General features: G+C 36.0%; 5 protein-coding genes and 1 non-coding gene across 6 annotated transcripts; 4 read left to right on the top strand and 2 right to left on the bottom strand.

Annotated features, from left to right (window-relative positions):
* Positions 1-4,388: 4,388 nt before the first annotated feature.
* On the top strand, positions 4,389-7,065 carry LOC140778803 (transcription factor BEE 3-like). Its single transcript, XM_073123672.1, has 6 exons — positions 4,389-4,873; positions 5,003-5,122; positions 5,359-5,424; positions 5,505-5,573; positions 5,688-5,768; positions 6,062-7,065. The coding sequence occupies exons 1-6, from the start codon at positions 4,469-4,471 to the stop codon at positions 6,155-6,157; spliced, it is 837 nt and encodes a 278-aa protein (XP_072979773.1). The 5' UTR covers positions 4,389-4,468; the 3' UTR covers positions 6,158-7,065.
* A 12,996-nt stretch (positions 7,066-20,061) lies between these two features.
* Positions 20,062-20,589, bottom strand: LOC140776996 (pyruvate dehydrogenase E1 component subunit alpha-1, mitochondrial-like). The gene has a single exon (XM_073120896.1). The coding sequence runs from the start codon at positions 20,587-20,589 to the stop codon at positions 20,062-20,064; it is 528 nt and encodes a 175-aa protein (XP_072976997.1).
* A 6,814-nt stretch (positions 20,590-27,403) lies between these two features.
* Positions 27,404-28,214, top strand: LOC140776995 (universal stress protein A-like protein). Its single transcript, XM_073120895.1, has 4 exons — positions 27,404-27,578; positions 27,724-27,815; positions 27,908-28,026; positions 28,142-28,214. Exons 1-4 carry the CDS (start codon positions 27,404-27,406, stop codon positions 28,212-28,214), a joined length of 459 nt encoding a protein of 152 aa, XP_072976996.1.
* Positions 28,215-28,416: 202 nt separating this feature from the next.
* On the top strand, positions 28,417-28,488 carry TRNAH-GUG (transfer RNA histidin (anticodon GUG)). Its single transcript has one exon. It is a non-coding gene; the product is annotated as a tRNA-His (tRNA).
* A 1,899-nt stretch (positions 28,489-30,387) lies between these two features.
* Positions 30,388-37,731, top strand: LOC140779025 (endonuclease 2-like). The gene is made up of 8 exons (XM_073123964.1): positions 30,388-30,558; positions 30,636-30,807; positions 32,533-32,634; positions 32,731-32,870; positions 32,986-33,078; positions 37,057-37,124; positions 37,273-37,346; positions 37,435-37,731. The coding sequence occupies exons 1-8, from the start codon at positions 30,448-30,450 to the stop codon at positions 37,590-37,592; spliced, it is 918 nt and encodes a 305-aa protein (XP_072980065.1). The 5' UTR covers positions 30,388-30,447; the 3' UTR covers positions 37,593-37,731.
* Positions 37,732-47,164: 9,433 nt separating this feature from the next.
* On the bottom strand, positions 47,165-48,334 carry LOC140778938 (uncharacterized). Its single transcript, XM_073123845.1, has one exon. It carries the CDS (start codon positions 48,222-48,224, stop codon positions 47,439-47,441), a length of 786 nt encoding a protein of 261 aa, XP_072979946.1. The 5' UTR covers positions 48,225-48,334; the 3' UTR covers positions 47,165-47,438.
* Positions 48,335-60,948: the final 12,614 nt, after the last annotated feature.

Here is a 60,948-nt window from a genome sequence, read left to right as displayed (position 1 = left end):
TATAAACATCTGCATATAATGGATTATCTATTTCACTACGTCATTCATTTATGCCTTCGCTGAAAGTTTATTAAGTTTCGACAGATTATAGAATGACATACCTTCCTGCTTTGTAATATTTCACATTGCTTACTGGATATTTATTCTTTGAGTAATTACAGTATCCATGACTCCAACATTTTTTTAAGCTTAAAGCTTTACGTTCTAGAGATTTTCTATAATACCGAGGTTTTAACTCTGATTTGCAATTGAGTTATATTAGGTGAAGTAATTTTGTAGTTACACCTATATTAGCCAGTTTCATGATTTAGATGCAAGAATTTGATTGTTTCATCTTTATATTAGCCAGTTTCAATATCATATAATACTAATACAAAGATCGCAATAGAGTATGTCAAATAATGAGCATGCATGTTATGAGAGTATTTCGTTTGTGACAAGCAGGTACACAATACTTCAGTATTCTTGTGGTTTGTGATACAATGATATGATAATTATGAACTTTGGAAAGCTTAGGTTGATCAGATGTCTCAAGTTATCAAGTCATAAATATTTTTCAACATCGTCAATGGTGATTAATGGGCTAGAAAGATCAATTAAGATTATAACGATTTTTTTTTTTTTTATAACAGAAGATCCATATATCTCTAATCTGAGCACATTAGTGTTTCCTTGTGGCATTTTGAAAAATGTCGTAGAGGACTTCTCCCAACAGAATAGTTCTTGCAGCCAGAACATTATACCCTCCTTAATTAAATATGATTTGTGTCATCACTGAGGACTTAAACCTGTACTATAAGTTCCTTTATTCTTCCAAAGATGGAATCCTAAAGCTTTATAAATGCCCAGAAACCATAAAACCACAAGTAGACAATGATAACGGTACCGAAAAGCCTCTAATGCATAGATATTAAGTTCTATTCACAAAACCATCCATAATCTACAAAGTAGAGGTACTAAATACCAGTAAATTTCCTAAAGAGATGCTACCTTTTGATGGGAAAGGGATAAGACTAATGGACACTTCTACTTCCTAGCAAAACTCCAAACAAGTATACATGGATCCCCTTCCACTATCTTGCTTTCCAGAAAGGAGTATCAGTAATTATGGACAACCATATTCTTGAAATTCTTGGATTGCCTTTCCATTCCTCATCTTTGCCGACAAACTTGGATATGTGAAGGAAAACAAACATGTAAGATAGTCTTTTCTGCCTAATTTACTATCCATTATGCCTTCTCACCTCTCAAAAAAGAAACTCAGAGCAACGTTGATACATGAAAACAGTATGTATCCATTATATCTAACTACCACATATCAATATGTTCTGAATAAAAAGTCAACTGTGAGAATTAACAACTGGAACTTATAACCTAACTCAGTTTTCTATTCCATCTACTTTTCCCTTTTCAACCAGCAAGAGTCAATGAGATACCTTTTCAATTGAAATAGTTTTAAAAGCAGGCCTTAATTCCAGATGAAATCCATCCCTTCCAGCCTCTTCTGAGTGGCTACCATTTGGTTCTTTGAGGCTTCTCTTCCAGAAGTACACAACAAAAGTAACACCAACATTTCTAAGAAGTTTTTTCGCAATGTTTGATTCTATTCGTTCTATCAAATGACATTAATTGGTGCTGAGAGCAGCATATATATATTTTCAAAGTTTGGCTTGCGAAATTAAGACGCATACAAGAGTTGAAGATCTAGCTAGCATGACACTTGAAATCATTTCACAATAGTATTCGCAAAGTTTATAAATGAGCTACAGTGAAGTCAACCTGTTAGATATCCTGACACACTGGCATTGAAGTCATGATTTTAGCCGAATAATAGTTTATAACAAAGTTTCAGAATAGCATTTAAGAGTTTCGTAGAAGAGCCATTTATTTCTTCAAACTGTTCTTCTACTCATATTGGTTGGAAATATTCTTTTGTTACTGTGTGAATATTATATCTCTGGCTTAATATTTGCATATCTTTACTCACTGTCCTTAAAGTAAAGCACAAAGTCATCATCTTTTTCTCCGTTTCCGAGAAAAGGCTGAAACATAGATGAAAAGAAAATAAAAGCATGATAAGTGAGAGATGTTAACATTACTTGATGTTTATTCCAAAGGAAGGCAAATGTCATTAAAGGGATTGCTTCAGAAGGCTTCCTATAACTATCAAAGTCAAGTTCATCAATGTCAAAATGTCAAAGTGAAAGCACAGGTTTAAATGTTAGTGGGCAAACTTCACTTCATCCTTTTATTACCACCCAACCAAGTTGCCTCTTAGTAGACCTTTTGGATTACTGGCCATTGATTAAATGCCTCAAGTGGAAATTATTGATAAAAAGACAAAGTGGAACTAAATTGTCTTTTAAACTTGTTGCTTCTTTAAGTGGTTATAAAAGAAAAGAGTGTCTTTTTACACCTCGCCAATATGGAGTCTTTGAGGGCCGAGATGCTTAGAAATTTATCTTTATCAGTGGAGCGTGAGTATCTCTACCACTTGAACCAAATATCCAATTCGATGCGAGAAATAAGCATTCCTTTTGCACTAAATGATACTCTCCAGTGGCTCTAATGGCGACGAAAAGCCTTCAAAAAGTTAAAATAAAAGTTTGATAGTTGTCATTAAGGATATTTTAAAACAGGAGTTTAAATATTATCTTATTAAATGCTATAAAGTATTTATTATCTGAAACAGTTTTCCTTATAAATATGGAAGAGAGACTCCACCGAAATCTGCAAATCAGCAAAGTTCCTTGAGATTTTCCTGCTTTCGAAATGTATAAACTATTCTACTCTTTAGCCTTTCGAATTTATAAACTAATAGATTTGCTTGACTGTTTACAGGGATCCCAATTTGGATACCTTTTTATCTGACCCATATACTTACTATTTAATTAATATCAACATCTGAAAGAAATCTATAGATAGTACAATAACGATGCATAATCAAGTTAATATATATATATATATAAAGAATGGAATATTCATTTCTCTGATTCAGCCCAAGATTTAAGAGAATCTTGATTGCAGAAGATTGATGAAATAGTTAAGATGAAGGTTCTAACTATCGATTTTAGGATCCCGATCGGGGGCTTAAAAAATTAAATATGTCAGATTATATCAACTGCATTTCGGCAATAAGGATGGGTATTGGCCAATAATTGAATCCATGTACTCACATATACACACATGATAATCTCATAAAAATACATAAAAGACAGAGAAGTCCATTAAAAAAAAAGAGAGAGTAAAGTTTCTTTGAGAGGACAATACGCATTAATGAAAGGAAGTATATTGAAGGAATCTATTATCCTTTGATTCCTTCAAGTTTCTGATAATTTCAGAATTCTAGGCTTGCCATCCATCAGCATAGTTACCAAACTACTCATCTTGTACCTCATTCATGATTGATTAAATAGTGAAATGCATCTCCTTAGAAGCTTGGCAATATCTTCTTGGCATGTATATTACACTGCTACCAAATTCACTAGGAAGCAGGAATAAATGCTGATGAGCTCCATTTTCAGTGTTCTTGAAGAATTCCATACTTCCTGTGATCTATCCTCTCACCAGTATAAAAATTCTATCAGCAAAATTATAATCTCGAAGCCAAACTAACTTAAGTAGGGCTGGATTAATGGATCGGGATTTGGCACCGGTAGACCCATAGCGGTTGGATGCATATTAATATATATATATTGTAAGTACATATTTGATGACTTCAATTGTATTTGCTTAAACTATACGGCCCCATACTATCTCTTATTTTTGATATAATTGAAATTGCCGAAAAGCGCATAACGGAATTGACGTAATTGGCGGAATTTTTCAATGCGGGTCGACCGGCACCAAATCTAGGCTCTCAATTAAGGCTCTAAAATTCACACCTGATCCATCCCTTGGTTTCCACACTTAGGTTTGGTTTAACTCATGGATCGACCTAACCCTATTGCAGTACGTCCTAGTAAGCAGCATTTATATACTATTTTCAGCATAGGATATCCTGTGACTTGTGATCACATAACACTGGAACTTCTTGTGAAATAGAGGCATCCAGAATTAGGTCTATGATTTAAGAGGTATCAAGAAAGAGTCTTGATTTGAATTCCTCCTTCCGTGTTCTTCCGGTTACCAGACAAAGGATAGTGTCATCATGAGCACTTTCCACTATGGCAATCCATACCAATCAGTGAACCCATAACTGTTTAAAATCTTTCTATTCCTAGATTTTCCCATGCCAGCATTAAATCCAAGACTTGCGGATATGTTTTACGAGGAGGACCCACAAGGTGAACAGAGCCACAGAAGCTGGATGTGCCACGTGGCCCCATTACCAAGTGTGATCCATCCCTTATTTGAAAGTATAGAGGGTATATACACAGCCCATTCCCCTAACCTTTGTAACTTATGCTACAAACCTTCTCCTTTCTCCTCCTTCCCACTTTCGAGCTACCACTCCGAGTTCAGAACCATGGGGGAGTTTGTGGAGGGCTTAGCTTGCCCTAAAACCTCCCCTCTCCCCTTCATGGAGTTGGACCCAAGCTTGGAGTTGGTAGCCCAGCTGGCAGAGCTCAGTGGTACGGTCATGGACAACACCAACTTGGCAATGATGGGCTTCTCCAATGAGGGATACTTGTCTAACCACCCAGAGTTTTCTATGCCATTCTTCGAGAACTCGTCCGGCTTGTCATCAATGGTGGAGGGCCCGAAAGCAATTATTATGTCGCAGCCGGCGGCAACTTCGGTCAGAGATCACAGCCAGGGAGACAGGGAACGGAAAGCAAAGCAACTTCCCGAGATCTCCAGCTCTTGGAATCCTTCTCTACTTCCTTTACAGAAGGGTTCAAGAGAAGATCATGTAGTTAAGAAGAAGAATGCAAGTCCCCTCTCTTTGCTATCTTACTTGCTTCTTTTACATGCCAATGTTGTAGTAGTCATAGGTGAGAATGGTATCAGGTTAATTTCCTCGCGTTTATATTCTTTGGAACTTTTTCTTTCCTTTCAGGGCTCAGGTAGTGGAAAGAGAGGGAGAGGCAGTTCAAAGGAGGGGGAGAAGCCAAAGGAGGTGGTTCATGTGAGGGCAAAAAGAGGCCAAGCTACTGACAGCCACAGCCTAGCTGAGAGGGTAAGATTGTCATTTCATATGGCTTCAGGGTACAAAGACTTTTCCATCACCCCAATTTATTGAGAATATATTGGGTGGGCCATAGAATTTGTGTCTGATTTCAGTCCATACAATGTATTAAAAGCTTGTGCCATCTTCTTCACTAACAACTAGGTGATCGATCAGCAAAAGACTAAACCAGAAGAACAGTGAATCAAATTATTGACCCATTCTTGGATTCTTTTGATCTCTTCCAGGTGAGAAGAGAGAAGATTAATGAAAGAATGAGATGTTTACAAGACCTAGTTCCTGGCTGTTACAAGGTACCAAATAATTAACAAGTACTTTTATTCATCCTTTCTCTTCTCAATCTTTTACTAAGAGTTGGGCCATGAATATTTAGGCAATGGGTATGGCAGGAATGCTTGATGAGATCATAAACTATGTTCAGTCGCTACAAAACCAAGTTGAGGTAGGTGCTACCTAGCTATCTCATTGTCATGATTCTAATTTAAATATATATATATATAATAATATTCTTCATACCAAAGTCCTCTCATCATCATAAATTTGTCTCTAAACGCAGTTTCTTTCGATGAAGCTCTCCGCTGCGAGCTCGTTTTACGACTTCAGCTTGGAGACGGAACCAACAATGGCAACACCGCAGGTGAGCCTTTGATTAATATTGAGACCTCATGCTGCAGTGCTTCATAGATCCTGCATGGACCATACCTATCTTTTCCCTTTGTGCTGCCAAACAAAGTAGGAACTATTTATAAAAAGACTATTCTTTCTTTAGGAAATGATAGTAAATTCCTCTACAGGATTCTAACAGTCTTGCCAGCTTTCTAACACATAGGATGGATCGAGTACAGACATATTCTATTTTTTTTTTAAAAACAAAAGCAGAAAATGCATACTCGTACAACATGAGCTTTTTAATTGTTTTTATTTTGGCAGATGAGAAATGCTCAGGAGAGCCATGAAATGGAGAAGTTGATGAGGGAGGAATACGGGGCTTGCTCAGACTTATTCAACGCAGCAATGCCATTTTGATTTGAGTGGAGTGGTCGAAATACTAATGTTGGCCATGGCCAGCCAGCAGAGAAATCCCTCCCATCTCTACCTCTATCTCTCAGCTCTCAGCTAAAGAAGCATCATAACACACGTGCACATGAATGATGTGATCTCCGGCGCACATGCGTGGGGCTAAATATAAATAAGTTCTCATTTTATTCTTTTTTCTTTCCTTTTTTTTTTCCTTCACCTAGCCTTCGCTTTGTCATGTATCTATTTTTCATCTACAGTATTTGTTCCATCATTTTCCTGTTCTACAGTGGAGCGGCTATGGACCTAACGGTGCCTTGTGATTCTCCTAGAAAATAGTGGGACTTAATATTATTTTTTAATTGGATTTAGTGACAAGTGGTAAGAAAAATGACATAATGGACGCACATAAAAAAAAGAAAACAAAAGAATAAAATAAATCTTAGTTATCTTTATCGGATCCTCTTTGGTCAGCAGCGCGATGAGCCCCTCTAGGTCATGGAAGTGTTTGATCGGTGCTTTTACCTTAGGTTTAGCCTATATTTTGGCCATGACCAAGGTTCCTTGGTGATGTTCTGGGAATTGGCATTTTGGTTTGGTTCATCCCTAATTTGAGATTTGGCTTCAGCTCTTTGCTCTCCTGTTTTCGCTCTCCTACTAGGTATAGTTATAATATGTGCTTGCTAGTGTCTTAATACCTCCCTCTCTCATCATTTCGACCCACCTCCACCGTTTACTGCCTCCCACTTGCTCCTTGCCCATACTCGAACCTAGGCATCAAGTCTTTTGTGAGAGTTTTATTTTAGTTTTCTTTGCTCGGGTCCAAGTCTCTTATTACAATTTTCTTTTCTTTCTTTCAGTTGTAAGTTGGTGATCTTTGATCTTCCAGCATTTAGTGTTTCACATAGCCATAATAATCATATCTTCGCCGAACGATCGATTTCTTGTCGTAATACGATTAGTTATTAAGCCATACCTCAGATTGTTGCATCACGGACCCCACCACAAGCGAAGGTTTTTGCTCCACTGAATATGTTAGCATATATATATTTTTAAATATTCTAGGCTTTGATGCTTTATTTTATTTACACTGCTATTTCCTTTAGGCTAAATAAGAGACTTATATAAAAAAAAAGAAAATGTTACTCTATCTTCCCTCTCTGTGTACAAGGCTGCATACGTAATTTTTGGACGATGAATGAACTGATTTTTTTTTTTTTTTGTTTTCCTATGGGCTTGATAGAGTTGTATATCTCTTCAGATTTTCATACTAATTACCAATCCCAACAATCTCTGTGTGGCCACAATAGAGGTGCTAGCCAATGCAATACCTTGAATCGTACAGTTAGCTCAAGTACAATTATTTCACAAAGTTGTTGATTTGTCTTCTTTAGCTGACCAAAAACATCCCCCCTTAATCATGAACACCGTACTCTTGCATTTCTCGAAAAAGAGAGAGAGAGAGAGAGAGATGCTATTACCTTTTGATGCTCACTAATCGCTCATAATTTCGATTACAGTTAAGAGTACTCCTATTCCTGATATTGAGAATAATTTACATTAGTCCTTGGTGCATTCTTTTTCTAGAAGTACAAATAGTTATTAGATACGTTCTTATACAAAGTTGTTGGTAAAGACAACCTATTATTGGTCCTGTTAGGTAACAAGCATGTTAGAAAACATTGTTAGCTATAAGTTGATCCCAAAAGCCGCTTCTTTGGTACTACGGTGGTGCTAGACATTATAGATTCATTAACTAATAACGTTTGAGTTAATTTATTATCTGATATAATATTAAAGTAGTGGGCCATATACCTCATCATCTATTATTATATTAGGAGTATATGACATAAATTATTGGTCTGTTATCTAATGAAACTTTTAAGTCAAAACCATTCTAACGATTTTTGAAAAACAGACAGAGTGTTAAATTGGTACGAAGCAAAATTTTAATTTTATTTTTCTATAACTATGACTGTCTCTACTAACACATCTAAGTGAAGAAGACAACAAGAGTTAACATCTCTCTTTCTCTATGGCTCCAAAGCAGTAGTGTACTTACCTAGCAACATTGTGGGCCTCAATTAAAGCCTACTACGTGGAAGTAGTATATGCCACTTAATTAAATAATACTTTTCGCTGTAGTTCGACATAACTCTGGCATTTCAAAACGTAAAGCTCCCCATAAGAAAATTTTCAATCTATCTCTCTCTATTAGCGAAGATTCTAGAGGCAAATAACACTTACGTAGTATAATAATAATAAAAAAAATCTGCACCCATTTATGTTGAAAATATCTGTATTTGATATGAATATTTTATTAACTTTAAGATAAATTTAAGTGTGGTCTATATAATAGATTACTAGTTAAATTAGAAGAGCTTAAAGAGTATTTTATTACCATATATTTACTTATTTAAATTCATAAAGAGAATTGAATGAAAATTTGTTTTAAAATGAGTATCATACCAATGAAAAATAAAGAAAAGTAAGTTTAGTATCATATTGAATATTTGAGAAATGTTAGCATAGTATATAAGTGACAAACTTTTTATTGGCTTTTGGCCCCAAAAAGGGTATCTATTTTATGGGTAGATGATTCTATGCAAATTAACTTATACATGCACGTCGTTTAGTTCAGATTCTTCAAATTAATCAATTAGTTGTTGGTTGAACTTGAAATATTCCATCTAGTTTTGTAATCTGTAATTTTATTTAAATTCATTTCATTTATTAGATTGAATTTGTTATGATGTTTGGAATTAGGCTGTTACTGCCAACAATCTTAAGACCAAAACTGGCTGTTAATCTTATTCCTACTAATATTCTTTCTCTGTGATTAGATTTTTATTTTTCTTGCATTATTTTAGATAGCTAAAATAGTAAAAAATACTATTATCCCCATCACTACTCCTTTAGTGACTACAGTTTATAGAAAAATGCCTAAGAAGTTTTGTGGTGCAAACTGGCAGCAGAAAATGCTATTTTATTTGACTACTCAAACTTTGTTAAATTTCTACAAGAATATGTGCTTGAACTCCAAAAGGAGGAAATAGATAGACAAATAGTTACTGTGATAGATGCATGGAAGCATGTTGACTTCTTTTATCAGAATTATATCTTTAATAGACTGAACAACTTGTTATACAACGTGTATAGTTCATTAAAAATATTTAAGAAATTATGAGAATATTTAGACAAGAAGTGTAAGACAGAAAATGCTGGTGCAAAAAAAAAAAATTTAGTCAACAAATTTCTTGAGTATAAAAAGGTTGATACTAAACTAGTGATTAAATAAGTGCAAGATCTTGAAGTAATAATTCATGAAATCCACACTGAAGGAATGGTGAATAAGAGAACTAAATGATACATCATATCTCAATTACATTATATTAAGAAATTACTCTATAAATTTGATAAAGATAATAACAATTTAGTTAAAACACATGTAGATGTGAATTTTATCTCACAAAGAATACAAGTGAATGTATATTTCATCTAGAATATTATCGAATAATAGGCGGTTTGGTTTACATCATGAATTGCACTTGTCCGAGTATTGCGTACTTTATGAGTAAACTGAATAGATATACAAGTGATCTAGAAGATATCACTAAAAGTCGATAGTTAGGGTACTCAGATATTTGAGATACACTATTAACTATGGATTGTACTACTTAAGATATCTAATAGTATTTGAAGGGTGTCATGATACTTTGGGGTGCATCTATATCATGGAAATCTTCTAAACAAACATGTATAACTAGATTTACTATAGAATCTAAATTCATAGCATTAGATGATACTGGAGAAGAAGTTGAGTGACTTCGAAATTTCTTATAAGATATTCCTCTATGGCTAAAACCTGTATTTGCAATTTGCATATATTACAATAGTCAATTGGTTATAAGAATGGCATAGAGTCAAATGTATAACAGCAAGTTAGACATATACGTCGTATATACAATACTGTGCGATAATTAATTTCAAATAATATAATATCTATTGATTATGTAAAAGCAAATGATAACATCATAAATCTGTTAACAAAGAACTTAACAAGATATCAAGTCTATTGTTTATCTAGGGGTATGGGTTTAAAGCCTACTACCTAGAGTAACGACACAATGACAACCCAATCTAGTTGACTGGAGATCCTAAGATTTAGGTTCAAAGGGACAATGGAGTTGTGGGGCATTCTTTGAAATCACTAAGGAATTATTTTCTATGCCTTTTCTTATGATGACGTAGTGATAAACTTGTACTAAGTGTTAGGGTAAGCAACATTTTTTATAGCCCTTATACCTTGGTAATCCAAGTGGAGTATGACAAAATACTCTTCATAAGAGGTCACTTATGTGAGTATGAAGTGGACAGCTTCTATGAAATGATTAGGTTAAAGCTCTAGAGCACTCAAACAATTACCATATGCATTTAGGGCCAAAATGGACATAACATATAAAACCAATTATGTTGAAAAGTTGTGTTAGTATTATTGTTTTAGTTTATATAAAAGCTGAAGATATCATGTTCACTAGTTAGTGAATAAATTCAATAATACTTTAGTAGAAAAGGTCTAAAGCCAAAAGTTACCTATTCTAATGCGGTAACTTTTCGTTGTACTTTTAATCAAGTCTGCATTTCATATGTATTTACAACCAATTCATTCATATGAGAAATTGTTAAAAATATCATGTATTTGATATAAATATTTTATTAAAGTTGAGCTAAGTTTTAAGTTGAGTCTACACATTATTAATGATAGATTAATGGTGGAATTAAAAGAGCTCAAAGAGTACTTTATTGTCATACTTATTTAAATTTATGAAGAGAAGTGAATAAAAATTGGCTCTAAAGTGGTTATCATGATAATAAAAAATAAAGAGAAGTGAGTTCAGTATCATATTGGATATTTGAGTACTGTCAGTATAGTATTATAAGTGACAAACATCTTATGGGTTTTGAACTTTAAAATGATACTTATTTTATTGGTAAATTATACTATGCAAATTAATTTAAACACGTGCGCGACCTGACTCAAATTTTTTTTTTGTTGTTGCTTAATACAGGTTCGGATCTGGTCTAGTTCAGGTCAAATTTGGTTGGTTGAACCTGAAGTGATGTTTAGTTATTAGTTGAATCCGCAATGGTGCATCTCTTCGTATTAAAAACTATTAACCGATTTTGACATAAAAGATGCATCCATTCGTGATCAGATCTAAACCCTTTATTCGTATTCCTTCATCGTGCCTGTTTACTCCTATAAATAGATTGTCAGTCTGCATTTCTTAATCACAGAATTTTATTCATTCCATTCATACGTTAGACTTTTTTTTGTCTACATTTAAGAGAGAGTACAGCATAGTTCTTATTCAATAGGCATTCAGATAAAAGCTTCATTTTGAGTACAATCGTTGTATTTTGGGAGACCAACGTCTACTATGTTCAATACTAAACTCGATTATACAGAATTTTATATTTTGAAATCTGTAAATTTATTTTATTTATTAGATCAGATTTGTTATGACTTTTAGAATCAGATTATTATCAGCAACAATTTATTCTAAATACACGAGTACATCATCCGATAAGAGCCGACATCGCCCACAAATTCCATGAAGTGTCTAAATAAGATGGCAAATGATTACCCACTAGAAAGTGTTTTAAGGATTAGATCTCATCCTTTCTGTACTAGTGAGCGAGAGCAACCCCCGGTGACAAGGGAAGATGCATGCACTGCATACTATCGTGCTTGGTGATGAAGAAAGAGGGCATCCCCTTATCCATGGGCCCTCAAAGGAGTGGGGATATTGTGGAGGTTACTCCAACCATGCATGCAGGCCCGCAGGGGAATGGTGGGTAGACCCACTTCTCTCTCTCTCTCTCTCTTCTTGACTTATTTGACCAGATTGCATCTGTTGGACTTGGCCGACAGCAAACAATTACTCTGTGTTCATTGGAAGTTGGATTTGGGCAAAGTTCAGAGGTATCAGAGTGAGTGCGAAGACTGTCACTAGCTGATGAGAGGATTTTGGAGAGTATGGTACTTGGCAATGGATACACTTATGAGCAGGACTGCACCAGTGTATGGAGAAGTATGAGATTCTTCTCTCTCTAGAATGGATTGGTCAGTTTACTGTTGCAGGACTGAACGCCTGTATCATATGTGGATATGTGAATAAGGAGGAGGGTTTGGTGTTGCTGAAAAAACTGATTAATAGTATTCTGATGCAATTAATTGATTGAATCAAGAATTCACTCCTCACATGACTAATGACTAATTCAAGAGGAGATGAGACCAGATGCAGTATGGAGTTGTGTGACTGTAATCACAAGAAGCAATACTTGGATATGTGAACTGAACACCCATTAGCTAGCTGATGGCTGGCTATAGATGCATCTAATGCTGAATTTTTGGGTTAATACTCATTCTTTTTTCCTTTTTCCTTTTCTTTTCTTGAGAAAAGATCATAGTCATTTTACATAGTATAGTGATTTGTGTCTTGCCACCTCGCGAAGAATTAAGGAGTCAACTGTCGACTTCACTCATGATGTGTATATGTTTGAGAGAGAGATGATCCTTTTTTCTCCCATGAATTGCTTATAGATCACTAAAAAAGAGCAAAGAAAAAATAACTATGTTTAAACTACAGTAGTTGAATTTTACTAAGTCATGACAGAGTTCATGTATTAAATTATCCACATGGATGTTGAGGCTAATATTTAATAAAATATTTAATAGCACGTTGGATTGACATTATCTAAAAATTTATGATATATTTCTTAGAAGGATTGATATAGTTTTCAAACTTAGATATTAAAGAGGGTTAGCATGTTTCTCTACCTTATGGTTAGCTATAATTGAATCGGATTTGCTCACATATATAATATATATAGATATTGAATCCATATTCATTTAAGTTTGTTAGATTGGAACTGATAATAGGCCATGGTCTAATTCCTCACACATCCTTATACTATGAAATCAAAATACATAACATTGTTCCGAAGCAAGTTACAACTTTTTTCCTTCCTTTTGAAAAAGAAAATAAGTTCTAAAGATTATATCACACCATTATCTCATCCAAAATGATAGAAACTAAAAGTATTAATCAAATATAACAATAGTAAGAGAGGTATTTTTAAGAGACTCTAGACTATTTGTACTCTATAAGATTTAGAGTAATCCAACATTTATATTCACATAATTTAAATACTTAACTATACATCCATCGGAGCTGAGATTTGTTACCATCCAATCAATTTACTTAACTTGAATCTGGTCAGTACATAATCCAATCAATTTATTACATCGGGTTCAATTTTAAATAATATGGATCTGATTATACCCCTATCCTACGATCTTATAATCTATTATGGTTAGTATTAGACTGGGCTATCTGGGCCAACCAGAGCCCAATCCAAGCATGAATACATTTAGTCTTGGGCTAGGCTTTAGCATGGAATTATAAGCATTAGCCTCCACTAAGCCTGACCCATAGCTCGAAATAAACTTGAGATAGAACATAAAATGGCAGCATTTGCAATCCTTGTTAGCCTAAGTTCTAGACTTTGAAATATTTTAAGAGACTCAAAAATAGATTTGATTTAAATAAATAAAGATTTAATATTTTAAATAACAGATGAGTCTAATAGGCTATTCCAACTTAAACCAGAGAAAAATGATTCTGATATAAAATATTCTAATAGTAGCTCTACTAAATTTAATGGGCTAGGCTTTAGATGAGTCTAAGCAGTGCCACTAAATTTATAGAAGTTATCAATAATAAAAGGGGAGAAAGCAATATACTCATGAGACGCATTTCAATTCCTCTTTAATATTCTATTGCCACAAAGCAGGATGCATAATAGAAAAGAAAGTTAAGCTTCTATATTGATGCTAGAACAAGTTATAAGGTAAGTAGATGCGCAAATAGAGAACAGCATAAAAGAAGATGAGATAAATTGAACAAAGAACATATAGGTGGTTATCTACGTATGGAATCATATATTCCTCGATAAACCCTAGAAGTAAGGGCTTGGTTTTGTATTATGATCAAGGAAATGAATTGGAAAGAGGGCTTGGTTTTGTATTAACTATTAAGCAACAAGGCTAACAGGTAGTGCAACAAATTTTTTGATTTTAAGTATAAATTGCCATATTGTATCTATGCCTAAAGTTACTTTACCCCATGTATTTCAAAAAGTCTCAACACAGTTCATATACTTATGATTAAAGTAAGATCATTAATTTTTTTTAAACTATTACAAATTAAATATAGACCAATCTATTTATCGGAAAATTAGGATATTTTTAAGATAGCATCACGAGCTAGGAATCTTTTGAGTTTTGTTTGACGTAATTCTGAGATTGGATTGAAAAGATATAATCGAAAGAGTAGAGAAATGCCAAAACTAAATAGATTGATAATTATCTAACATAATGATGATCGTTGGAGGGTAGCGTACGACTGATGGTCGTGATAGACGCCTATAAGGTAGGGTGGCTCGTGGAGGAAGATAGTGATTAGGGTTTAGAAGTTTGATAGGGTCTTATAGTTAATATCTACTTCTATGAAAATAAAAACGATCTAATGGCTACAATAAAACGGAAAATGCATGATAATAAAATAGCTAAGACTAATATTCATTCCACACATCCTAATTAACTCATGACCTCTCCTATTTATAGGAGTAGAGTAATAGCGTGTCGAATCCAATTCGCTCTATTAGTCTTACGTCCACTTTACTTGAAATTGAAAATAATAAGCATATTCGACTAACTAAACTCAACCGACTCGACTCACATGATTGGATCGTATTAATCCACCACATTTTTGACATCTTGACCTTAAGGTGACTAGTAATAATCTACCCACCTGCCTAGCTTGCATTGTGCTTATTATTTTCTTGACATCAACTAAACTCAACAGTCATTGATAGCTGTGGTGGTCACCATTGGATGGTAGTCAGTTTGGGGAGGTTAATCATGACCATTGGTGGCCATGGAAGTGTTGGACCCACGACCACAAGTCGCGAGTTCACTACTATGTGGAGGGCCTTCGATGGCGATCTCTCAAATGCTGAAACAAATGGCAGCCATGGATTGGGTGCGAGAGGTCCAAGGAAGGTGCCGTAGGTGGTGGCTTAAAGAGAGAGGTCTTGTATTGTCGCTAGTAAAAAACTAGGGTTTTGACCAAAATTCTCCACTATGGCTAGGGAAAATAATGTCGAGGTCGTTGTTGGGGCTTCTCTAGCATCGCAGTTGCAGCATGATGGGTCTATAGGGGTAGAGGGAGCTCCACTATGAATAGAGGTGGTGTTTTAGTTATGGTTTGGGCTGGCTCTTTTCCTCCCTCACAAGTTGAAAAAATGGTCATGGAAGGGTTTGTAGAGGCCCTAGGACTCTATCATTGCTAAAGGAGGGGTTTTGGTCATGGTTTGGGGCTCCACTCTACCTCTCTCAAGGGTTGAGGATAATGGTCGAGATTGCGATGATTCTATGGTGGCCAGTGGTAGTGGTGGCGCAGGGTGGTGGTGGTTGGTCAAGATAGTCGCCATCATGCCTTGGATAGCCTTTTTAATCCTCTCAGTGCTCTCTATAGCTCTCTTTATGGATTTACATATCATTGTCACCCATGCATCGACAGTAGTGGTGGCACCAATGAAGCTTCCATTAAGATGGAGATGAGTTATTGGTCCTTCATGGGTGCTCCTTTTTCATCTTCTCGATCTCATGATAACCATCGACTGAGGATGTGACTCAATATAACAGTTACAAACCAAATTTGGACTGATCTGTTCGTAGAAAAATTAGGATATTTTTATGGATAGTAGCCTCACGAGTTCAGAATAGTAGAAAAAGGTCAAAACTAGACATATTAGTAATTATCCGACATTGCAGTAGTCATTAGAGGGCGGCGGACAACCAAGGCTGGTGGTGGATGGTCGTAAGGTAGGATGGCTTATGGAGGAAGACGATGGCTAGAGTTTGAAAGCTTGGTTGGATTTTATAAAAAATATATACTCCTACGAAGATAAACCCAATCTAACAACTGTAATAAAATGATAAATACACGATAATAAAATAATTAAAACTAATATTCATTCCACACGCCCTAATCAATCGAGACCTCCCCTATTTATAAGAGTAAAGTAATAATGGGTCGGATCCAATTCTCTTTATTGAGCTTATATCTGTTTTATTTGAAATTAAAAATAATTAACAAATTCGACTAACTGAAACTCAACTCGACCCATGTGGTCTAATTGTATCATAAACTTAATTGAACAATGCCAAAATGATCAAAATATCCATCGTGTTTGTCAAATAATATATATATGGAAAATGCCTCTAAATAAAGTAAGTAGGCTTGAAGCTCAATTAAATTTGACAGAAAAATTTGAAAAAACCCCTAGACACACGTATGTATCTAACCTTTAGGCAATGATATCGTTCGTTTGCTTAAGTAAAATTCGAAAGAAATATTAAAAATGAAAGTAGAGATGAACACCAAGATTTTAACGTGGAAAAACTCAAACGGAAAAAAAAAACCACGGATCCAAACTCGGATCAAAACCAATCACTAGAATATTAGCAGTTACAAGACTGACTCATAAAACAACCCGTCGATCCAAACGATTTTGTTCCTCTCAGTCTTGCTCGCTAGATACCACGATTCACTACTTTTCGTGATTGAAGTCCAACCTCAATAGCCCTCGAGATTGATCTTTTGTCTAGATAGCCCTTAAGACGAAAGATTAAATTCTTGTAGATGAGTGGAACCTTGTTAGTTGAAGAACCGATGTAGCTTCAAGAAATCTCCTTCAATAATCTTCTTCAATAATCTTCTTCAACTCCCTTAGAGATAGTGTTTCATAATCCTTATATATGATATTCAAGATAGAGCCAAATCTGAGTCTTATCCGTACTCATGATCTTTTGTCGAGGAGTGTGACTAGAGTTTACCTTTGGTACTATCGAAGATTCACCAGTTTGTAGATTCAACTTCAGTTTAGAAGGATTCATCCAGGATTGCTTTGAAAATGCGATTGATGGCTTCGGGTATTCTTTCTTTTGTATACCTACAGAAACAAAAACAATTTTATTATTATTTGAATTACCAGTATATCCAACACCATACCTGTCTTTTCCAGAGATCTGAGTTTTTAATATCTCGTCAAGTTTGTTCTTTCCTTTAAGAAATGTCACTTCCTTCTGCAATCGCTCTAGTTCAATTTCATCAGTCTTCATCTTATTTTTTGCATTGTCAAGTTGTTCAGAAAGGTCTTTGACACGTTCAAGCTCCAATTTATACTTCTTCTCAAATTGAATTCTTTTTGGTTCAATTACCTTGAGTCGTTGAAGTAGTCTTAGATTGCTTTTCTTGAGTTTAAACGACTCTAGGTATAAGTCATTATATGTCTTTTGAATTTCAGATTCATCTTCCTCAGCTGGTAGCATATCAAAATCATCTGTACTATCAGTATCAACAACAGAGTTAGTATTAAGTAGAGAAAAGGCAAAGGCTACAAAGTTTTCTTCATCCTTTTCAGAATCATTATTAGATTCATCTGAGTCAACCCAAGTAACTTTCATAGCTTTGCCCTTCCTCTTAAGACGATTAGGGCATTCTTGTGCGATGTGTCCAAAACCAGAACATTCAAAACATTGAACTTTATTCTCAGAATTCTTATTTTTCTGTTTGACATTGTTGTTGCTCACACCTGTATTCGAACTCACAGAATTCTTCTTTTTCACAAAAGCTTTGCTTTTTTCAAATTTTTCAACATTCAACTTGTTTGAATTCCGAAAGAATTTATTGAACTTTTTGACAAACATAGCCAACATCTCAACATCTAAATCACCTTCATCATCAGACTCCTCTAAATTTTGTTCAGCAGTGGATAGAGCCATCTCTTTGGACTTCCTTGGTTTTGAAAGACTGGATTCAAATGTTTGTAGATTTTCTACCAATTGTTTAACTTTCATAGAGTTGATGTCCTTACTTTCCTCAATAGCTGTAACTTTTGCCTGAAACCTTTCTGGAAGAGACTTAAGGATCTTACGGACAATTCTGTTTTCAGGAATTTTCTCTCCTAGGTTGAAACTGGAGTTGATTATATCACTCAGCTTTGCATAGAACTCATCAAATGTCTCATTCTCCTCCATACGTAGGGTTTCAAAACTAGTAGTCAACCTCTGAAGTTTCGAAAGTTTTACAACAATAGTTCCTTCATGAGTTGTTTCTAATATCGTCCAGGCTTCTTTTGCTATCTCACAAGTAGAAATTCTTCTAAATTCTTCCGAGGAAACAGAACTAAAAATTGCATTTATTGCTTTACTATTCCAGCCAACTTTTTCATAATTTGTCTTATCCCATGACTCAATCGGTTTCTCAATAAACTCATCATCACCATGTACATTGGTGGACTCCAACCGTTCACAATGGCATCCATACTCGCTCATCTATAGACTTCAAATAAGCTCTTATCCTAGCTTTCCAATATCCATAATTTGATCTATCTAGAATAGGAGGTCTAATAGATAAGGGTCCATCTCTATGAAAATCCATGCCTATCTGATCTCTCTCAAATATTGAGAGAACTTACTCTGATACCAATTGAAAAAACCTCTAGACACACGTATATATCTAACCTTTAGGCAATGATATCGTTCGTTCGCTTAAGTAAAAGTTGGAAGAAATATTAAAAACAAAAGTAGAGATGAACACCAAGATTTTAACGTGGAAAAACTCAAACGGAAAAAAAAACCACGGATCCAAACTCGGATCAAAACCAATCACTAGAATATTAGCAGTTATAAGACTGACTCACAAAACAACCCGTCGATCCAAACGATTTTGTTCCTCTCAGTCTTGCTCGCTAGATACCACGATTCACTGCTTCTCGTGATTGAAGTCCAACCTCAATAGCCCTCGAGATTGATCTTTTGTCTAGATAGCCCTTAAGACGAAAGATTAAATTCTTGTAGATGAGTGGAACCTTGTTAGTTGAAGAACCGATGTAGCCTCAAGAAATCTCCTTCAATAATCTTCTTCAACCCCCCTAGAAATAGGGTTTCATAATCCTTATATATAATATTCAAGATAGAGCCAAATCTGAGTTTTATCCGTACTCATGATCTTCAAGATAGAGCCAAATCCGAGTCTTATCCGTACTCACGAAAGTCCAAGATTTTCAAACTTTATTGGTATGACTTGATCTCATCAACTTTGCTTCAATAATTTTACAATTCTTCAAACCAGAGATTTTCTAGACTTGTGTAAAGCTCATATACATGTAAAAAAATACCCTTAGAATATTTTGTACATAATTGCCAACAATTAAAAACCTAACAAAATTAATTGTCTCACTTTAATCATAGGTATAAGGACTAGTTTGATACTTTTAACGTATAAAAATAAGTAAAGTGATTTTTGGTCAGAGGTACTTGATGGTAAAATATATTTAATTATAAACTTTTTTACATATATATACAATAATAAAAAAAAGGCTTGGGCTTCAACTGATTGTGTACAACTAGTTATAATAAATAAATAAATAGATCTTTAGAATATAAAAATAATGAAAAATAAATCAAGCTTGGAAAGCCTCAAAATAGTTAGGAGTGGCAAATCTTAACCCGACCCGATAACCCGACTCTTAATCGGGTTTGGGTTTAGTATAATCGAGTTAGGGTCGTAAATGTGTCAACCCGTCCAACCCATTTAATAATCGGATCGTGTTCGTATTTATATAGGTGACTCGTTTTGACCGGTTTAAGTATATGAGTCAACTCGGGTCGAGTCAACCCGCCAACCCATATATATATATAAGGTAACTAAAGTTTAAAACCTAAGTCACCCTCTCATTCTCTCCACTCTCCACTCTACGACCGTAGCCGCCTCATCTCACCAAAAGGGGAAAAACATTTCGCCATGCCTCCTCTCTACCCTATCTCTCCGGCCGCCATCTGCCACTTGTTGTGAGCCCTCCTTTCCTCTAGAGCATCCGTTGTGGCGGCCCATGAGCTCGGCGAAGATGGATACGAGATCGCCGCCGCGGTCGAGGTAGACGTAGTGGTCACAGTAGGCAGTGAAGATAGCGTTGGATTTAGTGATAGCAGCCTCCATGCTGACTTCAACGGCCTCTTGGTCATTGTAGATGTGGTAAAAGACACAGATGCGCTTTGCCTTGTATAAGGAGTCGACGGTGATCTCCATGAGATGCATGGTGGACATGGTTTGGAAGGAGAGGAGCTCGGAGGAGGTCGTGTCGACGGAGCAGGAGGGGAGATCGACCCGATTGCTGATGAAGGGGACGCTCGTCTTGGTTGTTAGGGTTTCATCACCGGAGGTGGAGGAGAAGCCACGAGAAGTGACGGAGAGGAAGCAGATGGAGGAGGTGGAAGAAGAAGAGAGGCGACGAAGGAATGCCATGGTCGTAGTCTCTTGAAAAATGGGAAAGCGGAAGAGGAAGAAGAGTAAGTATTTTATTATTATTATTATTATTATTATTATTATTATTATTATTTTGAAATTTAGGAAGAAGAGCAAGCTGAGAAAATGGATTAATATTTTGGTGGGACATGTGACACATGTTTGGCCAGAGGAGATTAACATATATGTATTAGGATTGTAACTTTAATTATGTATGAGTTTTAAGTGGTAATAAGCTATTTTGTATATATAATATATTATTTATATAGGATAAATCAGGAAATATTGAATTTTATATAAGATTTATGTTAAACGAGTTAGACGGGTCGTGTTAACGTATCGGGTTAATATGACCTGTTTAAATATACGGATTAGACGGGTCGTGTTAACCCAACCCATTTATTAAACAAGTTAGATGGGTTGGATCGTGTTACTCATTTATTAATTGGGTCGTGTTCGTGTTTACCAAATACAATCCGTTTACTAATCGGATCGTGTTCGTATCAAGATAAAATTGACCCAGCCTGAATTTGACCCAACTCAATTGCCACCTTACAAATAGGGCACACATGAAAACAAAATAAAGTGTGAATTTCTTGTCGTCAGCAGTAGTTGCCCGGATACCTCTACCCCCATGTCAATAAAATGCCATTGCAAAGTAGTTGATTTCAAATATGAAAATTACTACAATAATGTTAATCATATGTAATTCTTCGCTCAAGCTGCAGTGTATCTCTTTTTTTCATTTTTCATTTTTTTTTTAAGAGAGAAAGACCGTTGTCAACATGCATGCATTGAACTCTACAAAGTAATGTTAAGCTACCACCGGTTGTAGCTTCCACTATACAAGAATTAGAGACAATAGTAGAATAAGCTAGCTTATGCACTGTAGAATTGTTTGCACGGCTAGTAAACAAAACGGTACGTTGAGAAAATTGAGAAAAGAGGTGAACGCAGTCGAAAATCCAAGGCCGAATTAACCATGGGATATTCTCTTCAGCAGAGTGAAAATCGTTTACCACCCAAATATAAGAATAAAATAATATGATCTATAATACGGAATTAAACATTATAAAAGATCGAAAACTAAAAACTCAAAATATCATTATACCTCCGACTACTACTATTCAAGTTCACGCATCAAACTTTCTAATTTTTTTCTCATGTTAGCTTTGATTATTTTAGACTCTTAAATACTCTAAACTGATAGTGTGATTTTCTGAATTGACAAAATTTATTATATATAGCTTAGCTCTCATCAAAGCTTTATGACTATGAGTTACTATATTAAAAATAAATATTTATCTTATAAGAAAATCTTCATCTAGTTAATGAGAAAATAAATTATTTGAATCATAATAAATTGGGTTAAAATAAAAGTTTACACGAAAGGCAAATAGAGAAAATAATAAGTTTGCTTTGTCTGGCATGCTCCAAACAAAACCGAATCCAAGCAAGAAGAAGAGCTTGCACTCCCCCCACTAAGGCAGAAGGACAAAAGGAAAGATAACGTAAATTGCTAGATATTTGGGACTTCGTCTAGCCTCAGAAAGATTCCCTTGTCCCCAACTCGCGTCCACCCGGCAGAAGAATGTCAGTTCCGAGGAAAAAAGCGATTTGAAACCAAACCAAATAGCTTTACAAATTGCATGTGTCCCCGGGATAAATCCATTTTGAGTGTATCTCATCCTTAGCGTCCATAATATAGCAAAATGTCAATTGGCCATTATGTTTACAGATAATTCTTTCATGCAGGCATGTTTTATAATCACCATTAGTTAACATGATCAATTATACTAATATATAAATATGCATATAATTATCTATATTATAAACAATACTCAAAATTACAATTAGATTAAATATATTGCTTAATGATACTTTACATTTATAAGTAAAGCTAGATGATTTTCTTAATATCATACTTGAAATATTTAACATTATTATCTAATCTTATGCCTTATGGTAAATAATAATGAAATTTACATGCATACAATATTTTAGTGTAGATAGAACACTTGACATGTTTAAAAAACATTACGGTTTAATTAAGCCATTAAATAGTACATCTACGCATTAATTTGATTACATAACCAGTGATTAACTTAATTATCTATTAAAGTCCACAATGCCATGTTATAATTCGATCATGTGGGTTAGGTTAGTCAAGTCAGTTGAGTCGTGACGAGTCAAATTGAGTGAGTTAGTTTTATCATCTAGTTTTGAAATTTAAATAAATCGAATAATCCGTATATAAATCTGATCCACTAGGGATTTTTATTCCTATAAATAGGAGTTGACATATGTTGGTATTACTTATTATTTAATGAATATCAGTTTAGCCAAGTTAATATTTTTGTCCTTATCTTTTATCATTGTCATTAGATCGTTTTTATTTTTTTAGGAGTATATCATAATCATAAAAATATTTCGATTTTACAAACCCTAGCTATTTTCCTCCACCAACAGTCACCCTACCTTATAGCCGTCCACCACCACCCTCTGACGACCGCTGCAATGTCGGTTATTTACCATTCTGTCATATTTTGATCTTACTCTATTATTTTATTAATATATTTTTATCCTCATAATAGATTCTCGTGAAATCAGAACCATTGAAACTCTAACTTATGAGACTACCACCATATAAAATATGATAATTTTTTTATATCTAAATCGGTCCAGATCGGATGCGTAACATGCCATCATCGATTAAAAACTGAATAGGACAAAAGTGGAATAAGTCACACGTCAAAATCAAAATCCACGTCCAACGCGAGGAAGAAGATGTTGTGGATGAGTCTGATAGTGAGGAGGGTGAATATGGTGGGGAAATTATAGTGGGGCACATCGTCGGAAATCAATATAGTGGCCTTAGAGAGGGTTTCGGGGTCGAGAACACCATGATGATGACTCCATAGCAGGTAGACACAAGTAGTATGAGGATTTTTTTTAAAAAAAAAAACAAATGGATTTTCAGTTTTATTAGGATAGCTATGAAGATATAATTGAACAGTGAAGAAAAGGTCGAAACTAGATAGATAGGTAATTATCCGATATTACGGCGGCCGTTGGAGGATTACGGATAGCTAAGGTTGGTGGTGGATAACTGCAAGGTATGATGGCTTGTGGAAAAAGATGGTGACTAGGGTTTGAAACTTGGAAGGGGTCTAGGGTTAAGATCTATTCCTACAAAAATTAAGACAATTTAATGGCTGCAATATAACTATAAATACTTAAATAGAAAATAGCTAAACTCAATAATGCTCATAGACATTTCTATTTATAGGAGTAGAGTCCTAAAAGATTGAATTCATATGAGAATTATTTGCTTTAATTTAAAATTAAAGACAATAAGCAAATTAGACTAATTTAACTCGACTTGACTGACAAGACCCACATAGTCGAATTATAACTATTCACCACGCTTTCAATACGTTGTCTTTAAAGTGACTAGTAACAATCCACCCAACCTAACTCGTGTCACGCTAGAGCTTCATGCTAGTCCAGTTTAGTCAACTGATGCGAGCCTATTGGGTCGTTCCACCAGTTGTCCTTAGGTTTGTACTTGGGCTCACGGTCATGCTCATTGGTTGCCAACTGATTCGCACGATGTGGCGGTTCGCAAAAATTCAGCATGCCTCAAGATATGTGAATTTTTCATCTTAGGAGCACTGCCATAGGTTACTTGGGCGACAGTGGTGGCTATGTAAGGTTGATGGTAGGTGGCAGTTGACGTTCGGTAGGTCCTCGTGGAGGTGGAGTGGCGGTAAGCGAGGCTAGAAGCTAAAAAGTGTGTTTCGTATTGTTGTATTGCAACGACAGCTATTGCGCATCATTAATGGATCCATCGGTCCCTGGTGGCTACGATTAGTGGTCATGGCCCCAATATAGTGGAGCCATGGCTGTAGAGAGGTTGACGAAAGCCACCTCGACGTGGCTTGGCTTAGGAGATATCACTACGAGTGTGGTTGTCGGGCTTGGCCACGTGATTATTGTTAGTGGCTCTAATGGCCATCACAGGATGGCAATCAAGTTAGGGAGTCCAGCCGTGGTCACTTTGACTATAGAAAGGCTAGCCTCACGGCCACGAGCTACGGGTTCACTATAATATGGAGAGTTATTGACGACAATTTTCTAGCCACTGCTGGCATAAATGGTGGTTATAGAGCAAGTGCGGGTGGTTTAAGAAAGGTGCTAACAGTGGTGGCTTAGATTGAAAGTGCCTAGATTGCCATCAATGGAAAACTAGAGTTTTAGGCCCTAGTTTCCATCGCGGGTAGGAACAATGACTTAAGAACCATCGCTTGTAGCTGCTCTGGCAGTATGGGTCTATAAGGGTGGAGGGAGCTTCGTCGCTGCTAGAGGACGAGTGGTTGCGGTGGTTTGGGCTATCAGTTCCCCTCCTCCTTTATAATTTGGACTTTCTTGCCATAAGAGGTTGATTCCACCGTGGCCAGCAGCGCTGACAACACAGGAGGTTGGTGTCGTGTCAGGATAGTTGCTGTCAAGTTCAATCCTCTCAGTGGTCCCTTTCAATAATTCTTTCACTGAGTCCATAGACTCTATCAATGCCTTCGTTGTCTTTAGTCAATGGTGGGTGTTGGTGGTGGTGATAGCACCAGAGAAACTTCCATAAGAACGAAGATGAGTTTTCGATCCTTCATAGTTGCTCCTTTCTTGTTCCTCTTCCTTGAATTGTTATTAACCATCGATCGAGGAATGATGTTTTTTATACCACTCATATGAACCAGATTTGGACCGATCTATTTGTATAAAAATTATGATTTTTTATGTGGTAGCATTATCGGTTAGGAATCTTTTGGTTCTAGGTTTTTGTGAATTTGAGATTGGGGTGAAAAGTTAAAAATAAAACAATCATAGAAGTTCGAAACCAAATAGATTTGTAATATTTGATGTTGCGGTGGTCGTTGGAGGAGGGTGGCAGAAAGCTAAGGGTAGTGGTGAATGGCTCGTGGAGGAAGATAGTGACTATGTTTGAAACTCAGAAGAGATCTAAAGTTAAGATCTACTCCTACGAAGATAAAAATAATTTAATGGCTACGATTAAATATGAAATGCTTAAATAGAAAATAATTAAATTCAATATTTATCCCACGATGATAATTAACTCATGACTACTCTTATTTATAGGAATAATATCCTAACAGAATGGATTCACATACGAATTATCCATTTTAATTTAAAATTAAAAATAATAAGTAAATCTAACTTGACTTAACTCGACAACTCGGCTAACTCGATCCATGTGGTCGGATCATAACAAATAAATTATTAAGAGATGAACAAATGGCCGAATGTTCGAATGCCCTGCAATTTTATGCTCTTTGCAAAAAGCATTCGAATGCTTGAGGGTTTGTTCAAATGGTCGATTGAACGTAGAGTGATCATTCCAACATTCATGAGTATATTTTATATTATTTCAATCGTCACGACACCATTTAAACACTTAAAAACAATTTTTATATTGTCTTGAACATTGTAAAAGTATTCGAACACCTTCTAATGATTTAGAAGGTATCTTTAACTTATTCCAATTCTTATAAAATATCTGAAATATAATGCAAGCCTTTTATAGTCATTCTCATACAAAATATTTTAAATACATCCAGATATATCTTTTGTACATGAATTACCAATATAAAATTCTAACATGATCTGCTGGCTGATGAATGACATGCCTACGGGCTTTTAGTTGCTAATGACACAAAACAGGATCGATAAGAGAAAACAAATTAAACTTTAATGCTATAACAAGTTAAGATATATAGATGCAAAAATATAGAACTGCATGAAATAAATTTTAAACAAAGAATAATAGGTGGTTATCTATGTATGGAACCATATGCCTTAATCAACTATCTAGTCTGCTGTGTCATAGCTATACTCATATATGGACATAAATTCATAAACCCTAAGTAAGTGCTTGGTTTTGTATTAACTATCAAACTTGTGTACTATATGAAGGACATAAATTCTTTATAGTGTTGTTTAGTATAGCTAAGTATGAGACTTGTGTTAAATATTTTATTTTATTCCAACTTGTATATCATAATATCATCAATATATCTGTTAAATGATACATAATGTTGTAAAAATAATTGAGGTAGATTGTTTGGATATAGAAAGAGAGGGCACCACTCCGAAGTTCCATATATACCAGGTTTTGTTACTTCTAATCCATTTTCTCAAAACCTATCAAGGCGAAAATTTTGGTTAGACTTTGGGGCTTCTTCTATTGCCTAGTTGATAGTGTGAATAAGAAGTTGAAAGGTTATGTGGAACAATGAAATTTATATCTTTCATTAATAAGAAGTTATTACTGAAATCGTTCAAAAACGAAGATCCAATAGTTCTCAAAATGAAAGAAATAAAAATTAAAGAGTGGTTATATTTAACAGTATTATCACTTATATCATTAATCGCGACGTTGATAAGATACCATTAATTTGAACAAATTGTCGTTTTGCACATCAATTCCAGTGCGAAATGGATAACTTCGAACTCTTCGCACACATTGGCGTGTCACAAGACCGCTCTCTTGAAGCACCACGTATGCTTCTCTGCATGGTTTCAGATTTCTCAACAGTTCATAGCGACACGTATCGTAGTTCGTATTCGATTTAAATCACCTCCTCCAATCTGTTTCTTATCAAATAAGCCAGAGATATAACATTGCACTTTTACGAGTTGCACCAGAAAATCTCAACTCTTTCTCGTGTTGAATCCTCTAGTTGGGCGTAAAGAGATGGGAGATTCGAGTACTGAAGATGGGAAGCGGAGGAGGAGAGTGATGGTTGCCATAGACGAGAGCGAGTGCAGCTACCACGCATTGGAGTGGGCTCTCGACAACCTCAGCAGCGATGCAGTGCTCGTTCTGCTCAACGTGCAGCGTTTTCCCACTCCGAGTCACGTCTCTGCTTCGGCAGCATGCCCACCTGTTACTAAGTATATATTCGTTGCAACAGGTGGTTGGCAGCTAATCCCTCTTAGTCTCCTTTCTCTCTTTATATATATATTCCTTCACTCTCGATGAGCATGTCATGCAGTTTGTGCACTTGTTGTATAATTCTCAAGATGTTTAATGGGTATGCTGATGATATAAAACTGCAGCTCCTGAGTTGGTTCCCTCTTTGCAAGAACATCAAAAGAAGGTCTCATTGGCACTGTTAGAACGTGCCAAGAAAATTTGCTGCAAAAATGGGGTAAGGATTTTGAATATGTTTTGAGACTTAATTTGAATGTATCCTTATTTAGTGCTTACTGGACAAATATTTCTGTGTCGATTGCATGACAGGTTGTTCCAGAAACCTACACGGAAGTTGGAGATCCCAAAGAAGCAATATGTTCAGCAATCGAAAAGCATAAGATCAATTTGCTCATTGTTGGCACCCATGGAAAAGGAGTCTTAAGAAGGTTAGAGTTGTTTGCTAATGTCACCTCTTACGGCAATTAACTAGTATAGTGTTTGCAAAGGTCGTATAGAACTCTTTGTATCACCATTGATGCTTATTATATTTTGATGAAATAGGATTCTTCTAGGGAGCATCAGCAATTACTGTACGAATAACGCAAAGTGCCCTGTCCTTGTTGTGAAGAAATAAGCCATAAATCAACATGAAATGGAGGATGATGAGGTGTATGGAAATGATACTCGTCTACTATTGCCGTATGTGAATGTGGATGTATGTGTGTGCATAGACAAGCTGCAGCGAGGACAAATGTGACATATTTTATTCTCAGTTTTGGATAATAAAAATTATTTTTTTTTAAAATTTATTATTAGTTTATAATTTTAGAACAAATGTGGCTGTAGTTTAGTGGTTAGAATTCCACGTTGTGGCCGTGGAGACCTGGGCTCGAATCCCAGCAGCCACAATTTTTTCCACTTTTTTACTAGTTAGTTTCATCATATAATTTAATTTTAGTTTTTGTGGAAAAAATACTAAATTATACATTTTAAAAAAGAATAAGATGAAAGAAACATACTAAAGTTCGCAGAGAAATTATTTTTGTAAGTAATAAAACAAAAAGAAAAAGCCATGTTGTTTTTCATAATAAAATTAGAATTTACGTTAATTGCATTGGAAAATGTTACCGTTGCCATTACATTTATTAAAATACTATAATTGTCCCTACATTTTTCACTTTGTAAATAGTTAATTTTTGACAAAATATCATAGAATATTCTTTTGTTAAAAAGTTTAGAGTGAAAATATGACAGTAATAATTCCACATTAGATTGTTTAGGACGATTGGTTTTTTTTTCTTAATTTAAGTTGTGTTTCTATTCTGATTAATTGATTTAACTAGCAAGAATCGTATCTGCGAAGATCCCAATAATTTTAGTGCTAATTATGATAGTTTGAAGAATGCAATGATAATTGCAAAAAATATATATCATTTAGTTTTTGCTTAATTTTATGTATATGACTTGATAATCTTGGTCTCTTTGCAAAAGTATTCTACTTCTGCCACTGCATTAGAGATTTAAGAGTTGCCACGAGCATGCCTGGCAAATGATCACAATGGCATTCTTCTTCTACCATAGTGCTCACCTATCTTACAATCGTCCATAGTTTTCTTAAAGTTAATTAATGAACAGGAGCATTCAAGTATTAAAGAAACCTTGATGTGGAGTATAGCCTTGACACTAAGCATATGCTAATAAGATATGTTTTTTTATTAGGGAATATGCTCTTAGCTAGGATGAGGAGAAGTCCATTTATTTGGATAAAGAGATTTATCCAAGATTGGTTACTTGTTACAATCACGAGTTTAAGTTAGTTAATTAATTTTATTATATTGTTTTAAATTTTAAATAAATTAGATAATCTATATATAGATATGATTTATTAGGATTTTTACTTCTATAAATATAACTAGACATGAGTTGATTAGAATCATTGAATGAATTTGCGTTTAACCAAATTATTTTTTTTATTTTTATCTTTTATCATAATTATTAAATTATTTTTTTATAAGTAGATTGTAATCATATAACTCTTCAAGTTTTCAAACCTTAGTCATCATTTTTTTTTTCACGAGCTACCCTACTCTAGCCGCCATCCTTCGACAACCGTCACAATATTGGATATTTATCGTTCTGCTCCATTCTGATGTTGCTGTACTCTTTTATTTATACCTTTTTATTCCAATATCTGATTTAGATGAAATCAAATTCGCTAGAATCCCACATCAAAAATTTTATAATTTTTTAACTCTCTGATCGATTCTCCTCAACCTACCACCAATCCATTAAAAAATTTGGCTATTGGGATATATCACTAATTAACCAACTTGAACTTATAAAGGATTAGCAAGACATTCTTTTAAGGGACTACTCCATTTCAATGTATTATCAGTAGAATCAATTATAGCAAGCCACACACTTGCACTCCGGAAATATCAAAACAAATAAATTCCATGGTCGAATTATCTGAATGGGCTAGGAATCCAAAGCTTAAGTAAAGTAATTTTTCTTAATTTGATTGAAACACTAGAACTTTATACTTCTTATAAACCTAACTCATTGCAATTTACTATAAGGTCAAATAGTTTGAAGGCTCAAAACGAGTGTAACTGCTTCTCTATGAATCGTTATAGCAGAGTCTAAAAATTTGGCCCTCGTTAGATTTTCGTCTCTCGTAAATAAAAACGATCTTTAGTGGAGAATATTCTACGCTACTTGCTGTATATCCATAACGTAGTTGGTTGCTTCAAGTCATATATAACCTTAGAAATAAAAAAGGAAGAGTAACGTAACGTTAACACCCATATGTATAGAAATGGCTACAGAAGATAGGAAAGAAGAAGTGTGATAGAGCATCAGGGGAAATGGCTTTGCTACTCTTTCTCCTTATAATTCTTCTTTCCATGATAGCAGGAGCTCCACGCTCAGATGCTTGGGGCAAGGAGGGCCACTTCATGGTGTGCAAGATTGCACAGGTAACTTAAACAACTCTCTTTAATTTCCTTCATATTTATATTCTTTGGAATACTAACTTTTGATATGTAATTTGCAGCAATACCTAACGAGGAAAGCTTCAAAAGCAGTGTTAGGCCTCTTACCGGCTTCCGCCGGAGGGGACCTAGCGGCGGTGTGCTCGTGGGCCGACGAGGTCCGGTTCCGGTACCGGTGGTCTGGCCCTCTTCATTATATCAATACTCCAGGAGTATGCAACTTCGACTATTCAAGTAAGCCATATACCTTCTCGCTTAAATATTTCATATATACTTTTGTAGTGCATTGTTGTTCCAAATCAATGATTCTTGCAAAGATGGGAGAGATAGTAATATATGGACATATAATCCTATTATTTTTGGATCAATGGAGCCTTTGATGGTTGAGATCAAAGAGATTTTGACTTTGTCATAGCTCGAGCTTTAATTTAGAAAGTATTTAAAAACTAGTTAGGTCCTGGATCCCTCTCATGGCACAGAACTCTATTAGAAAAGAAAAATGAAGTCACACACAATTCCATCAGCTTGTACGCCAACTCTTTCTTTTTATAAAAGATATAGTGACAACTTAGGACATCTTAATTGAACTATAAATTATATCCAATGGGGAATTAATTCTTTCCCCTGTGTAGAGTGATGCATTGAAAGAGCAAGTCTTGCGTTAGTAGAATTAGGCCAGCAGCTTAGCAAGACTAATTGCTGAATTTGTTTACATCACCACCTCTAACTGGCCAACAAGGTAGCCTAGTTATCTTAGTTGACCAATTTTGTGTAAAACAAGAGGGCTTCAAAAAATTTAATATTGTTTGGGGTCAGGTATATTTTATCTCTTTTAGTTTGGACACACTTATTTCGATGTTACCCTCATAAACTTTGTTTAATGTTTCACTATGTCCCCTTGAATTTTTTGACTATAATACAACCATAAAGGTCGTCAGCAGAGAGCAAAAATTACTTAATGCTTCTGTTAATAAATATGTGTTAATTCAGAGAGAGTTTAGGTTTTTATATAATTCTAAATGTGTTTCAAAATATTCTAAATATGTAAACATATTTAAAAATTATATAGTATTTTGAAGGTTGACGAAGAAAACTGAAACGAAAAATAAAAAAATTTAAAGTAAGAGAAACAAGTTTCCTTGAAAGCATTTGCAAGACATTCACAATGCGTTCCACTACAACTTGGAACCTTTGCAAATAAAGAGCATATTTTTTGAGTTGCATGCATTCAAATTAAAGTTCAAAAACATATTCAAATGGGCTTGAAATTTAGATTTTAAGTTAGGGCATTCGAATGTAATCCACTCTATTCGAACAAGTCATGAATCTTCAACTGATTAGAGGATTTTGTGAGATCTTTTATCTTGTTGGAAGGAATTATTTAAGGGTTAACAAAATGCAACGCTAGTAATTATCTATTATCTCTTTTGATTATTTTTTGAAGACTATTAAAGATCACCTCTTAGTTTTGAATGGAACATGTTGAATCGCTCTAAAACTTAATGTATCTATATTAGATTTAAAAGAACTATATTTCACGGGTCATTGAGATAGAATGATTAACCTCTAGGATCACTAAGATCACAAGATGACCGATTATGGAAAGCTTTGCATTGCGGGTCTAGCAAGAAAATTGTTACAAATTGAGTCATAGATGATCTGTAACTGTTTTCTAACTGTTATAAATTTTAATAATTGATTTTTTCAATCCGTAGTTCTTTATACTCATTATTAGAGTTTTCCACGTAAAAGTTCTTTATTCTTTGAGTTTGCTTGTGTATTTATTTATATTTTGTACTTTCTTTATAATAAGAGCATGTGATAGATCCATCTCGGAGTGCATATTATTATTTTTTTCACATAGTGATATAAATCAAAATTCACTTAGGTAAAATGGTTTTTATTTAACCCTTTGTTTATCTTATCCACATTTAATGTCTACTCTCATACTTGTTTTAGGGGATTGTCACAATTCCAAGGGTGTGCAAGATATGTGTGTAGCTGGAGCAATCAACAACTACACCAAACAGCTCCAGACCTATGGAGATTCATCAAGTGAATGTAAGATTAAAAAAAAAGCCTCTCTTAGATACAAGTAACTATTTCCACTTGATCTTTTCGACTATTCATACTACTTTCTTTCCCTGGTCATCTTAGATAACTTGTCTGAGAGTTTAATGTTCCTTGCCCACTTCATGGGGGATGTCCACCAACCCCTTCATGTTGGCTTTGAGGATGATGAAGGTGGTAACACAATAGTCGTGCATTGGTATCGAAGAAAGACCAACCTTCACCATGTACGTAATTGGGCGACTTTTTATATTACTCATGTTTAATGACTCAAATATATATTTTTTTTTCTTATCATATGGTAGAAAGAAGAACTAACATCTATTAATTTCATGTGACAAGGTATGGGATGTGAATATCATAGATACTGCAATGCGTGATTTCTACAATGACGACCACAATGCCATGATAGAATCTATTAAACTGAATATAACAGTGAGTTCCCTAATTCTCCTGCTCTCTGAATACTTTTCGAAAGTCAATTTCCACTCTTTTGTTATCTGAAAATGCAGAGTAATATATTTTGTGTGATATCTACTAAAATAAATGTAAGGATAGAAACTGATTGTCTATGCTACATTGTTGTATATATGGAGAGAGTTTTAACGTGCCCCACAAGTAAGGGATACTAATTGCTGTCAAATAAATCCCATAAGATCAATGTGATCGTCAGTTGAATGCCCACGAGATACTTTCCTTATTATTTTTCAAATTCATTCTTATTGATATCTTCAATATCTACCCAATATAAGAAGATATTAAGAGATTCTCTACGAATTCTTTACAGATTATTAGTTATTTTCTTTTATTTTTTTGACTGAAATTCTATATACCAATCTCCATGCAATTAGAATTCGTTACACCCCATTTCAGGGGACTCTAGACAAAACTTTGCATACGTTGTTTTGAAAAGCCAACTCAGCCAAGTAATGGGCCAGGAGGTTGTTTTCCTTACATGAATCATCAGCTCTTTCTCAGTTTTAGTATTCACCATTTGTTGGCAATCCAAGTAAATCCACACTTTCCTTTTTCCATGATTGTAGTTGATTTTCTTTGGACATTGTAGGAAGGCTAGAGTTTCCCCTTGGAGAGCACTTGTGAAATTAGACAAGAGGGAAGATTTGGCCTAACAAAATATGCTCATGTACTTATAAATTACTACACCAATGCCCCTGCAGTACGTTCCTATCCAGGATGCGTCCGTCTAGCAAACTAGGTCCCTTTCTATCGGCGAGTCAATGCATAGGGCTTCAAACTCGGTATAGGTCACATCTCACTCAGGGTGATCATCAACTTGTTTGTCTCTAAGTTGGATCCCCCTCTTTCGCGAAACTCACGCTCCTTTTTCTCATACAAAGGGACTAGGCCCCTTTCTATCAGCGAGTCTTCAAACTCATCGATATAGGTCACATCTCGCTAGGGGGTGATTGTCAACTTGTTTGTCTTTGAGTTAGATCTCCCTCTTCCTTGGAGCTCACGCTCCTTCTTCCTCCCCGCGCCCCAGCCCCCCTCATTTTTCTCATACTTTTTCCTCCCTTCTCACAGCGCTCCTCAAGCTGAAATATCTCCAACTTGCAAGTGTCCAGAGCTTGCCACAAAGCATCGGAAACGGAGGTGACTGTACACGTCAAGGACGTTTTTCCAGCCCATCCTCGAACACGAGGTCCCAAGGCATGTACAGTGACCCTGAGGACGTGTCGCCCAAGGATAGACCAATATCCCCACTAGTGGTAAGACGTTGCCAACTCCACCATGCCACCTGTCCCCTTGATTGCCAAACCCAAGAAAACCTCTAACCCTAAGCTTCTAAACATCGATGTGAATACAACCACAACAAATTAGGACCCGACGCTTATTTCTATCCCTAACAATCTGCTAGAATCTTTCAACACTTCTAGAAATACAATGGCCAGATAACTGCCCAAGATACACCCAATTCCGAGCTAACACCAATAGGCCCTACCTACTCGCCCATGCCTATTCCCATTTAAACCATATACCCTACCCATACCTACTCGCCCATGCCTATTCCCATTCAAACCATATACCCTACCCATCCCACGTCCTAGAAACTTACTGAAAATTAGTTATCCTTTTATTGTGTAAGTATTTTCACCAATTAAAGAACGATACTAATATCTGCCACTTTCTTTGCTCCAGTCCATTGACTATTGTAGAGAAAGTCGATAAGTCTGCCCATGAAAAGGAAACTTCTCCATATATACTACAAATCGGTGGATGAGGGATCCCGCAACCTGTGGCCTATAATTATTAAGCATGGCCTAAGCTTGCATTGGCCCTTGCGAGGAAGCCCTGTTTGTCTTTAAACACCTTTTTAATTCTCTTCCCACCATCTCTCTTAGCCTTCTCAAATCCATTGGTGGGGCTAGGTATAGTGATAGATCTGCTGGTCGATTCTTTGGAGACTCCTTATTGCTTCAAAAATTTAAGATGTTCTTATGAGAAGTGTTGTGGAAGTGGCTACTCATAGATACTAGAATTTAAATAATTTCTAATTTGCTTTTCCCATAGCACATCTATGCTATTTCCAACGAGGTCAAAGCCTTTAGGGATTTAGTGGAGCGATAGTTAGGCATTGCTTTCAAGTTTTGTGATACATGGTGTGCTAGAACAAGGATGAATGAAGGAGAAATTGGTCATACGTATTATAGCACAAAGAATGTGGCAATTATGGAAATGCAAAAATGACAATGTTGTTTAGAGAAAAACTTTTGACTTCGCTGCAAATATTTCACAAAACAATTAGGCTAATAGCTCTTGAAATATTTAATGCCTCTAATCGCTGGCCCAAAGCCTTGCTCTAGTAGGCAACAGCTCATTAGATGCCCTCTCTCCCCCTCGCCCCAAGTCAGTTGCTTCAACATCAACCTAGATGGGGCTTCTTCTAAGACCCCTCACGTCAAGATAGTATTTATTGGGTCGATGCTAAAGGCCTTAATTGCAGGGGCCGCCAACCAAATGGTAGTCAGCTGTTCACACGCCAAAGCCGAAGCCAAAGCTCTCAAGTTCTTGTTCATCTATGTTTGTCATCACAACATCCCCACCTCCAAATTGAATCTGATTATGCAACTCTCATCAACATCCTCTAGTATAAGTGTTATCCCCTTTGATGGTGGAGATATACTCTTTTGGATATACCTCATCTTCTTAAAGTACTCCAAACTGTATCCACTATTTTCTAATGTTATAGAGAGTTTAATTGTTGTTTTAACTGATAGACTAACCTGGGAAAATCCCAATGCTTTCTTTTAGAGGGAAAATGATGAGATAGTTTATTATGAATCAGATTTGGAACAATATATTCATAGAAAAATTTTAAAATTTTAATAGAGGATAGCCTCAGAGTCGGGTTGATATAGATTATCTGATATTGTAGCAGTTGTCGGAGGGTTGTTGTTAGGGTTTAGAGGTGGAGTTAGGACTTTTATGCTAGATCTACCCCTAGGAAAAATAGACGGCTAAAATTAAAAGATAAATGCAAGATAAATAATTAGCTGAACTCGATATTCATTTAATGATAATAAATGACTCATGATCTTTCATATTTATAAGAGTAGAATCATATAGCGGGCCGGATTCAATTCACCATATTGAGCTTATATCTGTGGCAATCGTCGGAGGGTGGTAGATGACTATGAGATGGTGGAGGTCGGTTGTAGGATAGGGTGACTCATGGAGTAATATGGCGGATAAGGTTTGGAAGTAGAATTAGATCTATTCATAGGAAAAAAATAGATACTAAGATTCAAAACTAAGTGCAAGATAAATAATTAGCTAAACTCAATAATCATTATATGATGATAAATAACCCATGACCTCTCCTATTTGTAATAGTAGAGTTATAGCCTTATTGGGCTTGCATCCATGGATTATCCACTTTAACTTATTCTTAAAAATAATAAGTACATATTACGAATTAAACTTGACCTAACTCATAGATGGATCATAACAAAAATTTCAAAAAACACCTCATGTTGTTATCATTTTATATTTACTATATTTGAGGATTTTGTAACTCATTCATTCATTTTCTATAATTTTTCTATGATGCTGATTGAGTCTAACCATTTTTAAATGAAAGAGTTTCAACCAAGAAATATTTATTAGAATAAAGATAATTTAAAGTAACTAAATTATTTTTCTATTGGGATAGAGTATGGTAATAAGATATAGAAAAAGATTTAGGATAGGTCATGGCTTAAAAAGTATGGGTCACAACTAGAAATTTTGCAAGGATATTTTAATAATTTTAAAGGTCAAAATCTTTCCTTGGTAAACATTGCAGCCTAATAATAAGAATTCTTTTTCTTAAAAAATGATAGGAATGATTATATTCTAGATTAGGTTTTGATCAAAATTTTGTCTAACATTTCTTACGTTCTTTCTTTCTAGAATGACTGGTCAGATGAAATAAGCCAGTGGGAGGCATGCCGTGGCAAATCAATCACTTGCGTTGATACGTAAGATCATCACAAGCAGATTCCTATATATGTGGATGAATTAAATTGCACCATTAATCAATAATCTTTTACATCATTAGTGATCTATGAACTCCATTAATTTCACAACCGTCTTTTAGAAACTAAAAAGGTTGCAAAACTATTCCAGGTATGCGACAGAGAGCATACAACTAGCTTGTGATTATGCATACAAGGATGTTGATCAAGGCTTCACTTTGCAAGGTAATTATTATAACAAAATTTCAAACGAATAACTTAGCTTTTATTGTCATGAGATGCATCTTAATGTGGCTTACTTGTTAATCTGCAGATGATTATTTCTTCTCTAGACTTCCAGTTGTTGAGAAAAGAATTGCTCAAGCTGGCGTGAGATTAGCTACATTACTCAATCGAATATTTAGCGCAAAGGATGAAATGCAGGATATAAAGCTAGTTTCACAAGTTGCAAATAAAGCTCAAAACATTTGAATGAATCAAAATATCCCTATGATAATGCCTAAGATGCACCCGATAAGGGTTGTATTAATAATTTCTTCTTAATTAAACAAAACTAGATGTAATTTTTGTCTTTTCGCAATTTTAATATATTTCTATTGGATGCTATAGGATAGTAGAGTGCACAATATATGTTAGTAAACTGCCAATTTTTGGTAAATTAAATAATGGGAAGCACCCAAAGATACAATGCCATTAGCAACGCAAAAAGGAGCAGCCAGGCATATCTATCACAAGTAAATCAGAAGAGCTAGAGGGGGCAGAGCATCCCAAACAAAAAAAAATTTTGATTTTTCAAACAAAGCAAGTCAGTCGGTTAATTAGTTTTAGATTTTGGCCAAGAGGCCGCAAGGAGTATAGTGTGTGTTTTTGAGGATCTGGATCAAAACTTGAGAGTTGCATTCAATCTAGATATTAGCAATCTAAAGGTTTGAGAGTTGCATTCAATCTAGATATTAGCAATCTAAAGGTTGTTGGCATGTTGGAGACCCAACAGAAGGCCAATCACTTTCGCTTCGAGAGCATCTTTATAGGAGACCGATTGTGCACATGTAGCCAAAATAGACTCACTAATCCCATGGATAAGGAAGCTCGAACCCCTAGAGCTAGTAGTCGGCCCAAAAGTGCCGTCAGAGTTGAGCTTGGCCCAGCCCACCAGTAGGGGGTCCATCTAACCAACCGGGTCAAAACAACTTGAAGGATTGATGATGGGTGGAAAGATGGGTGGAATTAGTAATCATAGAGAGGATGCTGTGAAAGATAATTTGATTAGGGAGAATTAGAAAAATAGATTGAATTTCTAGCTTTCCAAATTTACCGGAGAGTATTGCAGATTGACTTAAGCAATTGCTTAAGTTGGGATTGCATGGTGATGCCATCCTCTAACCAATCCCCGGCAAGCCAACTCTTAGAAAAGGAAAAAGTAGTGTGAAAATGAGTCATAACAGCATCCCAGATTCTAATTAAGTGAGGGAAAGCCATGAAGACATGCTCAAGATCCTCAGGCTCAAGTCCACATCTGATGCAGATCACTTCATTAAGAATATTTTTGTTGAACAGGGCAACTCTAGTAGGAAGGCGTCTCCATATGAAGTGCTTAATGCGATGGGCGATAGATAAGGCCTAAAGCATATTCCAATGCGATTCAGGCTGATCAAAGCTCGAAAGTCTCGGCTTGAAGAAATCATAGGCAGTTTTACTACGAATAATTCCAAAGGGACCATTAACCCAAATCCAATGGTCATCAACCGAATCAATAGGAAGGATGATCACAGAAATAGTTGCAGTAAGAATCGGGCCAAACTAATCAAGAATCCGATTATTGTTCCAATGATGGTGAGAGATAAGCCTAGCGATCGACTTCTTTCTAATATAAACATGCATGTTAATATAGGTTGGCTTAAGGGCTAGTGGCATATTAAAAAGCTAAGGATCATGTGGAATGGTAATTAGCTTGCCATTTCCAATGAACTTTTTAAACCTATCCCTAAGGGAAAGGAGAGTATGTATCAAATGTTTAAAGATGGGAGAGCACTTCTTCTGGGTAGGAGGCTTCCATGGATGAAATGTACCATACTTTAACTTCATGAAATTAAAGGCAATAAGAGCCAACCTAGTCTCCGAGTAATGATATCCCAGCTAACATGCTGCATGGACTGTTTATCCTGCCCATTATTCCATAGAAAATCCCTAGTAATTTTAGCAATAGAATCAATGATAGAAAGAGGGATAACAGTATTGGAAGGCAGGGAGAGCATTAAGAGTAGAAGAGATCAGGATCGATTTACTAGCAAAAGAGAGATGATCTCTTCCAAGATTTTGATACCTGAGCATTTCGGAATATTCAAAATGGATTTGGAAATATGGGCGGGTGGCAAGGGAGGTATTTAGATTTCAACTTACTAATCCTCTAATTGGTGAGAGAAATAGGTAACCAAAGTGTGATCAATGATAGTAAGGTTGGCCTATTTGGCTTTAGTAATGATCATTATCTGCAAACATTAGATGGCAAATTTTAAGATTTCTGCTCAAGGTAAAGCCATCCAGATGATTACTATTCATCTGATTATTCAGGAGTATAATAAGAATTTGGGAGCACATAATAAAAAGGTAGGGGATAGAGGGTCCCCATGCCTAATGCCACACGATCCCGTAATCTATGCAATAGGGGATCCATTGATTAAGAACGAGTATGAAACGGTCGTAATACAAGCTTTAATCCAAGAAATTTGTAGAGAAGGAAAATTCATACAACTAATCACCTCATAAATATCATTCTAACTTAACCAATCATAAGCTTTTTCCATATCATATTTAATTAGAATGAGGGGTATCCAATTTGGTCTTTTCCATAGAATGAATAATTTCCTACAGATCGTGTTATCAAAAATATTATGCCACGTCGCGAAGATGGTTTGCTCAACACTTATTAGCTCCAGCAAGAAACGCTTCAATCCTATTGACTAGAAGTTTAGCCAATAGTTTATAGCAAACATTGCAAAAAGAGATAGGTCTAAAATCCATAATAAACTAAGACACCAACTTCTTAGGAATCAGGGTAATATAGGTTTGGCCCCAATTGACAGGCATAATGCCTTGCTACTAAAAGAGCCTCAAGGCCTGGCCAAGGTCCTGACCAATTAAGTCCCAAAACCTATGATAGAATTCAACCTGAAAGCTATCTAGCCTAGGTGACTTTCCAAGGGGCATTGACCAAAGCATCTTTCCTCCTAAGTAAAGGGAGGATAGGGTTATTTGATTTAGCCCATAGATTAGAGTAGTAGCCCCTAAAAACATCCTCGATATCAAAGGGGTCCTCAAAGACATCATCGAGCCCATCCTAATAATGGATTGGATAGTATTGCACTGCCTACGAATTATAGTAGACATATGAAAAATGTGGGTGTTGCGTAGTATGCTTCTTGGTTTTAATCTGCTTGAGAATAGAAGTATAGTGGTTGTACATGGTTTGAAGCTTAATGGTGTCACCAGTACTGAGAGATCTCTCCTCACGAGTTTTAAGGTTAATAATTTGAGTAGAATGGTGCTCAACGTAGTTTTCAATTTTACCCAAATCATGTCTATTCCAAAAGTTTACTTTTTTGTAATATCAATCAGTTTAAGATTAAGAAAGGTAAAAGGATTCACATGAGTATTGAGATGGCAAGCATTGTTAATAACATCATGTACAGCAGGATAGTCAAACCAAAACATTTCAAACTGAAAAGGCTTCTTGGCCCTTCAAAGCATCACACTTAGAGGTAAAAGGATTCACATGAGTGTTGAGATGGCAAGCATTGTTAATAACATCATGTACAGCAGGATAGTCAAACCAAAACATTTCAAACTGAAAAGACTTCTTGGCCCTTCAAAGCATCACACTTAGAAAGACCCTGAGGGGGGGCATGAGCAGACCTAGTCTAAGCCAGTTGGTGAACCCGGCTCTATGGGAACATGGCCAACCACTAAAGATTGGCCAAAGCCCAATCCAACTGACGCCACTTTCTGGCTACCCCTTGTTGATTATTGAACTAAATAAATTATGGGCCAATAAATCCAAGGTCAACCAACGTAACATCAGCAGCAAAAAGTTGAAACTAGCACATAGGGCTAGAAACTCCATGCGTTTCATCAATTAAAAACACAACATTAAAATCCTCAATAACTAACCAAGGAAGATGAAGTTCAGAGACCATACCAAGTTCTTTCCAAAGATGTCAGAAGGAAAGTTACTAGCATAAATACCGGTTATGAGCCATTCCTTTCTCGACTAGTAATTGAGCACCGTATGTAAAGCTTGATTCGATCAATGGTTCGAATATTAATGCAAGATTCCTTTTAGGCACAAATTATGCCTTTAGCCCTACCACGAGCCAGAATGCAATCAAAGATCCAACTTGCACCAAGTAATTTAGTTAATAAAATAGACCACGATTCAAAAATATGAGTTTCTAAAAGGAAAATAATTGAGGGGTGATACAACCTAAAATTTTTTTTGCATCGATTCCTTGTGCCGGCCTTTGTCACACCTCTACAATTCTAGACAATTAATATAAATTAGGTTTAGTAGTTGGGGCCCCCACATGGACCACAGCTAAGTCGATCACCATTTTTTCCTTTCTAGAAAGTGATTTGGCTTGGCCGAGCTCCATAACCCTTTTTCTAGACAACTTTCTTGAAGGAGATTTCTTGGACTTTGCCATGCTGGCAAGAGAAGGACGATTTCACAATAGGCGAAATATGAGATGGGACGGATTGTCTTTAGAGCGGGAGTAGGAGATGATTGGATGGGAACAGAGGGGTTAGTCGTTGGGCTCAAGCCAACATACGAATCATTGGCTCCCATTTAAAAAGGCACAAAAGATTTAAAAAGGGGAGGGGCATTGATGACTATTGGATGGAGTGAGGTTGCAGCATCTGGTGGCGCTAGGGATGGGTGACCTGTATGTGAGGTCTTCATTTGATTTAGATCATCCATAAGGCTAACACGTGGCGGCAAGTATTTGTTGGAGAGAGGTGCTAAGTATGACCTATATCAAAATTAGGCAAATGAGAGCCACTAGGGGAAGTCGAGGCACGCCTAGGTAGGGGCCAGGACTTGTTGCACACGCGTGATTTGCTACTCATGTGGATGCCCCCGAAGGGCCCCTCTCAATGTGCTGACCACTACGAGTCTACACCACGGATACCCTCTTCGCTCAATAGGTAGACAATTAATGAGCATACTCCGTTGGGACCCCCGAAGCTCCAAATCAGCATTCGTTCTGGCCCGAGATGGGGGATGCGCCTGGGCAGTTACAAGCTGCTGTCCACAATCACGACCACTTAAATGCCCCTCTGCCCCCACCCTAATCCACTGGCCAAAAAGGTGCTCATCAGTCTTAGCAACGAAGAGATTGACAGGATCCAAGCCGGGGGGATTGTCGCCATCAAGGTGCTCAGGCGGCAGGAGCGGTGGGATTAGCATCCATCAAGAGCCATCGAATGCAATTGGGGAGCATCCTGGGTGACCGTAAGAGGGCAGTCAATAACATGGTGGCCAATGGTTCTACATCTGAAACATGTAAAGATTGTTTAAGAGGCTTGAATAGATCTATGTCAATGCAAATTCTAGCAAATTGCCCCCCCCCCCCCGTTGAAGAGAGGTAATCTCATCTAGCCTCAAGGGTCTACCAATTTGAGAGGCCAAGTCTAGCAAGAAAAGGCACTTTCAAAACTCAAGAGTAGATCAAAGAAAAAATAAGGTTCTCCTGTGAGGCACGGAAATAAGCCTCCATTTAAACAAGTTAGGCCTTGCCACGAATCATCCAAAGCCCCTTCATGAGGATCCTCATCATATCCTCACTATTGTTGAAATTAAAGGCAAAGAAGCCTCCAACTAGATCAATGATCCAAAACGACTTCGAGGTTTTCTAAAGTTTGGCAGTAACTAGGGGCACGATGCTTAGGAGAAGGGGGTGACGCAAGAACAGAGCATATTGCCATTCCAAATGCTCTATTCTACAAGTTAGGGGTTGAAAATAACACGATCAGTGGTAGAGGACCGAATTTTAATAAAGTTACACGTCAGAGATGAAGGAATTCGGATTGATTCGCAGGGAATCGGCGAGGGGAAGAAATCGAAGTTTCTGACGTAAAAGCGAGGGGAGCAAATGAGGGTTGGGTAACGGAAGCAAATAAAATAATTTGGGTATGAGTATAATCAAATAACATGCCATTAGATTGTAAGTCTTAAAAGTATAATCAAATAAACTATACTTTGGGTATGAGCAGACATAACCATTGCAAAATATGGAGATTAGACACTTAATAATCTTTAGATATTATAGCACCTCACTCATTGCCCATATATCAAGCCTAACTTCTAAACTAAACAATTATAAAAAAAAAATTCTCGCATCTAACATGAAAGGTAGGCAAGATCATAAGAGGAAAAAATTAGTGCACTAGTTTAATAAGCAATCAAGTCAAGGAAGTGAATCTAGTGGTGAAGGCTAATCCCCTATACACCCCTTCACCATACCTTGGTATTCCCTCGATCTAACTCATTGCCGCCACACTTCCCGACTTCATTCTCTTCCCACATCACCAACTTTCCCCTTACCCTCTTCCTAGATAACCACACACCTTCCATCACCACCAAACACCACACCACCACCCCCATCCCAATCTCTTTGGCCCTGGTGAAGCACCTCTACATCTCCTATGGCATCTTATTGCTTCAACTTATCAGTGAGGTATTCCTTATAGGCGAAGAAGTATGTTACGATTCGACCACATAGGTTAAGTCGAGTTAAGTCGAGTCGAGTCAAATTAGTTACTTAGCTTTATCTTTCTATTTTGAATTTCAAATAAATCAGATAATCCGCATGTGGATCCGATCCGCTAGGGATTTTACTCTTATAAATAGGGGTGGAAATGAGTTGATAATGATCATTGAGAGAAATTTGAGTTTAGCTAATTATTATTTTCGTTTTTATCTTTTTTACATTAGCCATTGGATTGTCTTTATAGATCTTAATTGTAGATCCATTTCAAGCATCCAAACCCTAGCCTTCAGCAGCCACCTTACTACATTGCAGTCCACCACCACATACGATCTCCCCTTAAGCTAAGGTTCGATCTCTTCTAATTCTCTGATCTGGACTAGATTTGGCATAGAACTTTATAATAAGATCCCAAAAGATTTCGCTATCAGATCGATGTGAAATTTGGATATGTTGGAGCCCCAGAAAAGAGCTTTCCAAAAAATTAAGTTTCAGGCGAATCGGATGTGGAGATCTCAAGATATCGTTGGATTAGTGGACGAATGTCAGGGTGGTCTATTTAGGATCTGTGGATATAGGCACGAGATCCTAGGTGATGGTGGTTGGAGGTTGACCGGCGTTTGTGGGGTGGCATCGGTGAAAAGTGGTGATGGAAAGGTTATGGTTGATAGAAGGGTTAAGGCAAGTGATAGATAGATTGGAAGAAAGGGGAGGAGAGGGCCGCCCCTAAGGATTTAGGGTGATTGGCTGGTCGAGGGAGGTTAGAAGTGGCGTTGCCGGGGGTTGAGAGTACTAGAGCGAAGAAGATGAAGGAGGCAAGGCAAAACTCAATTCTTCAACAATAACCTCTGATTGTCATCCATATAACAAAATAACTCAAAATTAATCCTAAACAATACAATTTCGCCGACCGCGTTTGAATGCGCCCAACCGCGTTCGAACGCACCGAGTTTGCTCTTCTCTGGATTTGTGAACGCGATGCAGGCGTTCGAATGCGCGTGTTTCCCACTTCTCTAGATTTACGAGTGCGATGCAGGCGTTCACAGTGCGTTCGAACGCACAATGCACACTTTCACAACCACGTTCACAACCGCGTTCGAACGGACTCGACCCGCGTTCGAACGCGACTTACAGAAACTTATTTTCTTGGAGACTAAACATTAAAATAAGAAAAAAAGACACTCCTAAAGTGTATCCATACTCGATACATCCTCGGTGACCCTTGGCCATTCGACGATCGCCATAACGTCAAAAAATTACCGTTTTGCCCTCCCTGACCTATCTCCACTATTTTATTTTTATCTTTTCATCCCAACCATCGATTTAAGTGAAATTAAAGCCATTAGAACCCTATCTCACGAAGCTACCTCCACCTAAATTTTCATAATCATCCTATGGACGGATCATTCCAAATCTGGAAGATTAGAGAGGAGGGGACTCCATGAGAAAGAGAAATAAAAGGATTTGATTGGTTTTAGGATACAGTGTTAATAGTTTAATCGAAGAAACTACTAATGGGTTATTATACTCACCCACAATTAATATTTCTACACCACTTTCCTTATTTATAGAGAGCATATTAATTTAGAGAAATTGAAAGATTATGTTTATCGAAGATATATGACAGGGCAAGTTTGCTCCGATACGGCAAAAAAATGTGATCCACAAAGGCAAAAGTTAAACATGCCGTTGTAGAAAATGTCATCATGGTTGTCAGGTTTGAGTCGTAACTCTAGAGCGATTGATGATATGGGATTAAAGAGTCATTTGAAATGAGGGTGCTCATAATCCTGCAAAATTGTGCAGTGATAATTATGATATATAAGTATGTGCTTATGATCAGGTTCTTAGTATGTAGACCATAGACTACTGGTCATGCAGTAGTTTTGTTGGGCATATCTTAGTGATATTATCAATAATTCTTTATCACTTGTTTGATGTGTGATGCTCTATGAGAGCATGTGATTGATATTATCTTGACATCTATGTAAGCATATGATTTGATACATGACATGTCTCTAAAAGTTGATAAATGAGAAGCTTTTGCTATCTATGAGTATACTTTGATTGTCCATTATAAGTTAAGCATGTCATCTCCATTTTCATTATGAGTTGTGTTACTTTTACACTATTGAATTACTGGGCTTTATTCTCATCATTTTTAGGTGAATATTTTTCATATTACGGGACGTCGTCAGGAGGCAAGTAATTAGACCTTAATTCCTTTTTTTTGAGCATAAATATATTTGTTTATTATTATTTTGTGAGGGTCGTGAACATTTATAGAAGTATGGATATGTGAATATTTATAGAGATATCGACATGTATATTTTGAATTATTTATTGCTTTTGGATTGTTCTGATAAATTTTGGCTTATTTAGTATCCAGTACTACCTGGATTTCTTTCCCGGGATGAATTAAAAAGTCTCAGGAGTTAATGTTAGGTGAAATGGAACAAGGATTACAATGTATCAACCTAAGCATTACAATGTATCAGCAAACATTACAATATATTAGCCATCCTCTCCTAAGTAATAAATTTCTAACTGTGTCCTCCTCAAATGGAAAAGAAGAACAAGAATTTTATATATGTTCAAACCTAACAATCTTTGTGCCTTCCCCCATATGTCAATGTATAATATTCTGAAAGCCTGTTACGGGTTGGTGCTTTACAAAATTCTCATAGGCTCCAAATAAAAAACAAAAGTCTCAGTTCAGATTCTTATGCAGAAATATCGAGGAGATGCACATGAATCAGTGGTCATATGACGTGGATGATATGATCTAAACCCATTTGAGTATTATATATTAGGTAAGCTGACTCATATTGTCTGGCTCTTTTCATTGTATATGGTCCTCAAAGAAGACACGTCAAATATACAAGAAAAATCGCCATTTATTAATTATTGTCATAGTTTAATAGCTTATAAGTTTTTTTACTATGTTAACTTACGAACTGTTCGAAAAGCTGTGAATTTTATATCCCATTACTCTTGATACCCAGAGGATTTCATTCACGAACAGCTAATAGGCATCAGAAGAAGAGGAAGAAACTTCTACGAAGCAAGAGGATATGAAAAATATTAAATCCAATTAATCAATTTCCGGTTAAAAGATTTCCCATATATATCTCCCTACTCGCAATGGCAACTAATTAGATCGATTCAAGAAAATGTATATACTAATTAGAGAATAAATTAACGAACGGACGCATCTTATCTTCATGTCTACAATAGTTATTTGTAATTATTGTATTGGCCACCGCGTTAACAATCAAATCTCCTTCTTTTCATTTCATTGAAGCAAAACTATGCAGATAACCCAGAATTATGAGAAATAAATAAACCAACTTCTAGCTACATATCTCCCTCCTTGGTAAGCAAGGAAAATTTAACGAATGAATTGAATCATATCATTCACATTGATCATCACGCTCCAACATCGGAGCATACTAGAACAAAAATAAGAAAATTGAGGAAGAAAAAGAACTAGAAAAAGTTATTATCCATCTATACCGGAGTTATTTCGAGGAGCGTTGCGGTGAGATCGACGTCAGTAATCCGAAAGCGTCCTCATGGTCTCCATGACGGAGGGCGAGAATGGCCCCCCCACGTTAGGCATTTGCGGGGAGAACATCGCCGAGTCCGGATACCGATAGAAGGCCGCCGGCGAGCAGAAGAGGTCCCCGTGGCCAGGCGCGAAGAACGGCACGTCTGACATGAACGGAGGCGGCGGCGGAGGAGGTGGCATCTGGTGGTCGAATCCGAGACGCGATGGCATAATCGTCGAGGACAGCGAAGAGCAACCGACGTAGGGGGCCTCCGCATTGTTAACCATGCAATTCTCCGACGAGGACGCGGAGTCGTCCTGCGTAGGAGTGGCGACGAGGCTCGAGGGATTATTGCAATTGTCCTTAAAACCACAGGTGGAGGGCGGCTGCGGCGGCGGAGGACGAGGAGGAGGAGGAGGAGCCGATGAGGACGTCGAGTTGGATGATGCCGCAGAGGTGGAATCGAGGCCGGTGAGCTTCTGGACGAGCGCCATAAAGTCACGGGCGTGTGTGTGAATGATCTTCGGGGAGTGGGTGTAGATTATCACCGGTTGTTGCCGCGGCGGCGGGTGGTGGTAGTTGCTGCTGCTGTTGTTGTTGTTATTATTATTGTTGTTATTGGTATTACTATTGCTATTATTATTGGTGGCGGTTCCGGTGGACGAGGAGGAGGATGTTGTGGTGGTGGTGGAGGAGGAGGAGGTGGTCTTCTGGATGAGATGCGAGTCCTTGTGGATCTTGAGAGGGGCGGGACGGGCGGCGTTAAGGTCTCGCGACGACGGGCTCATGACGGCGATGATCAAGAAGAAGGAAGAAGAGAGCTAAATTTGAGATTGAGAAATGGGAGGAAGGAATTTAATGGTGATGGGGAGAAGAGCGAAGAGTCGGTTTGCATATATATATATATATATATATATGTATATGTATATGTATATATTTATAAATATATATTTATATATATACATACGCACATTAAAGAGGTAAAGGAAATGGGGGAGGGGTTTGCCAGCGCCAGCCAAGCTGACCGTTGACAAAAAAAGAGGGTGTGGTGGGAGGATTTCAGGAATTGTAGGAGAATCCGTTGGGGAGGAAGAGTGAGAGACGAATACTTGTCGCCGAGAGAGTGGATGGCGCTGCGGATTCACTTCTAGCCCTCTTCATTTCCACAAATTCCAATACGAGATGTTCACACGTTTCCTCTCTCCCTCTCTCTCTCTCTCTCTCTCTCTCTCTTTTCTTTTAATTCTATTATTTTTACCACTTTTGCATGTGCCACGTGTGTATGCAGACGTATGAAAGAGAACGATCGGATGATCACCGCTACTTGAAGTTTAGGACGCAAAATGAACAGCACCCTACGCAGAGGAGGTTGGCAAAAAGGTTAAATGCTGCTCATATTTTCATAGATTATTTTATTTATTTCTTCTGTTAGTTATCAATTAGGATTTCTTTTTTCCCGTTAAAAAATAACACGTGAATGAGATATAATCGAGTCAAGATCTTTTAGAGACTATTTACTTTCATTTTAGAGAAAATAAAAAAGAATAAAAGAAGTGAATGTAATAACAAGCAATAGCTCGAGAGGTCCTAGTGTAATTATACTCATTTGAATCCATATTGCATGGTGCTAAGAAAGTTAAAAATTAACTAGTCCTAACTCCAATGTTATGGGCTTAATTAATGCAATAGAAAGCAGTTATTCTACGCCTTTAGGTGGTCAATAGCTGAACAATATTAAAATTAGCTTGTGTAAGTTGCAATTGTCTCCCTAAGAAGTAATACTACAAAAATAAGAGTCGTGTCATTTGTGAGGTTCTATCGTCGAGGTAGGATAATAATTGGATTAAATAAAAATAAGTATGACTACATGCAATAAGAATGGTCATCTTATTTAGGACCTCGTGTACAAATGATATGGATAAGTTCGGAATTATTTATATTATTATATGTAGAGGTTTCTTTACAAAGAATTTCTTTGCATAATTATGTAGAGGTTTGAAATTCCTAACCACTTGGGGGTATGTCATAATTAATAAAGTTCTTATGGACTCAAGAATTCATTGTTCTTGCAAAAAGAAGAGATATATTCTTGGTTTCAAACCCCTCATATTTGTTCAACTGTAACAAACTGCAGCAAGTTTGAACTATCCACAAGGATAATATATAATACACTGAATTGCTATTATGGACTAACAGTGAATACTAATTATCCCAAAAATATAACCGAAGCATCCGTTTACTTTAGGAATGACTTTTTTTTTTAATTTCAAAATACACTTTTTTTTCAGCTAAATATCATAATAATCTTATTCTAGAATACAAAATATTCATCAAAATTTTACTTTTATACTACACATCAACATAATTACTAATTTATCCTTAAATCTATCCTATTAATCTAATTTATATTCATGCATTCATGATAATTTTATAAAAAATAGAATATATTTATGTCATCTTTTTATTCATTTTATATTACATAGAAGATACTTATTATATCTTTATTCTAGAATACAAGAATAACTATTCCTAAAAATAAAGATTTTATTTTGAGAGTAATACAGAGGAGTACCTGTTTTCGAATTAATTTTATGCTACTACAGGCCAAAAAAAATATATAAATCATCTGAGTGCAAGTCGTTTATAGTAATTAAAAAGAAAAAAAAAATCATGATCTCTCTTTCCTATAACTAGGGACAATATATATATATATATTAAACCCCATTCTCTTTCTCGCTGTCATTCTCCAGTTTCTTTGTTTTCTTATCGTGAAGCCTCCAAAACTAACTTCTCATTCACCATCTTCTTCCAATGGCTTACTTTTTCTTCATGGATTAACGCAATACTATATCCTTTGTGCATATATATACAGTTGTGTATTTCTCTATTACGCCAAGTTTGTAATATTTCCAAAGTACTAACTACGCACATAAGTAACAAATATATTTGAGAAACTATAAGATAATTTGCAGATTATCTACCTAATTATGTTGTCTTCCCAGCGTACTACGACAAAAAAAATATATACATAGTTAGGTTAACTTATCCGGAGATTTCACTATCATAAACCTTTTTATTTTATATGTTGTGATAATGATGAACCAAATAGCATGCATGAACCTCTTATTCTATTAAATTCTCGAGTCAATGGCACTGTAAGAGCTTAATAAATTTTATATTAAGTTATGCAAGTTGCAGCCGCACCCTGAAATATAATACTATGCGTCATGTGTAAGAGGTTATTGCGTCAAATATACGACCACCTGGGAAGAGGGGTGGTAGCCGGTAGGGGAGGGACATTCAACTACATGCATCATACATCGAGCATGAGAATGGACTTCCATTAGGTTCTCGTGTACAAATTGGTATAGATTAGTTTGTATACATATATATTATTGAGGAGTTTGAATGGAACATTGGCTCTGGCCCACTAGCTTTCCTCTGGTGGTCTGGGGTTGGTTAGTTGGTGATTAGGTTTCTGGAGTTTTTTATGGCCGCTCTTTTTTGGCCGTTCTTTCGACAATGGCTTAGAGCCTTCCCTTTGTCCTCCGTATTATTTGCTAATGGTTATAGTTTATCTATAGTTTATTTTTCATACAAAGTTTAAGAAGTTTCGTGTGATCTGCCATTACTTCTATTTTGAGGATTGATGAATAGAGGGTTATGCGTATTCGAGTCAGCGAAGGTCACCGTAGACCCATCATACTTTGGGCCATTTGGTTGGTACCAGTATTTTGTGCTCGTTGAACCTATTATTATATTCTTAGATATTATAATGCATGTCTCACTCAACCATCTTGGTCGGTATTTTAAAAGATGACAGCCTCTATGGTCCATTGCATCAATAATTGATGATATTAAAAATCTAACTAATAATTTTAACAATTATAATTATACATCTCACTGCTAATTAGTTTGCAAAAAAGAGAAGAAGCTTCGGCTTCATATGTACTTGGGATAGAGTATTTTCTTCTAAACTTATCTAATTCTTTGTCTCCCATTCCTTTGAAAATTTTGTACCCAATTAATATTTTAATATAAGCTTTATTTTTATTTTTATTTTAAAAAAGGTCACAGTTCTATCTCCTATATTCTTTATAAGCATAGGATTTGACACACTTTTTTAATTCCCCCTTTAATTTCAATGAAAATCTCAAGCCCACAAACCTTCATCAAAAAAATAAAAATGAAAATGAAAATGGAACCTCTTAATTTCACAAAAGTCCAGAGATATCTTATTACAACATATTTGGCTATTAATATAGGTTGGGGTATAATAGGTTCTGAGTCTAATCAACCCAAGCTCTTGTCCTTCTGGGAGCAGTTTGGATTCCATTTTCTAAGTTTTGCTAACCTATCAATTTCACAATGTGTGATCCCTTAGTAGAGATCCTCTTGATCCAAACACTATCAGATATATATATATATATATCTATTCTTGTGCCATATGGATGTATCCATGGGTGTGAAGTACTATTAAAAGTTCTCCTCGATGTAATGTATTCTAAAGCATGCCTTAGAACAGGGGGGTGGTTAAGAAGGACAATTAATTAACTAATCAAGCAAAGTCGCAAAGGTCGTACATAAGATTCTACGTTATGCAAGTCAAAAAGATCCTTAGTGTTAAAATTAGAAAACGGAGAAGAAAATATCTTATTTTCCCAAGTGATTTATACTTATCGATACATGCACGTGATTTTGACTAGGGATTTTGAGTACCACATTCGGCTAAGCAGAATTAAATAATGAGAGATTTCCATGGAATCAATAGATTTTAGAGAAAAAATAAAAATTAAATCCCTCCTTTTTGCCATATTTTCACTTTTCTCTTTTCTTACTTTGACTTTTATTAATCTTGGACTCCTATTTTTGAGATTTATTATTTAGTAAAATAGTTTTTGTGACTAGGGAGATATCTCATTAAAGCATTCAATCATCGTCGTATTTTTCTTTTGTAGAAGTTGGAGACGAGAAAAGATGAAAAAAAAGGGTGATATTATTGTAATTCATGAGCAATTTTAATATTTTAAAATTTAGGTTTCGGACGAAATGAAATATTCTTGATGCTATTCTGCCATATTTTATTGGGTTAAAATTTTCACAAAAAAAAAATATTATGATAATATGAGCCCTTTTAACTAGCTGAGCACGATGTTGAATTCTTACACACAGTTGAGTTAAAGCTAATCTTAGATATACTTTTAAATAACTATAGCAAAAAAGATTTGAGTCCTTTTAGATGGGAAAGAAAACAAAAATTCAAAATAATGCTTCATGCTGCAGCAGAAGTAATCAAATCCAATTATATTATCAAATTAAATATCTAGGGTTGATAAGTCTTAAGTTTGACTTTGCTTGTACTTATCGGTACGTATAAAAGATAATAAATGTCCACGTGCATGGATAGGCGACGACCATTCAAAATTTCTCTCTTCTTAAAAGTTATCTTATGGCTGCTATATCGCAGTCGTCTTCAATTTTAGAATTGAAAACTATTAGTCATGCAGTTCTGACCACCAACTTATTTGCACTTTTCACCAACCTGAATTGCAAATTACATAAGGGTTAATGACATATTACTGGAATATACTCTCTTTTACGAGCTTTGGAACAATGTAGTTGGACCATGACAATTAGTGGATCCTTTATTTGCGCACGAGGTTTGAAGAATACCTCAAGGTGGAAGTCAAAATTCAAGGGTACCTATGAAGTACGGCTCAGTTTTTATTTATTTTTTAGTTTTTTTGGTGATAGGCTCGGCCCCAATAGGATAAATTTTATTTTTCACTTATATTTAATACTATCCAATTAGCAACTCTTTTTTTTATTTTAGAGAGAAGTGATAATTTAACAATGTTTCACTTAAACTAATATTATTAGAATTTAAATTTAAAAATGTTTGTGTAGCATGGTTCGTGTATCCTTGCCCATCAAGTACCTTTACTTGAGCCATTTTAGTAGGGGTGAGAATGGGTTGGATTAATTCTAGCTTGATTAGCTACCCAATCTAATTCGGGAATGATTTGGGTTTGAAATTTCTATCCAATACAGATATGAATTTAGATGCGCCACGAGAGCTGAGCACCATCTTCATCTTCTTCATCGCTAAGCCACCACCTCTTTGCTAAGCTTTGCCTCCGCCTCCTTTTCCTCTCTACCTACATCACCAAGTTCTGTTTGACCGTCTCTCTACCTCCCTCACCAACCTCTGCCTATCTATCGTCGCTAAGCCACCGCCTCTCAGTCAATGTCGACAACATTTGCCTCTGCTTCTCTATCTCGAGATTGCCTTCCACTTCGAGAGCCCTCTCCCTTCACAGTTAGTTTCCATTGTCACCAATGATTCAATTTTTAATTTCTAAAACGTCATATTTCTCAAATCAAATTCTCACAAAGTTCAGATGTGATATTACTATGAGCTTAGACATCTTCGGAGTATCCGAGAATTTGATCTTTGTTCAAGGGCAGACTGGTTTTGCTTAGTAAGACTATGTGCTTTGTGAGAATTTCAGAGATCAAATGTCAAGACTAAATGTGAATATTTGTTTTCATGGACTGGTTTTAGAAATAATGTTATCAATTTTATGATATAGAGTGTGATGTTAGGTTGAAAGACAGTTGTAAATTGCATTCTATGTCATTGTAGATCTTGTTAATTGCTTGTGGCCTTTGGATTTTAATTGCAGATTGACCATGTTGCCACTGGTGTTCTATATGAGAAAGAGTTCGTTGTCTGCTCATTGGACATATTAGCAAAGCTTACAGAAAGCTGATAAGTTTTTTTCCCTATAGAATGGTGAACAAGTAAAAGTCTCCTCAAAGTGGTAATTATCATAGTGGACAACACCCTTAACATGCATAAAGTTGCTTTTCCTCTTAGTTCCTAACTTCTTGTACTCTTGACAAAAATGTCTGTCATTATTCTAGATATATTTCTTTTGATCTATTTATACTGAATAATATGATACTTATACATCGACTACATCCATGAGATCATTAATGGAAGGTCTTTTGTCTAACTCTTATTAGCTTTGTCAATCATCTAAATTTGTTTAGGAATTCTTTGTTGTCTCTTTGTGTGACAATATGAGAAGGTTGGTAAGTGATAATTATCAGAGATTGCAATGGATGAATAATGCTAAAGCTCTTGAAGTTAATATGAACTTGTGTCTATAATGGAACTCTAAACTATTAAAGCTCTAGTTAAACTTGCATTAATTTAATTTGTTGAATGTGAACTTATATCCTAAATGGAGCTTTAGACTGTAAGCTTTACATTTTGTATTTGAACTTGTGTTAATTTAATTTCTTAATTTTCTGTCTGTACTGTGGTGCATTTCTCTTTTGATCTTTCTTTTTTTGTGGTTGTGGCTGAAATTTTTTGACCATTACTATAGAAAAAAATACTACTAATAAGATGCTTTGCAAAGTGAAAAAAAGATGAGAATGAAGCATGCACAAACAATACAAGTTTAACGTGGAAAAATTCTTGTCAACCAAGGATGAAAAAACCACGTACCTCTTTTATGAGGTAAAATCAAGCACTATGAATCTTGCGGTTACAAAGCACTTATAAATTGATTGCAATTACCGTAATCGGCCACGATAGTGTCTTGCTTGACTCCCCTCAACACACCACCTCTTGTGCTTGATTCACAATCTAATTAACCCTTAAGATTGTAACTTAGCCTCGGTGACCCTTGAGGCAATCTCAAATGCCTTCTTCAAACTTGGACAAAAATAGTATGGGATGATCCCAAGCTTTCTAAACTTCAAGCCTCTCCAAGAGCCCACCTCTCTTCCTTTAGTGTCACTTCCTCTAGCCTCAAATGGTGCCCTAACCTTTTTCAAGTTTTCCTTTTATATGCCCAGAAATATAGTCTCCAAAAAGCCCTAACCAAAACCAATAAGAGCCAACTTAACAAAACTGTTTGAACAAGATTTAGATCGTTCAATGGTTTGAGTTCCAGTCAATAGAGTTCCATAGGTTCTATTCGAACAGTCTTCCAACGTTCAAAGTCTTCAATAGTCCGTTCGAATGCTTTTTCCACGTTAGATATAGTGAGCTCTCTGGAAAAACTCATTCGAACGCTTTTCTAACGTTGGATATAGTGAGCTCTTTGAAAAATCTCGTTCGAACGTTTTTCCAACGTTGGAATAGTGAGCTCTCTACAAAATCGTTCGAACGCTTTTCCAATGTTTGATAGCTATTTTTCTCTTGTCGTGTATCTCATTCGAACGGAACAACGTTCCGAGTATCCGTTCAAATGCTTTTCCCACACTTATGAAAATAGTACTACGCGAAAAAATCTGTTCAAAAGAACTGATCCCATTCGAACGGAAAATCTTCTTTTCCTCTACGATGTGCTTTTGGTCTTTATAATTCAATCTAACAAGTTACAACTCATATAATTTTTGTTTTGTCATAGATTTGCCAATTACAAGTGCTAACAAACTCCTTATTTGGCAATTTTGTAATAAAACCAAAAATCCTGCTAAACACATTGCTTCTAGAGTTACAAATATCCTATTAGACCAAATGCACATAAAAACTTGTGACCACTGAAACAACTATACCAAATGCACATAAGTGTGGAAGATCTAAAAAATAGCAGAATAAGTGTGGAAGCAAGGAACTAAGTATTGAATCAGTACAACATGAACTAAAACATTTATCATGAAACTAAGCATATTGTATATAAGCATTTATAGGTATTTAAGCCACAATGTCAAGCATACCACATAGTTATTAAGCACCACCAAAAAGAAACATCACACAGTCATCAAGCACACAAAGGACCCAGACATCATAACACCCCCTTTTTGTCTAAAATTGATGAGAAAAACAAATTAGACAGGAGGAAAATGCTATTGTGACATGGCCACAATATCGTTCAACATAGTCCCTTGACAAGCTTGCTCCTCTGCTTGCCTTGTCTACTCAGCTGAAATCTGCTAAAAAAAAGATGAGAGTTTAGTCAAAGAACCCTCAATGACCGAAAGCTAAGAAGATATGGTCGAACTCTTAGGCTCAGTAGAGGGACTAACTGGAGCTTCTTCCTCTTCATCCTCAGACTCCATGGATGCCTTAGATCGTGGACGACGAGCCCCCGAAATGTGTGAACAGCTATAGCTCAGTGTGGTCAAGTTCAATTGACAAAGAGAGAAGAGGGACGCTTATGAAGGATCCACAACAATGCCTGCTGGAGACACAAGTCTAAAATGAATACTCCAAATGGTAGCCCTTCAATCATCGAACGAGCAAGAATTGCAGACACAATGGAATTGTACATGAAAGATGCGAGATCAATAGGAACATCAGTCGCTATTGCATGAATGAGATATGCTTTGTCTCGATCCAGTTAAGTGGTTTGAGCTTTGGGCTTCACATTGAAGAAGCAAATCAAGTTCAAAATTCAATAAAAATCGTTGAGTGAGGCATGCGGGATCATGCTGGAGCTCCAAACAACATCTGGACTGACAATCGTACAAACAACCGAAGAGATTCTGGGAGGAGGAGAGGCGTCGTATATGCAAACTTTGGGTGTTCAACTCTGGGAAGATGGAATAGAGGAGATCAAGACATGCCTCACAGAGATTTCCACCCCTCTAACTCTTGACAACACTCGATCTTCACTCACATCGACATAAGACAGAGTCAACTCCTAACTTAGTGAAATTAAGCAATCTGACATTCCGCTCAACCAAGACCAGACGCTTAGAAAATCTTTCCAAATACTTTTTCTCACCCTCTTTTGAAGCAAACTAATTCACCGGGGATTGAAAACCACTTGTACCAACACCAACAGTAGAGGCCTTGCGTTTAGCAATTGCAAACTTTTGCCGAGGCATGGTTCTTAACAAAACAATAAGGTACAAGAGAGCAACATTCAATGGAAAGAACTCAAGTGAAAAGCACGAAGCACAAAGAGGGGGAAATACATGAGACATCAAGAACGCATAACTTACTTTCAAATTAAATCAAGTTATGCAAGGAATCCAGGCAATTTGAAGGCACGAGATGGTGGAGAGGTCAAAGGGGAAGAGAAAAGAAAGAAGAAAGAAGAAAGAAGAAATGAACCATTTTGAATAGTTTTAAATAGTTCAACCTAATATCGTTCGAATGAGATCCATATCATTCAGACGACAAAAGTGAAATTTGAAAAGGAAAGAAAAGCCTCATTCAAACGACCATGTTCAGTTCGGACGAGAATTAATGGCACACAAGGAACATTCGAATGTGATCAAAATGTTAAAACGGGACTGAATGGAATAGCAGATCATTTGAACGAGAACAACCCATTCGAACGGGATTGATAGAATTAAGATAGAATACACTTTTTAGCACACTATCCAACATCTAAAACAATCCCATAAGCCAAAACTTCTCCCAAATATATATACAAAACCAAGATGAGTCACATTCTTATTGGGGATCTGTGACAAGAAGCTCAGAGAAACTTTCATTCAAACCAAAGATAACAAGTTTTCACTATTGTAAAACAAACTAGTGACAATAGAGGCATCAAGATTAGTGAACACATGAAGATAATACATTAGAAGAATAGACTGAAGTAATGACAAACGAGAATAGCTATGATAACGTGCATTCATATCCAAAACTTCTGATAAAGTATCAAGTGATCTCGACACAAAAATTAACAAGGTACGTCAAAGGAATGTCTAATTCACATTAGGTTCAAACCAGCATTCACCATACACCAAAAGCATAAGGAGAATTAACTATACAATGATGGCTTTCACTCTCAATGATAGGTAGCCCTTTCCTTAATAACCGAAAAGAAAATGCAATACACAGTTCACCGTCAAATTGGATATGTGAGTAAGGTGGCTTTCACACTATTACAAGCTAACCCTTTTTATTGATCTTTTGCTCCCTCTATATCCTGTATATTTGTATATAGTTTTTTTTTTCTGAAACAAAAACAAATTGGTGAAATGCTTTATGGTCATCCAGTAACAAATATGGACATCCTTGGGAGTAACAAGTTATATCCTTGAATCAAAGATCAACGTAAGGTTGATAGAAAAATTTAGGAGCAGAGCACAAATAGAAATTGGTGAAATGCTTTATGAGAGAGTTCTATTGAAAGAGCATGGAGTGACCATAAAGCATTTCACCAATTTCATGCTCTTATGAGAGAATTCTCAAGGCTGGTATTGAAATTTTTATTCTTAACCAATTTATTGACAAGGCACAGATTGGCCTTTGTTTTGGAATGATGAAGCCCTTTCCTAGGGAGATGGCTTCCTTCATGCTTTTCTCAGTAGTATTGAAGTTTCTATTCATAACCAGTTTACTGACAAGGCACAAATTTGGCCTTCGTTTTAAAATAACGAAACCCTTTCGTAGGAAGATGGCTTCATTCATACTTTTCTCAAATATGAGTTCAAAAACATGCATAGCAGCTCTTCATCTAAATAAGCAGTTTAGAGTAGTAGGAAACTAGGTCAGAAAGCTCAGGGGTAGTAGGGAGAAGTATGGAAGGGTTAAGGGGATAGCCAGAAGCTGGGTTAAAGTCCTTAAGTCTCCACTTTAGATATAACTTTTTTCTTATTCTACCAGTTCTTTCACTATTCAATCTCGTGGAGGAGACACAGCCATAGCTAGGGGTGTAAATGAGCCAAGCTTGAGCGAGTTGGGCCTAGCTCAGCTCTGCTCAAGAGGTGGAAAAATCTAGCTCAGCTCGAGCTAGATTCGAGATGGAAAAGCTCAACTCAACTCGACTCGGCTCTAGCTCGATGAGGCTTGAGCTTGGCTTGACGGCTTGTGGGCTTAATGGGCCTACATGGGCTTCCAAAATCTAATTAGTATATTAGGCTAATACAACAGCTAATATCATTGCATTTAGAGGGAATGGTAGTTATAAAGGCATATCTACATCACTAAATTTTCGATATGGGACTAAACATCTAAGAGACTCTATGAAAAAAATAGAGAATAAATGGTATAGGAGAGGATTTGAATCTTGGTCGATGGGTTGATAAGAGTTGCTTTAACTAGCTATGTTGTATGCTATATATACTTTTATTTTAGTACATATATATATATATATACTGTCATCTTACATATTATATTCGAGCCTATTCGAGGCGAGCTCAAGCGAGCTTTTTTAATATCCCTAGTCGTGGCTGTGGTAATGGACACAACCATGGTAGAGTGTCTAGTTGTGGCCTAGGCAAGTTGGGCTACTTTCCTTACTATCAAATTCATAAGATCGACAAACACACTACTGATCGCTAACCTAATTGCTATGTACGTGCATACTCCTTCGCCAACATTGTTGAAGCCTTTTCCAACTATACTATTACTAATGCTAGTGATTCTGATCAGTATCTTGACATAGGTGCATTGGCTCACATAACATCCAACCTGACTTAGTTGTCCACGGTTGACCTGTACACTAGTAAGGAATGTATAGTTGTAAGGAACGGGTACTCCCTTCTCATATCTCACACTAGTACTCTTTCTCCTACTCCTCAACTTAATTTTTGGATATTTTAGTTGTTAAAAGTCAAACCAAAAAGTTTATTATCTATTAGTTAAGTGTACATCAGAAAATTTATCATGTCAGCAGAATAGGTGGTGGCAACCGATCAATATGGGAATGGTCTTTATATTTTAGAGCATTAACACAAAGTCTTTATGTCTATTCTTCGTAATAAACCTTTGCATGCTTCCTATGATTTTTGCCATGTCAAACTTGGCCATATGTCTCATTTTGTTACTTTTGTGCAAAATAATTTGGATATCTATAAGTTACTTTCTTAATTTATAATTCTACTTTTTGTAGCAGATGTCGGCTTGCCAAAAATCATTGCCTACACATTCTTTCTAATGAGCATCACTCTTTAGAAAATAGGACTTAGTCATACTAATATCTAGGGTCCTACCCCCTTAACATCCAATCTTGGATATTGCTATAGGTTGTTCAAGAGATTTGATAAAAAAATCTCAAAGCTCTTTGCTTTGAGAATAAGATCTTAGACTCACTAGATAACAAGAAAGTAATAAAGGCAATGTGATTTTTATTTTTAGAATAAGATTTATCTTTGACTGCATTTTTCTGATTATCTTCATCAATTCCACAATATGATTTCAAATAAAACATAGAATCAAATCAAATAGAGAAAATTTCATATCTAATGATCTTCTTTAAAGTTAAAGAAACTTACTCTGATACCAATTGAAATTTTGGGAGACATATAACTCAAGAACTAATGTATTTTAAAATATGAAATGTATAAATCCAAGTCTTAAAACTGAATCTTACTAGGCCTAGAAAAATCGATTAGAATTGCACTTGAAAACTAAGATATAGTAAGAAACGGAATTGAAAATGATTCAAACTAGAGTTTTCCAAACATTTCAAACTTTTGTTGAAAATCAATTTTTGACCAAAATAAAAATATTCCAAAGTGATGGGAGAGCCAAATGCAATAGTAATCGGTTTAAATCTCACCTTCAAGTTTTGGGTAAACTTATACTCT

The sequence above is a fragment of the Typha angustifolia genome, chromosome 15, assembly GCF_048772165.1.
Source record: "Typha angustifolia cultivar Huaian chromosome 15, ASM4877216v1, whole genome shotgun sequence".
NCBI lineage: Eukaryota > Viridiplantae > Streptophyta > Magnoliopsida > Poales > Typhaceae > Typha > Typha angustifolia.
The sequence above is the reverse complement of the archived record's forward strand: the minus strand, read 5'-3'. Positions and strand labels throughout refer to the sequence as shown.

What these genes read in the sequence shown, in the direction of transcription:
- LOC140778803 (XM_073123672.1), top strand. Translation starts at nt 4,469, where the DNA reads ATGGGGGAGTTTGTGGAGGGCTTAGCTTGCCCTAAAACCTCCCCTCTC. An exon ending in TAGTTCCTGGCTGTTACAAG is followed by an intron (nt 5,425 to 5,504) that starts GTACCAAATAAT and finishes ATGAATATTTAG; the next exon opens with GCAATGGGTATGGCAGGAAT. An exon ending in CAACAATGGCAACACCGCAG is followed by an intron (nt 5,769 to 6,061) that starts GTGAGCCTTTGA and finishes TTATTTTGGCAG; the next exon opens with ATGAGAAATGCTCAGGAGAG.
- LOC140776996 (XM_073120896.1), bottom strand. Translation starts at nt 20,589, where the DNA reads ATGGCATTCCTTCGTCGCCTCTCTTCTTCTTCCACCTCCTCCATCTGC.
- LOC140776995 (XM_073120895.1), top strand. Translation starts at nt 27,404, where the DNA reads ATGGTTGCCATAGACGAGAGCGAGTGCAGCTACCACGCATTGGAGTGG. An exon ending in AAATTTGCTGCAAAAATGGG is followed by an intron (nt 27,816 to 27,907) that starts GTAAGGATTTTG and finishes ATTGCATGACAG; the next exon opens with GTTGTTCCAGAAACCTACAC. An exon ending in GGAAAAGGAGTCTTAAGAAG is followed by an intron (nt 28,027 to 28,141) that starts GTTAGAGTTGTT and finishes TTGATGAAATAG; the next exon opens with GATTCTTCTAGGGAGCATCA.
- LOC140779025 (XM_073123964.1), top strand. Translation starts at nt 30,448, where the DNA reads ATGGCTTTGCTACTCTTTCTCCTTATAATTCTTCTTTCCATGATAGCA. An exon ending in GAAAGACCAACCTTCACCAT is followed by an intron (nt 32,871 to 32,985) that starts GTACGTAATTGG and finishes TCATGTGACAAG; the next exon opens with GTATGGGATGTGAATATCAT. An exon ending in TCAATCACTTGCGTTGATAC is followed by an intron (nt 37,125 to 37,272) that starts GTAAGATCATCA and finishes AAACTATTCCAG; the next exon opens with GTATGCGACAGAGAGCATAC.
- LOC140778938 (XM_073123845.1), bottom strand. Translation starts at nt 48,224, where the DNA reads ATGAGCCCGTCGTCGCGAGACCTTAACGCCGCCCGTCCCGCCCCTCTC.